Source organism: Amyelois transitella, chromosome 25, assembly GCF_032362555.1.
Source record: "Amyelois transitella isolate CPQ chromosome 25, ilAmyTran1.1, whole genome shotgun sequence".
NCBI lineage: Eukaryota > Metazoa > Arthropoda > Insecta > Lepidoptera > Pyralidae > Amyelois > Amyelois transitella.
Genome location: NC_083528.1, coordinates 911,185 through 964,247, shown reverse-complemented (window position 1 = coordinate 964,247; position 53,063 = coordinate 911,185). Strand labels below are relative to the sequence as shown.

At 36.2% G+C, this 53,063-nt stretch overlaps 7 protein-coding genes across 8 annotated transcripts; 5 read left to right on the top strand and 2 right to left on the bottom strand.

Annotated features, from left to right (window-relative positions):
- The first annotated feature begins 8,902 nt into the window (after positions 1-8,902).
- LOC106141478 (phospholipid scramblase 2-like) lies at positions 8,903-9,638 on the top strand. The gene has a single exon (XM_013343128.2). The coding sequence runs from the start codon at positions 8,922-8,924 to the stop codon at positions 9,546-9,548; it is 627 nt and encodes a 208-aa protein (XP_013198582.2). The 5' UTR covers positions 8,903-8,921; the 3' UTR covers positions 9,549-9,638.
- Positions 9,639-9,815: 177 nt separating this feature from the next.
- LOC106139623 (protein lethal(2)essential for life-like) lies at positions 9,816-10,597 on the bottom strand. The gene has a single exon (XM_013341103.2). The coding sequence runs from the start codon at positions 10,451-10,453 to the stop codon at positions 9,875-9,877; it is 579 nt and encodes a 192-aa protein (XP_013196557.2). The 5' UTR covers positions 10,454-10,597; the 3' UTR covers positions 9,816-9,874.
- A 3,178-nt stretch (positions 10,598-13,775) lies between these two features.
- LOC106139629 (heat shock protein 83) lies at positions 13,776-16,224 on the top strand. Its single transcript, XM_060951496.1, has one exon. It carries the CDS (start codon positions 13,939-13,941, stop codon positions 16,087-16,089), a length of 2,151 nt encoding a protein of 716 aa, XP_060807479.1. The 5' UTR covers positions 13,776-13,938; the 3' UTR covers positions 16,090-16,224.
- A 4,096-nt stretch (positions 16,225-20,320) lies between these two features.
- Positions 20,321-21,226, top strand: LOC132903368 (uncharacterized). Its single transcript, XM_060951443.1, has one exon. The coding sequence runs from the start codon at positions 20,321-20,323 to the stop codon at positions 21,224-21,226; it is 906 nt and encodes a 301-aa protein (XP_060807426.1).
- A 5,482-nt stretch (positions 21,227-26,708) lies between these two features.
- LOC106140998 (heat shock protein 68-like) lies at positions 26,709-28,879 on the top strand. Its single transcript, XM_060951485.1, has one exon. It carries the CDS (start codon positions 26,822-26,824, stop codon positions 28,736-28,738), a length of 1,917 nt encoding a protein of 638 aa, XP_060807468.1. The 5' UTR covers positions 26,709-26,821; the 3' UTR covers positions 28,739-28,879.
- A 5,310-nt stretch (positions 28,880-34,189) lies between these two features.
- Positions 34,190-41,648, top strand: LOC106140997 (facilitated trehalose transporter Tret1-like). Its single transcript, XM_060951553.1, has 3 exons — positions 34,190-34,456; positions 38,981-39,116; positions 40,091-41,648. Exons 1-3 carry the CDS (start codon positions 34,379-34,381, stop codon positions 41,413-41,415), a joined length of 1,539 nt encoding a protein of 512 aa, XP_060807536.1. The 5' UTR covers positions 34,190-34,378; the 3' UTR covers positions 41,416-41,648.
- LOC106140464 (facilitated trehalose transporter Tret1) lies at positions 41,641-51,878 on the bottom strand. Of its 2 annotated transcripts, none has more exons than XM_060951554.1 (5): positions 51,737-51,878; positions 45,986-46,080; positions 45,311-45,446; positions 44,583-44,755; positions 41,641-42,878 (listed from the first exon to the last, which is right to left on the bottom strand). In XM_060951554.1, exons 2-5 carry the CDS (start codon positions 46,028-46,030, stop codon positions 41,754-41,756), a joined length of 1,479 nt encoding a protein of 492 aa, XP_060807537.1. In that variant the 5' UTR covers positions 46,031-46,080; positions 51,737-51,878; the 3' UTR covers positions 41,641-41,753. The 2 variants fall into 2 exon arrangements, with proteins under 2 accessions (XP_060807537.1, XP_060807538.1); XM_060951555.1 differs by lacking the exon at positions 51,737-51,878 and adding an exon at positions 49,419-49,502.
- Between the last annotated feature and the right edge of the window lie 1,185 nt (positions 51,879-53,063).

Sequence of the window (53,063 nt, the reverse complement as noted above, 5' to 3'; positions counted from 1 at the left end):
ACCACGTAACCTTCAGAAACACCCTGTGGAACAGCGCAGAACTAGGAAACGAGGGAGTAAGTACACACGCCACCCCCACCCCGGGGGGGGGGGGGAGTACATGGCAAATACGCGAAAGCAATAGGACTTTTAAAATTCTCCAGAAATATGATTTATGTGTTGACGCTCAGGACGCCTCCTTTCTCCTTCAAGGACGGAAGGCCTGATTCGATTTTTAAAACCGCCCGCGCTTGGCGAAAATACATTTTTCAACATTGTTTTTTTTTTTCTTTAAAAACGACGCTGCGTTTCCATTTTATATTGTTGCCAGCTTACGCTTCGACCTTCGCGCGGTTATGAAAAGAAATTAGATTTTTTTTTTTAATTTTCGAATATTAATCCTGGCTGGTTGGTACAAAGAATTGAATTATTTGTATTTAGTTTAGCTTTTTTTTTCTTATTCGAATAATCAAACCTCATTACTAAGAAGGTACTTACTTATCATTTTAATTTTTTTTCAACCTGTCACTAATTGAATTTCATTTCCATTCATCATAAAGCCACACAGCTGAATGTGGCCTTTCAGTCTGACTATTGATTCTGTCTACCCCGTAATGGATAAAGACGTGATTAAATGTTTGTTATAAATTTTTAATTACTATCTTGTTTAAAAAAAATATTCGTTTTCTAGAACTAAACTCCCGTTATACTCCCTATATCTAATTTCAGAATACCTTGAAAATATATGTACTAAGATGTTTCTCGTTCAATAATATCATCGATACGCTTCAAGGACTATCCAAGGACAAATATGTATAAGAATTAACATTTACTTAGTCTTTTATAAATTCAGAGAAATATTTCATTATCAAGTTAATTTATTACTTTAGTTACTATCAATAATCCCATACATACATATATATATATATATATATATATATTACTTATAATCACGTCTATATCCCCGGCGGGGTAGACAGAGCCAACAGACATCAAAAGACTGAGAAAGAAAGATGATAAAATATTATGAACGGAACAAATCACTCTTAAATTAATTGTGATACGATATTTGTGATATGTACCTACGTGATTTGTGATACGAGATTTGTGATACGAAATCTCAACGATACCATATTTATTTTATTGTAATTTATTGTAAATACCTTTATAAATACTCTAAATACGAGTAACCTTTGAACCTTAGTAAATAAATAACTGACAGACAAAATTTTTCTGATATCCGCTAAAAATCTTTGCTAGAGTTATTCCAGATCTCATGGCCAAACATTATTCCCACTTATTCTTTACATTTTCCAGTTTTTCCGTTATTTAATGTGACTTGTATTCCACAAAACTATTTCAAGATACATACATATGATCACGTCTTTATCCCCTCCGAGGTAGACAGCGCCAACAGTCTCGAAAAGACTGAAATTGCACGTTCTTGTATGGCTTGAATGATACAATTGAGATTCAAATAGTGTTAAATAGGTTGTTTACCCATCGCTTAACAGGAAACTGCCAAATTTATAACCCTATCCCTTAGTCGGCTTTTACGAAATCCGCGGGAAAGAGATGGTAGAGTGGTCCTATTTTGTTTTAAAAGCTTTTATTTAGTTTGACTTGTATGTTAACAAATCTTTCAAGTTTAATTTGACCCACTTCCCGATATCCGATTGAGATGAAATTTTTCGTATTGGCTACCGTGTGGTTCCCGGCACCAATACAAAAAAAAAACTGCCAATTTTCTGCACATAGTGCATGAAAACTTTAAAATAATTTTTTAACACATACATACGTACATACATACGTACATACGTACGCACGTACACAAATATATACATACAAATATACATCACGTTACATACATCGTCATACATTATAGGGTAGACAGAGCCTACAATCTCGAAAAGCCTTAACGCTGCAATCTGTTTCAAAATTACACCAAGTTAATACTCGCCCGGTTTAAAATATATGTACATAATAACGTCAAAATCCCTTGCGGGGTAGACGGAGCCGCAGTCTTGATAAAATTCATAGGCCACGTTCAGCTGTTTGGCTTAATGATAGAATTTAGATTCAAAAAGAGACAGGTTGCTTCGCTTAAAAAAAGAATCGCTAGTTAATAAACCTATCCCTTGGTCGCCGTTTACGACATCCATGGGAACGATATGGAGTGATCCTATTCTTTTTGTTTGTAAATATTTTATTGTACATAACAAATTAAGTAGTACATAAAATAAATACTTTTTTTATTGGTGCCGGGAACCGCACGGCTTAAAACAGCTATATCATTTTTCCTGGCCCTCCGTAGCGTCGCGACGACGCACATCAACCCTTAAAATTCCCACTGCCCTATATTTGAAAGCCCTCTCTAAATATCTTTTATGTTTGAAAGACGAAAATATAGTTTCCGATAACATATTTCTATTCAGTTTTATAAAAAGAAATATGTACATTCACATTGTTTATTACTTACTAGCTGTGCCCGCGGCTTCGATCGCGTGGAATAGTTATTTTGGCCATCATTGAAGCCCTCAAGGATGAATAATTTTCCCCGTTTTTTTTCACATTTTCCATTATTTATATTTGCTCCTAATAGTTGTAGTATTATGTTATATAGCCTAAAGCCTTCCTCGATAAATCGTCTATTCTACACAAAAATAATTTTTCGATTCGAAACAGTAGTTCCTGAGATTGGCGCGTTCAAACAAACAAACAAACTCTTCAGCTTTATAATATTAGTAAAGACGTATTTAATGTATGTTAATTATGTATGTGTCCAACAAATATATTGTGATAGTGAATAATGATTTTATCTATCTTTTCTATCTACTTATTTAGTGCTGGTCCCCGGCACTTAAAAAGCCACTCCATATCTTTCATATGGATGTCGTAAAAGGCGACTAAGGGAAAGGCTTATAAACTTGATATTCTTCTTGTGAGTGATGGGTTAGCAACCTGTCACTATGAATCTCAATTCCATCATTAAGCCTATACAGCTGCACTTGGCCTTTTGACTGTTGGCTCTGTCTACCCCGTAGGAGATAAAGACGTGATTATATGTATGTATGTGTAGATAAACATCCAAAAATAATTAACAGTTAAAAAAATAACCAGACGCGTAGCAGCCGGCGTAGACCCTCTACGCCGTAGAAGTTATTCTAGATTTTTTTTTCTTTTTAGCTTTGTCATGTTCCCTTATATAGTATTGTTTACCTTCTATTAAAAATTCCTGTTAGCGATCTAAGACTACATGCCAAATTTTAATTTAAAAAATCTTGTAATATCGACCTACGTAGTAGATCTCGTAGAACTGCTACGGCGTAGAGCGTATATATTTATTTATTAAAAAATATTAAATTAATCGTGTTAGATTTTTACCATAACAATATTATGAACAAATGATGCGCGTGAAGGCACAGGGTTCAAATCCTACCTCGGCCATACACCATTTATTTATTTTTGTTGACAAATTACACAGATTGAGTTAGTCTCGAAGTAAGTTCGAGACTTGTGTTACGAGATACTAACTCAACGATACTATATTTTCTCTCGGGTTCTGTCTATCCCGCAAGGGATATATACGTGATGATATGTAAGTCGTCTTTATTGACATCTACGGGAAAGAGTGGTCCTATTTTAAAAGACCTTTTTCTGTCACTATCTATGTACGTATCTTATTAAAATATATTATCGATGATATGATGATCGGGCTAGCAACCTGTCACTATTTGGATCTCAATTCCATCATTAAGCCGAGCAGCTGAACGTGGCCATTCAGTCTTTTCGGGACTATTGGCCCTGTCTACCCCGTAAGGGATATAAACGTGACTGTATGTATGTATGTACGTATCGAACTTAACTTTGAGGATAAGTAAATGCGAGTATGTGTAATTTGTCCCGTAAATAAAGGTCACATGACGGCCTCTGTGGCGCAGCGGTAGTACGCTTGTCTGTGACACCGGAGGTCCCCGGTTCGAATCCCGGCCAGGGCATGATGACAAAAGAACTTTCTCTGATTGGCCTGGGTCTTGGATGTTTATCTATACTCGTATAAGTATTTATTATAAAATATATTATCGTTGAGTTAGTATCTCGTAACACAAGTCTCGAACTCAATATGTGTAACTTGTTCTGTATATATTTATTTACTGACCTTGGAATATGGTAGACAGTTAAATTGTCTGAATGTGCAAGTTTCCTCACGACATTTCTCCTGGATAACTGACAAAAGAAATAGAGTAACGAGATCGTAATAATTTCGAACCCGGTTCATCTAGCTGACGAATCCGGCACCATACCCGCTCTCTGTAACCGTAATGTATTTTTTGTGGAAAGTCACGTCTATATCCCTTGCGAGGTAGACAGAGCCAACAGTCTTGAAAAGACTGATAGGCCACGTTCAGCTTTCAGGTCTGATGATAGAATTGAGATTCATGTAGTGACAGTTTGCAAGCCCATCGCCTAAAAGAAGAGTCCTAAATTAATAAACCTATATCTTAGTCGCCTTTTACCACATCCATGGGAAAGAGAAGGAGTGGTCCTATTCTTTTTTTCATTGGTGCCGGGAACCACACGGAAATATTTTTATTATATATTTATATTTATCAAAGGTCTTAAAAAATTTCGTTTATTCCAATTCCCGTGGGAATTTTGGGAAATACTCTCTTAATATTAACCTGGACCACGTAAGAAGCATTCATACCAAATTTCTGTCTTTAGACCCTGTGGTTTGGGCTGTGTGTTGTTTGTGAGTCAGACACTCGGTAACACAAGAATTTTATATTCAAACTTTGGCGCGAGACTATTTTATATCTGTGCCGAATTCATGAAAATCAGTCCAGTAGTTTTTGAAATTACTAGTTACAGACATACGAATAAACAGATCTTTTCTCTTTAATAATTATCTTGATTTAGATAGATAAACACGATGTCTTAAAGATAAAAATGAAACAATATCTCTCCATTCCTTTTAATGGGGAAAATCTTTAATTGACCGCTCCCCTATTGTAGCTCACATAAACAAATGTACACACACACATGTATGTATGTATAGTTGTGATATATAGTAATAAAGTATAAATGATGGAACTAACATATAGGAAAATATAATATATTTGTTCGCATAGCTACGTCTTGCGCTATATATATTACTCAGTGATGGAACAGAGGATGCGTGGAGTAGAATGTTGTGCTTTAATTTTTTTTTTAAATAAATAATTTATTTTATTGAAGCATTAAAAACAAATAAACTTAAAAATGTTAGTCTAACTTGTAATACCAAAAGATTATAGGCTCCTCTATGCAATAATAGGTCATGACGCAGGTTTTCAGTGGAATCTTATTATGATTCTGCCAGATGGCTCTGCGTATAATGAAAAAAATGTTTCACAAAATTCTATCCTTATCATATCCTAACAAATATTTTAAATGCGAAAGTGAGTTTATTTATTTGTTACCCCTTTACGTGTTATCTACTGAATGATGAATTAATCTTCTTGAAATATCATGGATATATAATTAATAATCAGGAGAAGGACATAGCGTACCTTTCATCCCGCCAAAAATATATAAGATCCCGTGGGATTCCTTAAAAAAACTTGTATTCTTCTGTAGCTGGCGCTAAATTCGTTGCTTTCTATAAGTGACGTTTAATTCGTTTCTTTTTTGTTGGCGGTGCTAATTTCGTCGCTTTTTTTAGATGACGTAAAATTTATATTCGTCACTTTATGAAGATGGCGTTATTTTACGCAGGCGACGCTGCGGGCAAAAGGTAGTATAGCAAAAGGCATGGAATAGTCGTAACTAGCGACCTTGGCGCACTATTGCGATGAAAGTTTTTAAATATTCATGACGACGCGTATTATCATAAGACAACGCAAGAGGCCCTTTTTAATTCATTTTTTTAATTTTATTCTCCTTTGCAAAACATTGTAATTAGTGCTTGTGGTAATTTGTATCAATTGAAATTACATACCTACATGATTTGAATTGTCTGTTAATTCTTTATTTTGAATACCTAATTCCAATTCCAACGTTCATCGTCATAAAATCTTACTGATATGAATTCGCAATTACAAATCGTAATATAGCTAACAGCGACTCCATACCCCCTCTGTTCCCTCCACACATACGAAGCGCGGCGCTCCGTCTTAAGGACGACATATGAAGTAATTTTTTTTCGAACCCACCCCCATTCGAGTCATAGCCTTACAACCATCACATTAAAGTCCAAAATCGTTTTACACGCGAAATATTTTTTCCATTTCATATTTACGAATATGCCCCAAATTCCCGAAAAATTAGAACCGTGAAAGCTAGGGGGTGGCTGTGGGTTGTACGAATTTTTCTACGCACACAGACGTGGGGGGGTGTAGGGGGGGGATGAGATAGAAGATAGTTTTAGAAAAGAAGATATGTTGTTCGTTACGGGCACCTCACCCGTCACCGAACGGAATGAGTCTTATTTTGATTAAATTTGATTAGTTCGAAGGGAAACAATCTTTATCCCTGGTCTTGGAGCGTGCTCCCATTATTTTTGGCCAATGGATTCCAAATTAGAGGTACTTAAAGGAAAAAAAGGAAAAATAATGACAAAATTCTAAAGATACTGCCGCTGACAATGAATATTTTATTTGGTCGCTATCTACGACCAAAAAAGGGCAACTATAATTCGCAATAATTTGTTTTACGAAAACAATTGACGGCCTCTGTGACGCAAGGTAGTACGCTTGTCTGTGACACCGGAGGTCCCGGGTTCGAATCCCGGCCAGGGCATGATGAGAAAAGATTTTTTTCTGATTGGCCTGGGTCTTGGATGTTTATCTATATAAATATTTATTATAAAATACAGTATCGTTGAGTTAGTACCTCGTAACACAAGTCTCGAACTTACCACGAGGCTAACTCAATCAGTGTAATTTGTCCCGTATACATATATTTATTTATTTCAATCCCAAGTGCAAGTTTAAATCCCACAGTATGTATGAACTAAAGACTCTTTCCGAGTTAGGTAGGTAAGGAATTACTCAAAGAACAGACGCGTTCTTTATAGGAATGTGAAAAAAAAATCGATTATGGAAAAAATCGATTAAAAATCGATTTTTTTAAAGTAAAAATCGATTTTTTTACGTGATTTTTTTTAAATTAATAATCGATTAAAAATCGATTTTTATAATCATACAATAAATGCACTCCGACATTACGTTTTTGTCTTCTGGCTTGGAGCCCAGAACGCGAACTGCCAAAGAATACTATCATAGCTCCATAATATTACATTAACGCCATCTGTGCATTCTTTCTGTGCTCTTAAAACAGTTTAGATGATTAATTTACCTTATAGACGGCCTCTGTGGCGCAGCGGTAGTACGCTTGTCTGTGACACCTGAGGTCCCGGGTTCGAATCCCGGTCAGGGCATGATGAGAAAAGAACTTTTTCTGATTGGCTTGGGTCTTGGATGTTTATCTATATAAGTATTTATTAAAAAATTATAGTATCGTTGAGTTAGCATCTCGTAACACAAGTCTCGAACTTACTTCGAGGCAAACTCAATCTGTGTAATTTGTCTCGTATACATTTATATTTATTTATTTATTTAATCAAACATTCTCTAGATGGAATTAGTCGATGAACAGTATTTTACCGACATTCGGTTGATATTTTATTCATTATTCGTTGCTGAAACTTCATTTTTCAAACTTGATTGTTAAAAACTTTAATTTGTGTTGATTATATAAGAACTTACTAGATAATAGAAACCTATTGTTTATTTTTAATGAAAAAATCTATAGATATAATTTATATGGCTTTTATTTTGACATAAATTGAAAAATTTGGAAAAATCTATTAATATAATAAAATCGATTATTTTCTTAAGAAAAATCGATTATTTGTTAATCGATTTTTCATACTTAAAAAATAAATCGATTATATAAAAATCGATTTTTTATCAGCAATGTCACATCCCTAGTTCTTTAACCTGTGAGTACAAGCAATTTAAAATCACGTGATTGGCCATGGAAGTTTATACTTATAGGTTAGTATAAGTACTAATACCTAGGTAGTATGCTGAGAAAATAAAATAGCCATTTATTCCTGAAAAGATTAAACACATCAATAGATACTTACATTGAACATTATTAATTTTAATTCAACGAAAGGCAATTTGATTCGCGATTGACGATAAAAGTCCTTTATGAGCTGGCAGATTATAATGAGACCTTTATTCAATAAGTAGCTACCTAATCTGTTTTCAAACTTTGAAGGATGAGAAGCTAAGCACCAACCAGTCATTAATATAATATTACGACGGCTTATAAAATTCGCGATTCCTTTTGACTCAGGCTATCCCGTAAGGAAAAAAGACAAGGATTTGCTTATTTCCATTTCTGAGAAGGAAAATGATTTGTTGACAATAGAAAGTGCATTTTCACAGATATTTGTTCATAAGTCTGTGTTACGCCATCTAGCGATGCATTTTTAAATTACTTACAACAAGAACGTGGATAAGTTAGTTCCAATACTAAGTAGAATCTGCTTTCCTTACAATAAACTTGCTACTTATTTTCAAAATAAATTCTCTTAGGTTTCATAGATGGCGCTGTAATTATTTATAGACCATTTCTATTATTATATTACTATTGTGAATATCATGCGTGCAAAATAAAGATTTTTCTTTTTTAAATAAAGTACTGAATTGAATGCATTTGAGATACATTGAATATTCATATTTTTGGGTGGTCTGAAAATTACGCAGGTTCTTAAAATTCTTGCTCAAAAGCTGTAAAAAAATCAGAATCTGTCACTCAACAAGTGTCGTCTATGAAACAAACTATCAACAACAATGTAAATTAATACTTACATAAAAATTCTTAAAAGTCAGAAAATCTCTCAAATAGAATAATTCAACATGAAGCGCTCACGATAAGATTACACGTAAATGAAAAACATAGTCAGTAACACCAGTAACAAAAGTTGGAATGTAAATAAATTCCAAAAATGGATGCCTTGTCCGAAGGTGCAAACAAGTCATCCTGGCTTAGCATATTTCTACCCTTTAGACGAGCTGATTGTAGCAAGAAAATGGGACGCCTTACACTCCGCGATCGGCAAAAACTACGTTTGTTACACAATCTTTAATAACGTAGGCGAAAAGGTGTTTTTGGCTGTTCAAGATAAAAAGTGTCAGAAGTTTGACGTAAAAATTTTCAACTTTTACGGGAACGAGTTAATACACGTGAAAAAACCTTTCAAATGTTGCGTACATAAGGCTTCTGTGTGGGTACCTCCTGGGAACTATATAGGATCAATCAAGAAAGTTGGTTGTTTATTCTTGGTTCAAAATGCATTGGGGGAACCACTTTTGAAGATAAAAGCACAAGGGCTTTGTCATTACGTGTACGATATTTTGGATGGCGATAAAGTGATTGGCGTTGTGAAGTGGAAAATGGCATTTTTGGATGAGAAGAATTTCGGCCTGGCATTCCCTGTTGATATGGATGTGTCAGATAAAGCAGCTTTGCTGGGGGCTAGCTTCTTGATTGGATACTTGAAATATAATATTTGATCTTTCTGACTTTTCTATTTTTAATAAGTAGGGACATCACCCTTCTGGTGTGTGAAGCTCGTAATCGTGGATTAAATATTGTACAAAGCTAGTTAGGGAAGGTAAACAAGGGTTGACATCCTGTAAAAAAAATTGTTCTATGTGGACGAATAGTTCAGTAGTCCTATCGAGAACTGGTCTCTAGTAGCACTATAGGGATTTTGCCATGGATTATACTATGGAAAAAAAACACATTTTATAAACTAATAAATATTTATTGTACTTCAAATCAGTCTTAAAAATAGGAATGTCCTAAATCTTAACTTAAAAATTCTAAACTTATTTAATCAACGCCTTCTTTTCTTCTGCGGCGACTTCACTTCTTCTTCAGCTTCTCCATTTTCCACCTTCTCTTCCTCATCAGCAGCCTTCCTTCTCACAGGGCCTGTGTGAGTGATGGGAATCGCTCTTTCATTTTTAACACCAGCCGAAGATTTTGGCGCGATCACCGATAGAACGCCATCTGACGACAATTTAGACTCAACTGTCTCGGGGTTACAACCTTCAGGCAGAGCGTAGCGGCGTTTGAACTGCCTTGATACATATCCATGTTCATCCTCCTTCTCTTCGTGTTTTCCTTCAATGACGATGTACCCATCAGCAGTCTTCACCGAAATCTCTTCAGGAGCAAAATGCTGGACGTCCAAATTCACCTGGAATTTATCTTTGTCGGTTTTAATGGTAGAACCCACGTCTCTTGCCACAGCCGCTAAGTTCCTCCAGGGACGAATGTATTTTCTGACCTGAATTGATGGGCGGTCGAAGACGTCAGTCAGGAAGTCGTTTGGAGACAGATCCAGTCCAAAGAGTTGGTTACGGATGCGGCGGGGACGTAACTCGTCGAATAAATATGGTAATAGCGCCATTGTATAATACGGCTCACTGGAGTACTAAATAATGAATCAGGAGTTGAAACGCCGATATTCACAAAAACTCGCAGGAAAATGAGTCGTTTCGCGTGTAATTCGCTTGAACAGTACTCGCGTTCTGTACAAAATACTGCTGAGCAAGCTTGGCGCAGTGCTTTTATGAGAAATCGGGATTGCCTAGAAAGAAGGCGAAAATTCTCGATATAACAACGCCATCTGTTAGCGAGTAGAAGTACTATTTATAACACGACTTAAAATGTTTTCATGGATTATTATCTTGTACAAAAAAGATAAACTTAAAATTCTTTATATTAACTATTAATTAATTATTTCTTTTAAAAAAATGCTTGACTAAAGTCAGGTAAAAAGTAAAAATGTTTGCAATTATAAAGTTCCTTTATTTGTCAATAGATACCATCTAGGTTAATAAAAAATAATGATTCATTTGCGTTGTGATTATGAAAAACAAAGTGATAGATGAATAATTATAATGAAATCAATCTCAATTAATAAAGGAATTCGAAACTAACTATATTTCTTCATAATATAACCTACAATAATAATAATAGCGTGGCGTGGTCGTCGAATCGAACTATCGGGGATGCACGCTTAAGACTGATAAAAAGGAGGGCTCTTTTTTATCCGTCAATAAGGACAGTGTCTTACTTCTTCTTCTTGAGGAATGGTAAATAAACTTGAAGTTTCCTGGGAACCTGTCACTATTTGAACAACAATCCATCACTAAGCCATATAACTGAACGTGGCATTTTCAAGATAGCTCTGTCTACCCCGCTAAGGATTCAGACGTGATTATACGTATGTACCCATGTACGTCTGTAAGGACTGTAGGTACTCTATGCAAACTTTATTAATAGCAGCAGATTTTAATTAATTTTTTCGCCAAATTTTAATTATTATTGCGTCAGAATTGCAATCATCTAAAAATCTAAAATGAAATAAAGAAAAACTTTATAAGATAAAATATTCAATAAATCAGTATCGTCTTGAAAACCAATATACAAAAACAAATGTATTACATTAGAGATATTACAAACAAACAAACATACATTTCTATTGTTCCAACTAAAATTACTGAATTGTTTTACTTTTACAGTTATAAGGTGCCTACCACTTAACCAGAAAACATGCATGAAAGGTAGGACCTAACCTGCCTAGTACTAATGACCTAGGTACCATAATAAAAAGGTTAAAAATTAATACATAATTAAAATTATAGGTTTAATTTAAGAAATGTTGCCAGTTTACTATAAATGTAAAATACACACTTTAACAAAATCGAAATATCGTTTAAGTCAGTTTTTGGTAACATGCACAGCTTCTTGAACAATTGCATAATTTTTATATACATTTGTTTTTCTCCGAGGCTTCGCGACGAACATGTCATTAATTTTAAATAATTGCAATCTACCTTTTTTACGTTTCTAAGATAAAGCTTTTAGTAGGCATCATATTTTATTATGTCAAAGCTAGCACGTAACGTAACTTTTTAGACAAAGAAGATTCTCAAATACAAGGTTGTAAATTCTAAGTTATCTTGTAACTAAAAGATTTGGGTAATGAATGAGTTTTGTTGTTGTTGAATGTGAAAATATGGTGACGTCTATAAAAATATGTTTCTAATGAAACATTTCACATATATCAAATTGTAGCCTGGCTTCCTAACAAAGTCATTCATGCCAGAACTATGATAGGTCCATCAAAATAATAAAGGAAAATGTGCCAATTATCCGTTAAAGGCATTTCACAAGACAGATGATATGCATAGAAAATCCCGAGAGTATTAAACTTAAAATGCACGAAATAACCTAAATACACACTAGATATTGTTTAATACTTTGAGTTAATAATCTTATAATCATTACTGTATATAAAATTAAGTTACACAAAAAGTAAAAAATATTATCAAATATGTAGTTGACTCATAACCTAGCAACATTATTTTCCCCTAGACTTTCATTATGGATTTTAATGCAAACCCGGAAACACCTAGCGCCACTAGCGGGGAATAGCAAAACTATAAACCGGATGTACATAGAATGTTCTAGGTGAATTATGAAAATAATGTTATTTTTAAGTTTTTAGAATAAAACTTTTAAAAATAAAGGCTGGAAAAATAGCAAATATTTCAATTGTTACGTTTTAAATAGAAACTAGCTGCCTTTTCGTTCAATAACATGACGTTGATCCCTTGATCCAGAACATTCTGGAACATTCTAGAATGTTCTACATACATTTCAAGTATCTCGTTATTGTAGGAACTATACTAGCGCCAATGTGTCGAATAGCTGAACTATTCTTGAGTCAGTGGTCACAAACAATTTGACCGGGCAATGAGTTCACATGTCTTCTAGAAATGTCTAACCAAAATTACACTTTTACATGATATTAATTGTAGTAAAATTGCCTTTTTAAAATATTATACCGTTTGACTTGTATAATTTTACACGCAAATCAGATTCACCGAATTAGTTTTGCCTTGAATATGGTTGTTTATTTATTTATATGTTGTGACGACCATCTTCATACGACTCTAATCGCCAAAAATAATATCGAGGTTTCTCGTCACCAGAGGGCTGATCTTAAACCCACTCAAAATCATATAATCACGTCTATATGTATCCCCTGCAGGGTAGACAGACCCACTCAAAATATTAGTGTTAATACGCTACCAGCCATCTGGGTACTTTACCTCAAAACAAATCTTTCGGTATAGGCATAATAAGTTTAAGTTTTTAGTTACGGGTATTTCTAGGTTTATATTATATTTCAAGTTAGTGTTTTAATAATATTTGTTATTTTTTATCATCCTTTCAACAACTGTAACGTCTTCCGCATTTAAATAAAAGTAAAGAACTATTATAAGATTTAAAAAAAACAAAAGAATATGTAAAATAGTACAACATACGAACGGCAGTCAACAAATACAAGACCATTACATAATACAATAATTTAATATAATTTATGGGCAATATAATAATTATAATTAAATAAAATATTTGTTTACATTCCTACTAATATTATGTACAGGTTTATTCTTGCTATTATTGAAAATTTTGACTGGTATTCTTTTGTTCGTACCTTTGATATTTTATTCATTCTCGTAATCTTGATTATAATTCATCTACTATACAAATTAATGAACAAAGACATCATTCTTTGTTTAAAATTATCGATCCAAGCAAACTTTTGTGCCAAAGGTTTGTGACTACTGATTTTGTCGCTTGGCGACGCGCGCAAAGTCCAGAAAATTCTACTCGTTCACAGATGTCGCCCTCCGCCAGAACGTATAAAAGACTTTGACAGCTCAGCCCCGGCATTATTTGAGAAATACAAAGAGAACAAGTTGCTGTGAAAACCTGCGCTACGAAGCGATATTTTAACACGTGCTAAATTAAACCACGCTAGTCATAAACTCTATAAGTAAAATAAATTTGTGTGAAAGTTCAGTGAAAAATAACAAGATGCCTGAAGAAATGCAGACCCAGTCCGGCGAGGTGGAGACCTTCGCCTTCCAAGCGGAGATCGCCCAGCTCATGTCCCTCATTATCAACACATTCTACTCCAACAAAGAGATCTTCCTTCGTGAGCTGATTTCCAACTCTTCAGATGCTTTGGACAAAATCCGGTATGAATCTCTCACTGACCCGTCTAAGTTGGACAGCGGCAAGGAATTGTACATCAAGATCATCCCGAACAAGAGCGAAGGTACCCTGACTATCATTGACACAGGAATTGGTATGACAAAGGCCGATTTAGTGAACAACTTGGGTACGATTGCGAAGTCTGGAACAAAGGCTTTCATGGAGGCGTTGCAAGCCGGCGCTGACATCAGTATGATCGGTCAGTTCGGTGTGGGTTTCTACTCCTGCTACTTGGTTGCCGACCGCGTGACAGTCCACTCGAAACACAATGATGACGACCAGTACATGTGGGAGTCTGCTGCGGGCGGTTCCTTCACCATTCGCCCAGACCCTGGTGAGCCCCTCGGCCGTGGTACAAAGATCGTTCTACACGTGAAGGAAGACTTGTCCGAATTCCTGGAAGAGCATAAAATTAAGGAAATCGTAAAGAAGCACTCGCAGTTCATCGGTTACCCAATCAAACTTGTTGTTGAGAAGGAGCGTGAGAAGGAGTTGTCTGACGATGAAGTTGAGGAAGAAAAGAAAGAGGAGGGAGAAGATGAGAAACCTAAGATTGAGGACGTTGGGGAAGACGAGGAGGAGGACAAGAAAGATAAGAAAAAGAAGAAAACCATCAAAGAAAAATACACTGAAGATGAAGAACTAAACAAGACCAAGCCCATCTGGACCCGTAATGCTGATGACATCACCCAGGAAGAGTATGGTGACTTCTACAAATCTCTAACAAACGACTGGGAAGACCATTTAGCTGTAAAACACTTCTCCGTTGAGGGCCAGCTTGAGTTCAGAGCTCTCTTGTTTGTCCCACGTCGCGCTCCATTCGACCTCTTTGAAAATAAGAAACGCAAGAACAACATTAAACTGTATGTTCGCAGAGTATTTATTATGGACAACTGCGAGGACCTGATCCCAGAGTATCTGAACTTCATCAAGGGTGTGGTTGACAGTGAGGACCTGCCTCTCAACATTTCCCGAGAAATGTTACAGCAAAACAAGATTCTCAAAGTAATTAGGAAGAACTTAGTTAAGAAATGCTTGGAACTGTTCGAAGAGTTGGCGGAAGACAAAGAGAATTACAAGAAGTATTATGAACAGTTCAGCAAGAATTTGAAGCTTGGAATCCATGAGGACTCTCAAAACAGATCCAAACTGGCTGACTTGCTTCGTTACCACACATCCGCCTCCGGTGATGATGTCTGCTCTCTCAAGGAGTATGTTTCTCGCATGAAGGAGAACCAGAAACACATCTACTACATCACTGGTGAAAACCGTGACCAGGTGGCCAACTCTTCATTTGTTGAGCGAGTCAAGAAACGTGGCTATGAAGTAATCTACATGACTGAGCCCATTGATGAATATGTAGTCCAACAAATGAGGGAATATGATGGCAAATCCCTAGTTTCCGTCACCAAGGAAGGTCTGGAGCTGCCTGAGGATGAGGAAGAGAAGAAGAAGCGCGAGGAAGACAAAGTCAAATTTGAAAACCTGTGCAAAGTCATGAAGAACATCCTTGACAACAAAGTTGAAAAGGTTGTTGTGTCAAACCGATTAGTGGAATCTCCCTGCTGCATTGTCACTGCCCAGTATGGTTGGTCAGCTAACATGGAGCGCATCATGAAGGCACAGGCACTCCGTGACACTTCTACCATGGGTTACATGGCCGCCAAGAAGCACCTGGAGATCAACCCTGACCACTCTATCATCGAGACTTTGAGGCAGAAGGCCGAGGCTGACAAGAATGACAAGGCTGTCAAGGATTTGGTCATCCTCTTGTACGAGACTGCCCTGCTGTCTTCTGGCTTCACTTTGGACGAGCCTCAGGTCCATGCTTCCAGGATCTACCGCATGATCAAACTTGGACTTGGCATTGATGAGGATGAACCCATTCAAGTCGAGGAATCGAGCGCTGGTGATGTCCCCCCATTGGAAGGAGATGCTGATGATGCTTCGCGCATGGAGGAGGTCGATTAAGTTAATTCCCGCCTAATTTTCGTAGCCATGTTGTAATGGTGTATCGCAGAATTGTTTTGTGCACTGGTGTACAGCCAAAGACTGATTTAGTTCAAAAAATTCCATTATTGAAATAAATAATGTTAAATTAAATTATTTCTGTTGTTTCAATTCGTAATTAATTATCCCAGTGTTAACGAGCTATACAATGCGCACATACATACATATGAACAAGTCAATCACAAAAAAGAATAAGTTTATCGATAGCGTATTGCAATGTGTAGGGAGAACTGTAATCCCTTTAGAAAATTAGTAACAATATTTACATATCATCTATATTTTTGTAATTTTTTTTCAAACTAAGCATAGATTTGTGTGAGACATTTCTATAGTTAGAATTTCTGATAAAGGTACCTTGTATTTTACATAGATTACAAGTCCATACCAACACGAACCTTAAATCCTACTAATAACTTTAAAAAAAATGTTAGAAAGATGTTTTGACCTTTCACTCAAAAACGAATGAACGGATTTGGCGTTTTCCAGTAATAAGTATACCTAGGTATACCTACTACTTACTTTAGCCATAGATTTTGATCTCAATATAACTGTCAAACTAGTTTGTGTATTAGTGCCATGTTGTTCCCGGCACTAATAGAAAAAGGATAGGACTAATCCATCTCTTTTCCATAGATGTCGTCAAAGGCAGTTCCGTCATCTTGACGTTCATTATAATTTGGGATTATTTTAGGCGATGGGCTAGCACCTGTTTCCATATTTGAATCTCAATTCTATCACTAAGCAAAACACCTGAACATGGTCTCTTTTTTTTTTGGAGACATGCCTTGCCTTTGCTCTGTCTACCCCGCAAGGGATATATGTACTTATGTAGATGTGATACATAAGTAGTCTGTAAAATATCAGCCATGAGGGCTGTTTATTTTATTTGCTTTACTGTTCCTAGTTAACGCGGACGTTCATAGCTGTATGTATGGGGAATTTTATCTATAAATCTAGACTATTCCGGAACATTCTAGACGTCTAGATTTGCGGCGCATCGTATTGATCCAAAGCAGACGATGTAGGTCAGGGCAGAGGGTGGGCGGATGAACTTTCTAGATGGAAAGGTTATGGCAAAAAAAAATATTATAGGTACCTAACTAAGTAACACACATTTAATCACGTCTTCATCCCTCACGGGGTAGACAGAGCCAACAGACGTGATGAAATGAAAGAATATTCGTTGTATGCATGTAGCGCCTGCCTGATTGTAAGTATATAATAAATACCTATTAATTATTACTTATTTATTTATATAACCTAATAATCCATGTGTATATAAAATGTACTATATATTGAATGTCCTTGTTCAGTGTTGACGACAACACAGAACATATAAAAGTATGAACCTAAAAATAAGATGAAATATTTTAATCCTTCTTCTAGATTAAGACTAGACGCGCAAATTCTGTATCAAAACAAAGCCACGTGCATATTTCTGTAATTCGCGCGTCTGGTAGAAAATTCTAGACCGCCTTTTGGTAAATGACGCGCATGATAGCGTTTCACTCAAGTTTGCCTTTTTATTACATACAAAAAGTTTCATATTTTTAAACAGTTTGAATTGAAACCTTAATTAAAATAATCTTTATAGACCTTGATGGGCATCACAATACCCATTTTAATTTAAAATGGAGTGATTATTATTATACGTATGTACCTATCTAGTTACAAATTCTGTCGTTAGTTAGGTCTAATCTGAAGAACTTAATAAAAAATACAAGTTTAAAATTATGAAGGATAAAAAGTGCCAATGCTTTTCTTATTATTAGAAAAAACTGCCCTCGATAATGACCATCCTATCCCATAATGGCGTACATAACATTTAGTTTGGTACCTATTTGATGGTCAAATCATATCCTAAATCATGGCTACTAAGTATAACAGAGGAGAAAAAATAAAGAATTTATTTAAAAAAAAAACAAAATTTATTTTTATTAAAACAGCGCTATTTTATTTATTACGGTGTAGATATGATCTTTATCAAGTCACTCAGTGTCGACATTGAAAGAAATTTCTAGATACGCCTGACAGAAATTTACACTCAAAGACACGCAACTAATTATCTTGTTTCCTTCGGTTTCTCTAGAAATTTTCGATAATATCTCGGATATTTTTACGGTGTACGCAACTGATATTTTGATATAAGGCAATTTAACATTTAAACAGTATTTTCAAGAATCACAAGAATCTATCCTAGAATCTAGAAATTCTCTAGGAAAAAACTTCCTTTTTCTCGCGTTAAAAAACCTTTTTAAATAAGTAAATTCTCCTTCGCGAAATGTTATCATTAGTTTACTTAACTTATCATAAGCTTAGGATAAATCTTTTGTTGTAGTTTTAAATGTAGGCTCTGTTATTGTATATTAAAAAACAAATTCTGGATTATTTCCCCGCCCACTTTCCTTATGTAAATAAGACAATAAATCTCAAAATTAAACTACTAGTTACAATTTGGCAACAACAAAAATAAAAAGATAGGTATTTGAAACTTATGTAGACCCTAAGTCTTGCTGTCCGCATCACACTAACTGCATCTCAATTCCATTAATTTTACACCATCCAACTTAACGTAGCCTTCTGTTTGCACTGCAGTTGACTTAGACGAGATATAGGTACCTACTTATGTACGATTTACAAAAAGTTTTTTTCAACATCTTATACACGTAACTAGAGATCAAATTTCGTATAAGTACATACATCACTTCAATCTATACCTAAAGGAAGAGATAGAAAGAGTCAACAGTTTCGAAAAGACCGTAGTTTAGAAGATTAAAAATAACATCCCTCTTACAAAAAGTTGTAAACAAAATACCGAAATATCTGGTACATTTCTAGAAACGATTATTTATAGACAAGCCAATTACGTCTCAAGCCCTTACGGCGTAGGCGGAGTTTCGAGGTTCAATTGAGCATTTTAGGCATCTAGACTTTTCTTGCCTATGGTTTTCGTCTATTTACTTTTGGTTATTTCCTTCATTCTTTCATTCACATAATCACGTCTACCCCGCAAGGGACATAGACGTGATAAGCGTATGTACCTACTTATTTACACCTACTTATACATTTTCGTATTTATGAATCATACAGTTCAATACACTTATTTGTGTAGGTGTTATAGGTAACTGTTATTAGTGAGTTGTATATGATTCATCTTGCCATGAAAATTGGCCATAAAACAAAAATAAAGACAGTTCCCTCTATAATCTTCTAGAAACTTCTACAAATATGACGTCCTTCCTTAGTCTCCAACAGAAACTCCTTGAAACATTTTGGAAAATAGCCCAGTAGTTTTCGCGCCAAAATTTATAACGGAAGTTATTTGAGATACAGATAAAATAAAATACACAAATCTATAGTTACCGCGATGTAATACATAGTACCTACCTATACAACAAACAACAATAGGAATTTTCTAGTAACGTTTTTGCACAGACAGCAAACAGCTGATGACCCCAATACAAACAAATAAAACAATGAATGAATGTAGTATAGTTAGTACAGTTGCTATCTCGCTCTCCCTCAGGGAAAGGGGTGAATGTTTCTCGAATTTACCCGAAATTTCTCCCCATTTAAAGCGCGCTGTTCACATGACTTTTAATATTAGTTTATTTTACATTGTTGGAATAATCATTTATTTTGTCCTCTTCGCCCGTGAACTTGTTAGTGAGCAGACGCGTCGAAATTATTTTCTGAAAAGTGTAATTACGTGCGAGCGACTAAGAGCGATAAGTCTATTAAGGCAAGTGTCAGTTTCCCATCATCTTGAATATTAGTTAAAATATAAATAGCATTATTACATTGTGTGGACACGAAACATCGTAGCGGTCTTAACCCCGCGCTCACCCGCGCCTCAGACCCGCGAAAACAAACCGCTGCATTTTTCGTCTCTGTCTTATTTATGATCCACAGCTGCGTGTGCGTCATTGCACTGTAAGTACAACTAGCTCCACTTACATTGGACGGAAAGCATAAGCCTATGGGACACATCGATCGACGGCCAGTTAACGAGACCCCTGCTTGATTGTTTGCACGTCGGAGCTCAACGTATGTTGAACGGTAAGGACGAGCTTACGAGAACCACCGATAGACGACCAGTGAACGAGACCCCCGGTCGGAGTACAATACGGATCATTCGGTTGATTAGTAAACAAGGTAATTTATAACAGAATATTATAATAAATAGACAAACATGCAGCGCACTCCACCGGAATCACCAAACGCGATAATAACGAATCTCCTATGTGCAACGCAATTCCAATCGGATCCGAATTTATCAACCGGGGGCGAACACTATGTTTCACTACGTAACAAAAGAAGGAGGCAAGACGAGCCGCAGTCTGACCTAATCGAATTCAAAGAAGAAATGAAGGCCTTCATTACATCACTTATGTCTGCACAACAGAAACAGCTGGAAAAAAACACAGTTACTTTGAAAGAAATTCAACGATCTAGCTGCAACATAGAAACTTCAGTGGCTTTTGTAACTGCCCAAAATGAAGAGTTGAAGAGAACAATAACAAAACTCCAGGAAGAAAGAAAGGAAGACAAAAAACACATAGCTTTACTAGAAGACAAAATAGAAAACATGCAGATGGACGTAAGGAAAACCAATTTGGAAATAAAAAACGTGCCAAAAAAACCCAACGAGTCAAAGGAAGATCTGGTAGACATGGTTCTTAATCTTTCACGTACTATTGGTTCCCAAATTAAAAAGGAAGACATTAAGGATGTCTTCAGAGTACGAGTCAAAAAGGAAGGAGTAAAAAATCCACCCATAATCGTAGAAACCTCGTCCACCATACTAAAAAATGACGTACTCAAGTTATGCAAGAGTTTTAATGTGAGGCAAAAAACAAAATTGTGTGCCAAACATCTTGGCCTGAAGATAAGTGAGGATACTCCTGTATTTGTTGCGGAGCAGCTGACGGCGAAAGCGGCCCGTTTATTTTTCCTGGCACGGGACTTCGCCAAGAGCAACTTCTTTAAATTCTGCTGGACGGCATATGGAAAGGTCTACATTAGGAAAAATGAAAACTCGCCTATTATTCAAATTAAAAGTGAAATAAATATTCAGAATCTAAAGATTAGTGAATGACTATTTTTGCTTGCATTAGTTTCTTTGTTATCTCTCGTTTTTGAATGTAATATTAGTCTCTGCTCCTTTATTTATTTTTGTTATTTTTCTTTTAGTTACAATCGTTATTTCATTTATTCTGTGTCTAACTTTTATATGAAAAAAATAGTAGTACGTAATTACAATTTAAATTGCATATGTTATCCTCTAGAACACAATAATCTAATCACAGATTTAAATCAATTCATAATAAAACCTATATCCTATATAACAAGTCATTTAATCACCTTAAAAAATACCAATTTACCTCACACAACAACTGTGTTTTTACCCTATATCTATACTTATACTTTATGCAATGGATGATATGGTACGAACCCTAGATGACTTAGACAATATAACAGTGGCAAGGAATATAGAGTGTGACTATTGCGATCTAACAAGTAACGTAAGTGTAAACAAAAATGATTTTACATTGATAACCCAGAATATAAGAAGCATATATTGCAATTTCGACGACTTTATAACCAATCTTAGTTTTCTCCCTTTTGACATGGATTTAATTGTTTTAACAGAGTGTCGACTTTCACTAGATAAACCTGTGCCTCAACTTACCAATTATAATTCTTATGTTACCACTTATCAGTTAAACCAAAATGATGGGGTTGTGGTATATGTGAAAGATACAGTCGGAGCTAAAATCAAAGAAATAAGACTCTCTGGTGCATCTTGTCTACAAGTGGAAATCCTAAACAATATTGTTTTATGCATATATCGCTCACCATCAAACAAAAGTACTGAAAATTTTACAAATTCTTTGATCTCGCACCTAGAATCCATAAAGACTCAAAAAAGTATCATTGTTACGGGAGATATAAATATTGATCTAATACCTAAGGATGGAGAAATAAAATACAAATACGATAACAGAATAAAATATCTTAATGCGTTAGCAACGTTGGGTATATTACCAGGACACACGTTACCAACTAGAGATAAAAGTTGTTTGGATCACATTATGTTAAAGTTAAATAAAAAAAGAATCGCGGCAACTCTTGCCATCTTACATAGTACTATCACAGATCATTTGTCAGTATTCTTGACTTTATCCAAACAACATCATAATAATATACCGGTGTCCAAATTTAGTACAAATATTGACTTCGATCAGGCTCTAAAATACTTGCAGGAACAACATTTATCCGATCTTCTTTTCTGTGATAACCCAGATCTAGTGATCCAAGTTTTGATCGAAAAATTAAGCAATTCCATAAAAATCAACACAAACATTAGACATGTTCCTAAAAGTAAACGAATATTAAAGCCATGGATAACCCCTGGTAATATTTTAAGATGTATTAAAAACCGCAATAAGTTACAAAGAGAGCATAAAAATAACCCTAGTAATGAAACAATTAAAATTATTTACTTAAGATATCGAAATCATTGCAATAATCTAATAAAAAAATTAAAAAGGAATTATGAAAGAGAATTAATTGCCAAATCTATCAATAATAATAAATCATTATGGAATAATATAAAAAATATAACGTACACAAATAAAACTAAACGAAAAAATACAGAATTATTAAATATTAAACCTACACCAATAGAAGCGGCCAATGCAATAAATAATTACTTTGTTAACACTGGGAAAGAACTTGCCCAAAAGATTACATTACGCACAAATGATAATATCAAATCTTTTATAAATGAAATACCATCTCAACCCCAATCATTTGTTCTACTGGAAACCGACATAGCAGAAGTAAATAGCATTTTAATTAACCTTAAATCCAATAGTGCACCCGGGTGGGATAATATAACTACTAAATATCTAAAACATGGTCAAAATGAGATTATCCCCACCATCACACATCTAGCTAACTTATGTTTTAATCACGGTACATTCCCTGAGCTACTAAAGCGCTCCTTAATTACACCTGTTTATAAGGGAGGGGAAAGAGGCGACCCATGTAACTATCGTCCAATTTCTGTTTTGACTGCAATTTCGAAAATTATAGAGAAGTTACTAAACAATAGACTGATTAATTATCTGAAAAAGTTCGATATTCTATCACCCTACCAATTTGGATTCAGGCAAGGAAAATCAACTCAAGATGCTGTGACAGCCTTAACTTCTCTAGTAACAAACGAGCTTGATAAAGGAAAGAAATGTCTATGTATCTTCCTAGACCTTAAGAAAGCTTTTGACACGGTTTCCATTCCCATACTTTTAGAAAAGTTAGAAAAAGTAGGAATAAGAGGAGTGGCACTATCATTACTTAGGGATTATCTCTCTGGAAGGAAACAAAAAGTTAAACTGGATGATATCACAAGTGACGACGCAGAGATGACATACGGTGTACCCCAAGGCAGCGTATTAGGCCCTACACTATTTCTCATATATTTAAATGACCTCTGCAACATGAAAATAAAACAAGCAAATATATTCTCATACGCTGATGATACTGCCATCGTTTTTACTGGTAAATCTTGGTTAGATATAAAAAAAAATGGCTGAGCAAGGTATGTCTCGAGTTACTAAATGGCTAGACGCTAATTTACTAACACTAAATACATTGAAAACAAATTATATCTGCTTTACTTTAAATAACCGCACACAACCCAAAGGTGATTTTGAAATAAAAATACATACCTGTGATTCAACAGATGACGACTGCAACTGTACTAAAATAGATAAAGTTTCATCCACTAAATATCTTGGAGTTGTATTAGATCAAAGGTTATCATGGCACGCGCACTTGGAACAATTATCGGATAGAGTGCGAAAATTGATCTGGCTTTTTAAAACACTACGACATGTGATTCCAAATCCTGGGAAGGACAGTAATTTAGAATCAAAAAATCTTCTCTCAATAATATATATAGCTTTAGTACAATCAGTACTAATTTACTGCATCCCCGTTTGGGGAGGTGCGCTTAAAACTAAATTCTTGTCGGTGGAACGCGCACAGCGAGCATTACTAAAAGTAGCCAACTTTAAAAAAAAAAGATATTCTACAGAACAACTTTATAAAACCACGGGTATATTGACGGTTAGAAAATTATATATTCTAGAACTGATACTAAAAAAACATAAATCTATGTCTTACAATACGTCCTTTCAAAATAAGAGACGGAAAGACATAGTGGCAAATGTCCCAATTACTAATACCCAATTTGCCAGCGTACAATTCGAGAAGAGCTCATCTGTCTTGTACAATAAAATAAACAGGCAATTAAATATATACCCTTTGACATATCACCAATGCAAAGATAAGCTATTGGAATGGTTGAAACCACTTAGTTATGAAGAGGTAGAAAGTTTATTGGAAAAGGTGAAATAGAGGATAGCATTGCTTTTATTATACATAATGTTAATTATATTAGGGATAGGCTTACAAACTGGGAATTCTTTTTTGGGCGACAGGCTAGCAGCCTGTCACTGTTTGAATCTCAATTCTATTATTAAGCCAGGTAGCTGAACGTGGCCTTTCAGTCTTCTCAAGACTGTTGGCTCTGTCTACCCCGTAGGGGATATAGACGTGATGATGTGTATGTATGTATGTATGTAAATTGTAAAGTAGAATTTAATGATTAAATATATATATATATATATATATATATTATAGCTATAAGTAGTGTAGTTAATAGAAGAGCGGCGTCTCCTGGCACAGGCGTAAAGCTTAAAAGGAGGCACCAATCTACAACTGTGTTACTTATGTAAAGAGTTTTTGAAAATAAACATTTTATTTTTATTTTTTTTATTTTTTAAACGCAATTTTTTTAACATATGTATTTGAATGCAATAGAAATAGGATGAAAGAATAAAACAAGTTTTTTGTAAATATTTGAAAGGAAATAAAAGGAATAAATTTCATATTCCAAACTCCGACTAGAGAAGCAATTTTACATTCGCTCTTATAAAAAAAAATGTATCTCTTCAAAGAAAAATATGCTTAATGAACCAAATAAAATTTTGCTGTTGCTTGAGATCCTCAATGTGATTGGCATAGAATATTAATCTAACCAATTTGTAACCAGTCTTTGTAGTATTTTGAGCTATCACGTTATACAATAAAAAAAAACATTAAGAACTTTATTGCAATTGTAATTGACGCATTGCTATTTATCATTTATTACCTTGTTAAATTAAGAATTTAACTAGTCTTACAATTTCCAAACCATCAGTCAATGAAGTGGCGTGAATAGACCGCTTTACAATGAAACGCCCCCAGCCGTCATTGACGTAATTAAGATTACCCATCTCTTTCCCACTTACAGTAAATCCCACTACTTCTGTTTCCAGAAATTTCGCGAGTGTTGCCATATGAAATTTTAAACTTTCCTGGTGAAATAGAATATTGTTTAAATAAATTTAAGCTTGTATGTAGGTACAGTATAGTACATGTAACTTATCATTTTGAAAATATGATGACCTGTTATCATAATTTATTTATTTATTTAAACTTCATTGAGCCTCAAAGATACAATAGGCGGACTTAATGCTAATAGCATTGGCTACCAGTCAACCTTTAGAAAATATCAAACAGATAAATAATACGGTTTTAATTATATGATATTATATTGATATGCTTTATTCTATTATGTTTTAATTGCTTTTCCCCCCAAAATATTCTATAATATTTCCAGCTATTGTCTTCAATATAATTACAACTTATACACATCCATGCAAAACTTGTAAAATATTCTTTATTATTGATAAAGTTTTCAGTTTTATAAATATTTTAAAATTATAATGTTCTACGTTATTTGTTTAAATTGAATAACTCTTATTATATAGGCTTTAATATAATAACGCAATTAAATTCAAAGGCGTCGCGTATACAAAATTATATGTGAACAACTTATACTTACATTTATTAGACCGTACGTTTTCCAAAAAAATTAAGATTAATAAGTATAAAAAAAATACTTTAATAAATATTTATTTAAGTATTTATACTATAACACAGTTAAGTAGTTTCTACAATTTATCAAATACCTAACTAACTTTTACCAGGTACTTCGCTCACGTAGACATTTTCGTAAGATCTTACTTAACAAATTCCTAGATCATTATTACTTGCATCAATATCTGAATGTCACTAATTTGAATCAATAAACTGTCTGAATTACTTCACTAGCTAGATAAACATAATTATAACTAATTTTATAAAAAAATAAATCAATTTTTGCAATCATGCTAAAATATAATATTTACTATTTTAAAACGGACACTTATTACATGATATAACTCCCCTTATTGTTGGTAATTTTATAACACTGACAGTCCAAAAGTGTGACGTATCAATGTTATTGTTTCGTTCCCTTTCTAGCAGGGTCGCTTGCTATTGGTTCTCCAGTGAGAAAGTTCGAGAACGTTCTACAGTATCGCGCTCCTCATTGGTCGATACCAGCAAACTGTGGAATTTTCTCGGAGCTGATTCGTTTGGTATATATACGCGGCCCGCTGCGCGGGAAGGGCAGTATTATTTGAAACACGATACAAGATAGTCAAAAAGTGTTTACGAGTTCGGTGCAGACCGAAGTTATTACGCAAGTAATTATTATTGAAAGTATTCATCGTTACAAGAATCAAGAAAATACAAAATGCCAGCTGTAGGAATCGATCTTGGAACCACCTACTCCTGCGTCGGAGTTTGGCAGCACGGAAACGTGGAAATCATCGCCAACGACCAGGGCAACCGTACCACGCCATCATACGTCGCCTTCACAGACACAGAGCGACTCATCGGCGATGCAGCTAAGAACCAGGTCGCCCTGAATCCAAACAACACAGTCTTCGACGCTAAGCGACTCATCGGGAGAAAATTCGACGATCCTAAAATCCAACAAGACATGAAACACTGGCCCTTCAAAGTGATCAACGACTGCAGCAAACCCAAAATTCAGGTCGAGTTCAAGGGTGAAACGAAGCGATTTGCACCTGAAGAAATCAGCAGCATGGTCCTCACAAAAATGAAGGAGACTGCGGAGGCGTATTTAGGAACGACAGTGCGCGACGCGGTGATCACAGTGCCGGCTTATTTCAATGACTCACAGAGGCAGGCGACGAAGGATGCGGGCGCCATAGCCGGCCTGAACGTCCTACGCATCATCAACGAACCAACCGCGGCCGCGCTCGCTTACGGCCTCGACAAGAACTTGAAAGGCGAGAGAAACGTACTCATCTTTGACCTCGGAGGCGGCACTTTCGACGTCTCCGTTCTTACCATCGACGAAGGCTCGCTGTTTGAAGTCAAGTCGACGGCCGGCGACACCCATCTCGGCGGCGAGGACTTCGACAACAGACTGGTCAACCACCTAGCTGAGGAATTCAAACGCAAATACAAGAAGGATTTGAAGACCAATTCCCGCGCGTTGAGGCGTCTTCGTACTGCTGCGGAGCGCGCAAAACGCACTCTATCATCTAGCACTGAAGCCACCATCGAAATCGACGCCTTGTATGAAGGTATCGACTTCTACACCAGGGTATCCCGGGCTCGCTTCGAGGAACTCTGCGCAGACCTGTTCCGCGGCACTTTGGATCCCGTCGAGAAGGCCCTGAAGGACGCCAAGCTAGACAAGAGCCAAATCCACGACGTCGTCCTAGTCGGCGGTTCGACGCGCATCCCCAAGGTGCAAAGTTTACTCCAGAACTTCTTCTGCGGCAAGAAATTGAACCTTTCCATCAATCCGGATGAAGCGGTTGCGTACGGTGCGGCAGTGCAAGCGGCCATCTTGAGCGGCTCCACCGATTCTAAGATCCAAGATGTGCTATTGGTGGACGTGGCTCCGCTGTCTCTCGGCATCGAGACGGCCGGCGGTGTCATGACTAAAATCATCGAACGCAACTCTAAGATCCCTTGCAAGCAATCGCAGACATTCACGACTTATTCGGACAACCAGCCAGCAGTTACAATCCAGGTTTACGAGGGTGAGCGAGCGATGACGAAAGACAACAACTTGCTGGGCACCTTCGACCTGACGGGCATTCCACCGGCCCCGCGCGGCGTCCCACAGATCGAGGTCACCTTCGACATGGACGCTAACGGCATCCTGAACGTTTCTGCGAAGGAGAACAGCACTGGCCGAAGCAAGAACATCGTCATTAAGAATGACAAGGGTCGTCTGTCGCAAGCGGAGATCGAGAGGATGTTGAATGAGGCAGAAAGATACAAGGAGGAAGACGAGCGGCAGAGAGAACGGGTGGCCTCTCGTAACCAACTGGAATCGTATGTGTTCAGCGTGAAGCAGGCGGTTGACGAAGCCGGGGACAAATTGAGTGAGGAGGACAAGCAGACGGCGCGCAGTGCCTGCGAGGATGCTTTGAAATGGCTGGATAATAACACCTTAGCGGAGAAGGACGAGTATGAACATCGCTTGAAGGACGTCCAACGCGTGTGCTCTCCAGTCATGACGAAGATGCACGGCGGCGGCGCTGGAGGCATGCCCGGGGGAATGCCAGGGGGCATGCCGGGTGGCGATTACCAAAGGAGCGGACCCACCGTAGAAGAAGTTGATTAAATATTACCTTAATCCAGTTAGAACCTATTTTTGTTATCCAATCCAGTATGTATAAGTTGAGATTGATTTGTGATATTAATTTTTAAGACTGATAATTTATTCTGCAGCAGATGATCACCTTGTTGGTAAAATAAATATGATTTATTTTTAAAAAGTTCCATCTTTTATTTCCCCCGATCTCTCGGTTTTAAAAATGAGTACCTGGGTGAAAGAAGAAAAAACAAAATCAATTGTTACTCTTTCACGCAAAAACTACTGAACTGATAACGATGAAATTTGGTATGTGGGTCTTCACCCAGAATAACATATAGGCTACTTTTTATCCCGGAGTTCCCGCGAGATTGATTCCACGCGGACGAAGTCGCGGGCGGCCTCTTGTTATTTAGGTATGTATAAATGGTAAAGCGGACTTCTCATTTTTTTATGTCGCCATTTGCGACATCCATGGGAGAGTTGTTGTGGTTCTATTCTTTTTCTTTTATTGGTGCCGAGAACCAAATACGGTTACTGTAGAAGCCAATTTAATCAATGAAGAGATAGTTAAAAATAGGAGTAAGAACCTAAATAAAAGTATTATTTTTAGTCCACCTTGAAATGTTTGTGGCTCTTAACGCCATCTTGTGACCAATATTTGACCTTTTCTATTTAAAGAATGCAGCATTCGCGTAAATATCAGGTACTTACGCTCATTTCTGTTTTTATAATTTTTTACTAATATAACCGCAAGATGTCGTTATAAATAATTAGTATGTCGGTTTGTATTTGCAAGGTGAAAGAAATGAGATGGCTTCGTGTGTCCCTCATTTGCATTTTACGACATCCATGGCAAAGATATGGAGTGGTTCTTTTCTAAAGTGCTGAAAACTACACGGCAAATTCATTAGCCACGTAACAGTTGATGTTTTTTTCTAATCACTCGTTATCTCTTATCAGTTAAAAATGTACTCGCCGTGATTGAGGTGAATAACAATTTAATCTGATGTGATCAATGTCATTCAACTATATTCAATGGCTAGGCGTTAGATTATTAGTTTACGCACACAGCTTCGCCTAAAATTAATATTGATTTTTCTACAAATAGGGAAGCGAAAAAGAAACTGTTTGTAATATCTATGCATGGATATTTACATAGTTTGAAGTCGGGCCAAATTGGACCAGCTGATTTTCTTCCCTCGAAATAAAAAAAAGGTTGGGGTTCAGAATATTTCTTTATTTTTAATGTCATTTTTTGAATAGTGTTTTGTTGGTGTCTCGTTTTGTCAGTGGACAATTAAAGACCGTATTTTTGCAATCACTTTATTTTATTTATTCCTGCCGCTATTTAGGGGCATCTCTGGAACAAGGAGAGCTTCGGGTCTACCGGGCAAAACGAATCCATAACAATGTGTATTTATGTATGTTAGTCCACGTGTCAACGTGTCAGTGGACTTATATAGGTTGTTAAGGTAACCTGTCACCTGTCACTATCTGAATCTCAACTCCATCATTTAGCACTCTAGCTGCATGCAGCTTTCCAGTCTTGTGTCTGATGCGATATCTTTACGTCATACGTGTATTTGTATGTGTATTGAACCACGTCGTCAGTCAAAAATAAATGCCTATATTGATTAAAGGAATAGAGTCCTAATTATGATTGGTTTTGTATTTTTTTTTCTACATACATACATACATACATATGGTCACGTCCATATCCCATGCGGGGTAGACAGAGCCAACAGTCTTGAAGACTAAATGGCCACGTTCAGCTATTTGGCTTAATGATAGAATTGAGATTCAAATAGTGACAGGTTGCTAGCCCATCGCCTAAAAGAAGAATCCCAAATTTATAAGCCTATCCCTTAGTCGCCTTTTACGACATGGGAAAGAGATGGAGTGGTCCTATTCTTTTTTGTATTGGTGCCGGGAACCACACGGCACTTTTTTTTTCTCAAAAGCTAATAAACATATTTATTTAAAAGGGCATTGCGCCAAAGCGCTCAATACTGAATCATGGTTATTCTCGACATGAACAAAGCACAAAGTAACAAAACAGTTGTTGCCCGAAATACGCTCCCGTGGGAATCGTGTTTTGCAAGTTTTAAACCAATATGGGAACAAGTTATACAAAGTAATTTACTATATCTATAATCACGACTTTTACTCTTCCGGGGTAGACAAAGTTGTTGCTCTTGAAAAGACGCCACGTTCCATGGAATTGAAATTCAAATGTCACTATTTATGCCGTGTGGTTCCCGGCACCAACAAAAAAAGAATAGGACCAATCCGTCTCATTCCCATGGATGTCGTAAATGGCGACTAAGGGAAAGGCTTATAAACTTGGGATTCTTCTTTTAGGCGATGTGCTAGCAACAAGTTGCAAAGATTAATTAATTAATTACAAATAAACCTAGGTACTTAAACTTCTTATAACAAAACGGTCCAATTAAAAATCTCTTCCGTTTTGAAGTCGGTTAAATAGAGAGATGTAGGTACCTAATTATTTAGGATGCCACCGAGTATACACATTCCTTTCAACACACCGACTGACAAAACATTTGATATATATCGGTGATTGTTATAAAATACCGTTATTAAATACTAGCTGCGCCCGCTACTTCGTCCGCGTGGAATAGTTATTTTGAGCATCATTCAATCCCTCAAGGATGAATAATTTTCCCCGTTCTTTTTTCACATTTTACATTATTTCTTCGCTCCTTGTAGTCGCAGCGTGACGTTTTATCACGCTGCAACTACAAGGGTTCAACTTTTTGTCTTTTATAACACAAAAATAATTTTTAAATTCGAACCAGTAGTTCCTGATATTAGCGCGTTCAAAAAAACAAACAAACAACTTCAGCTTTATAATATTAGTATAGATATCAATTACCAATCAATAGATATAAAGTGTTCGTCATTGTACTTATTATAAAAAAGGCAATTGACGTAGCTCAATCGTAATGGCTGATAAACTTGTAGCGATAGTTCAGCTCGACCAAAGCTCCACCAAAGGGAAGATCTTCCGCCAGGCTAGGTGTGATGCCTGGGGAACCGCGCGACAGACGATGTTGTGTCGGAGATTGTATTTATGCTCCAATCCATGAAATCTTAGTAATCGCGATTTAGATTCTTCTCTGCTTTGACTCTTGGAATTGAGATTCAAATAGTGACAGGTTGCTAGCTAGCCCATCGTCTACACAAAGAATGCTAACTTTATTTGCTCCTCCCTGAGTCGAATTTTACGACATTCATCGGAAAGAGATGAGTGGTTCTATTCCAAATACACGGCTCGATTTGTGTCCGTGTAAGTTGTCATAGCGTCAGTCATTTGTCAGTGTAGAAGTTTAATAGGACAGGCAAATGTTTATTATGGCTTACACATGTTTTTCTATTACGGTATTTTAATTTCCTGTACAATTTCCGAGAAAAACAGAAAAAAATAACGCAGCGAAATATCCCAAAACCGTCACTTTTAACATCATTAGAAGTCACTTCACTTTTATCATCAACATAACGTGGCCTATAAGTCTTTTCAAGACTGTTGGCTCTGTCTACCACGCAAGGGATAAAGACGTGACTATGTGTATGTATGTAATAAATTAATAAAATACTTCTTTCACATCACTGGTATATATAAACATAAGTGATGAACATCTTCTAAGTTTGCTTTAGAGACAGGAGCCCACATTAGGATTTACAGGGTTTTCACACAGATCGAAACTGCGCCGTCTGAGAGAATGTAAAAGACAATTAAAGGAAAAGCGTATAAACTTGGAATTATTATTGAAATCTCTCACTCTCTTCTAACACTAAGGGTTGGTTTCAGAGTTTTATCATTGGCTCTGTCTTCCCCGTAAGGTATAATGACGTGATAAGTGTGTGCGGATGTCATTGAAATGTCCAAAATAGATTAAATAAAAAGTGACACGTGTAGGACGTCGCTTTCACGTTTACGCCAAATTGTAAAGTCGAATCCACAAACGCAATATTGGTTTCATGAGAAAAACTATACCTATCTATAATACTAGCTGTGCCCGCGACTTCGTCCGCGTGGAATAGTTATTTTAGGCATCATTGAAGCCCTCAAGGATGAATAATTTTCCCCGTTTTTTCACATATTCCATTATTTCTTTGCTCCTTATAGTTGCAGCGTGATGTTATTATAGCCTAAAGCCTTCCTCGATAAGTGGTCTATTCAACGCAAAAAGAATTTTTCAATTCGAACTAGAAGTTCCTGAGATTAGCGCGTTCAAACAAGCAAACAAACTCTTCAGCTTTATAATATTAGTATAGATAAGATACCCGAAATTTATTGTCAATTTTGTTATTTCAATTGAATTATTTTAACAATGTATACTTTTTCTAGTCTAAGTTTCGATTATTGTGAAGTTGACGTTATTTAAGAAAATGCTGCAGTGCAGTTTGTTACCGCTTATTCTGCACTGACGCTTTGGAAGCGGTAGTAAACTTAGATTTAAGTAATTTGTTTGAGGTCAACCAATGTTGTAAAACCAAGAAATTCAAATTCAAATATGTATAACAATTATTAAATGAAATTTGAAATATCCCATAAAAATTAACAAAATTTTTGAAATTGAATTAAATTAAACTTTGAATTAATTTAGGAATCCCCTTTTAAACTTACAAAAGACTAATATTTAATTTATTTTTACGTTTAAATACTTTCGGCTGTCCTACATTATCAGTCTGTCACTCAGTTATCCAACAGCATTATTTAAATTATTTTACTCCATAATTATGTTTAATTTGATAGATATGTTTAGTTTCAATGTATTGTGACTGCATCCGTGATCCTATCTTTATCCAATTCTTACTAAAGTAATGTCAAGCAATTTTTAGAATTTATGGGATTAGAAATAAAAAGGAACGCTGGTCTTCATGTTTATTTTGGAATCTTTTTACATCGGATCGAATTGGAAATGCATAGAGTATACAATTTCCTATCGGTAAATTCATAACAATGCCATCTAGTGCAAATCGGTGAAACTACAACGCAGTCAATACATATCGTTGCGTGTACACTCTGAAATTAATTAGATGGCGCTGTCGATAGACACGTTAATAATATAAATATATGTCATAGCCGTGTGGTTTCCGGCACTTTAGAATAGAAGTAGGCGATGGTGTAGTCAAACTGTCACTATTTGAATTTCAATTCCATCTTATAGCCATACCGCTGAACGTGGCCTTTCAGTCTTTTCAAGACTGCTTTCTTTGCCTACCCCGCAAGGGATATAGACGTACGTATGTATGTATGATATCTGTGGTGATGTAAACGAACCTTTACATGGCTACTCTTTGTTTAAACAACATAAGTTGTTTTGTCCACAAAATCGGCAAAATGCCAGATTGTGAATGAGTTTGTTTTAACGTATGTACGTCCGCAGTCGCGTTGTTATTCAGACTAAGACCGTATCTGTTTGTTAATTAATCTAATCTGTTATTATCTACAGTTGGAAGTCGTTGGAATATGTTTTTTAGTGCGGTCCAGTACATAAGTGACCAGTGTTGTGAACGCAGCTGAAACAAAATGCATTTAATTACAAGTTTTCAGTGATTTTTTTTTGTTTTTATATTTAATGACATGCAAGTTTTGTTGTGATTATTAAATAGGGTTTTGTAATTTTAAATGAGACTTATTTTATGACCTCGAATATGGAAAATAATGTGGAAGGGGTGCAACCGAGGGGTAAAAAGTGGCATTCACCATTTATGAGGCAGGTCAGTGAAAATTATTACTCAATACATACTTTTTTAAATCGCGCGACACGAAAGCCACGTTTTATAAAAAAAATGTCTGTTACTCTTGAAACTACAGCTGTTTCCACTCATTTTCGTTCAACGCGGATGTTCAAATTTCTTCTTCTATGAATGAAACATTCAACCTCTTTGTCTTGTTGCTACTTATGTTTGTTGCTAGCTAAGTGCTGGCCAGTTGTAAACATGATATTTCATTTTTTATTTGATGGAATGTTGATGAAAAAATTTAGAATTTTTTTCTTCACGAGACAGAACAATAAGTGCATATCTTTAAGAATTATTTACTAGCTTAGTTCAATATCTAAATATTGTATAAATCAGTGAATTAATAAAGTTAGTTCTTTTCTTCGTAACAAGTACTAGTTTTCATTTTTTCCCATTAATTTTAAGTTATTCAACAGATGGATGTGGTTTATTTCTTTTATAACTATGTCTTATTGATTTATTTTTATTTTTTATTTAAACTTCATTGCATAAAATAACAAATGTATAGCACAATTGGCGGACTTAATGAGCCTGACAGAGAACTTTATATGTCTATTTCTTGTAACTGTGCAAATTTCTATGCAATAATGCACTAAGAAACAAAAAAAACAAATCCAAAATCAAAATCGCGCTATAGTCAGATCTCAGACAAAGGTAGACAGAGCCAACAGTATCGCAAAGACTGAAAGGCCACGATTAGGCAAGGCAAGAATTATGATGATTTTAATGAAAATCAGAAATATTCTAGATCTAAACAAGGTAAGCAGACGCGCTGTCTTGGGACGCGTGCCAACGGGAACATATTGCCAAGACGTTTTGATGTAATTCCTGCAATGTCAATGTAGTAGCCTGTCTGATTTCCGGGTTGAAATAGTTTTTTTTAAGGCATTCTTACCTAAAAAGTAAAACCCGGGATATTACTGAGGTCGTGATATTCAAATTCAAATTTTTTATTAATTACTATAGGATACTAGGTACATATGGCTTAATAATTGTCAAAACGTATGGTTTAACAACATTGGTTGACGTCAAATAAATTACTTAAAACTAAGTTTACTGCCGCTTCCAAGGCGTCAGTGCAGAAGAAGCGGTTACAAACTGCTGATAAGTAGGAAGCTGAAATTTTCACAGAATATTAACTTGTATATTATCATTAAAAATAAATACATTAAATAACAATAAAGTGATTATTAAATGCCTCCCATACAACAAACGTAATCTTAAAGCATTTTTTTTGGTTAAATTTTAATAAACAGGTAGAAACGTGGCTATTAAAAATAAATATTTTATCAATAAACGTAATCTTGGAATGGGACTCTGATGATGCATTAGGCCGAGTCGCACTTGACCGTTTTTTTTAAATTTTGGCAGCAGTTGGAATATTGAGGGGTAAAGCCATACAGCCGATCGTGGCCATACAGTGTTTTCAAGACTGTTGGCTCTGTTTTACCCGCAAGGCATATAGACGTGATAATATGTATGTGTGTACAAACAATCACATCTATAGCAGGCACTTAGACGTTTAATATCTTGGTTGCATGGTCCGCATACGATATTTTGAAGTAAAGTTTGTTTTCAAAGAACCACATAATTTGTGTATTTGACACTTCCGTTTCCAGAAGCCTCGGCGGAAAATAACAGATTCTCGTTTCATAGCGATTTATAAACAGTAAATTCAAAGTGACTTTTGTTATAGCGTTAGAAATTGAACTGTATTTTTTAAATTATGTTTTTAACTATACTTCAGTAAAAAAAATTTTGACGAAAAAAGTATAGGTTTATATCACGATCAGCTGTTTGGTCTCCGCCATTTTAAGCGTTGTCATTCACAAAGGAATAGGTAAGTTACATTACTTTTTACAAATAGTTTTTAACTACAGAATACTTAATTTAGCAAAAAAATTACACTCTCTAGGGTTTTTCTATGTGTTTTCATTACCCGTTGAGGATTTGAGATTTGATTTCATACATTTATCTTTCTTATTGACTAGAAATCTATTTTAAATTTGTGAATATTGATAGACACGCGTGTATAATATGTCTATTGCCAGGACACTAACCGTGATTTACAGACGTAATCCTTTTGTCCGCTACAACGAAATTCTCAAGAACTGATGAATTAGTTATTTTTTTAATAACATGTGAGTCACATAACACTTGACTTTGCAGTCGGTAAACGAACAAGCCCCGAAGAAAGGTAATAGAGATTTCATAATTAATCCTTGTTTTTATAGCTGTTTATCTGTTAATGACTGGATATCTCCGCACTCAAGGCTCAGATATAGCATATACGTAGTTGATATGATTAATTACTCTAGTATCACACTTGACATACATAATAGTCTTTAGAGAAAATCGATCTATATGGCTGGCGTCTGGTCTATGGGTAAAGTGCCCGGTACGAAAGTTGACCAAAATTCTAGTCTATGGACGCTGCGCAGAAGATTTTTTTGTGAAAAATTCTAATTCTAAGTTGTGCATATTTGATGAAATGACATGAAGTCTTCTCCGTGACACGCAGCCCAGCCCAGCACGCTCAAGCACTGGCTGTAGGATAGTTACAAAGTTAGTTATTCCTACAGAAGATAGAAGGAGAAAAGAGGAGAGAAATAATCAGTTTCAGAAATTATCAATTTAAAATTACTATATTATTACATAACAAAAAGTCACGTCTATATTCCTTACGGGGTAGACAGAACCAATAGTCCCGAAAAGACTGAATGGCCACATTCAGCTGCTCGGCTTAATGATGGAATTGAGATCCAAATAGTGACAGGTTGCTAGCCCATCGCCTAAAAAAAGAATCACAATTATGTAAGCCTATCCCTTAGTCGCCTTTTACGACATCCATGGGAAAGAAATGGAGTGGCCCTATTCTTTTTTGTATTGGGACCGTGAACCTCACGGCACACTATATTATTGAACATAAAATATAATATTTGACAATAAAAATTATATCTCTGACATTTTTTACCTAACAAACAATAGAAACGCTGTCGTATCATCATCATTCGTCATCGTCATTCGGACGTCTTAACCGCTCATACACTGACGCAGTGTTGAAAACGAATGACTTTAATGTGATGATTATTTTACTAAATACCTAATTATTTTATACATACATAAATATAGTCGCGACTATATGCTTTGCGGGGTAGGCAGAACTAACAGTCTCAAAAAGGCTGAAAGGCCACGTTCAGCGGTATTACTTCATAAAATTGAGATTTCAAAAGTAACCAACTTGCCCGTCGCCTACAAGGAAAATTCCCAAGTTTTAAAGATTTTCATATTCTATAGTCGCCTTTTACAAAATCCATGGGAAAGATTAGGAGTGGATATATTCAAATGGCAGAAATCACACGACACTAACATTACTAGCAATTCAAAAATGGTAAAAACTGACAGTTATCAGGGTAACATTAATGTTATGTCCGCTATATAGCAGCCATCATTATAGCTGCTATAAAGAATCTGCTAGCTAATAGCGTGATACAATAAAACTATACCTTCATTGGTGCCGTGTGAAAACCGGACTGACTGACAGCTCAAACGGCTGGTCACGTCTATATCCCTTGTGGGTTAGACAGAGCCAACAGTCTTGAAAAGACTGATAGGCCACGTTCAGCTATTTGGTTAAATGATAGAATCGAGATTCAAATAGTGACAGGTTGCTCGCCCATCGCCTAAAAAAAGAATCCCAAGTTTGTAAGCCTATCCCTTAGTTGCCTTTTACGTTATCCATGGGAAAGAGATGGAGTGGTCCTATTCTTTTTTGTACTGGTGCCGGGAACCACACGGCACACCAACCACGACCACCGACTCTCTATAGAGAAACATTTCCTGCCAATTTTTTGTTGCTAATTACCCGACTGATAATGATATCGGAACGAAGAACTGCATAGCAACAACATATATATCTTAGATTGTATGATTCCAATCAGGCATACCAATTAATTTTGCCTTGACGACGGACATAGTACATATCATTACCGCATATTACATTGTCATACCGCCAATGACGCATATGGAAAGGTATGTCATGAAAATCGGCTAAGCGTGAGTGGACTTCGCACAGCGGATTCTTAATACGTTTTCTCTCTCTATCTCTATATTTTCAATTCATGTTTGTAGACCAGCACTAGTCTTCTTACTAGACCAGCAAGAAAGCTATCACAAAACATAAAATCACCTCTATGTTCCCTGCGAGGTAGACAGAACCAACAGTATTAAAGACTCAGCTATTTGGCTTAATGGTAGAATTGAGATTCAAATAGTGACAGGTTGCTAGCCCATCGCACTAAAAAAGAATCCCAAGTTTGTAAGCCTATCCCTTAGTCGCCTTTTACGACATCCATGGGAAAGAGATGGAGTGGTCCTATTCTTTTTTTTCTATTGGTGCCGAGAACCACACGGCACTTAACAGTTACTTGATATGCGGTTGCCTAAACGTGGTGTAGTTAAAAAAAAATTATTCTTATCTTGTTCTTCATCACATTCCAGTGTTTCATCACCGCGGGGGTGTCTCTCAACATCATCGCGCACGGCTGCGTCATCGGCTTCTCCGCCATCTTGATTCCAAGTTTGCGAAGACCAGAGTCTCACATACACGCGACGCCTGCGCAGGAGTCATGGATAGGTAAGGTTGATTGTGTATTTACTGTTCTTTGGGATTCTGAACTTAAAAATTTAATCGCGGCAGTGTCCCCAAAAGGTAGGCAGAGACTAAACACCTTTTGAAGTCTATTGTATCCTGGCGTTAGACCGGTTGGGTGCTTCCCTGACTGGAGAAGAGCCCGGGGTTCGCATGATCATGGAGTGGGCAATATGTTCTTCCTAGAGGGCGCCCGCGACTTCGTCCGCATGGAAACCCTATCAATCCCGCGGGAACTCCGGGAATAAAAAGTTTTGCGTGAAAGAGTAACAAACATCCAGACTGACATCCTGACATACTAACAAACTTTCGCATTTATAATATTAGTAGGATAATGAAGAACAAGTTATTTAATTGAAACAAATTGACAAAGCCTACCCTGGCTGAGCGTGGTTTTTCAGTCTTTTGATGACTGTTGGCTCTGTCTACCCCGCAAGGGTATATACCCGCATAGACGTGATTATATGTTTGGTTATGTTAACAATCTTTTTAAAAGGTTAATCGTATTTAAATGCTTCTATACGCACTCTCTCTAACGTAACTAAAAAACTATCTTATTAAAGAAACATATATTTATGAAATGACATGTAATGATTATCATGATTTTGATGACTTCCACATCACCTATAAATATATCTAAACTTTAATAATACCCAAAGCAAGTAAATTAAACTAATTAACGAATTGAAAACATTCGAATGATCTTGTCAGCGATTGAAACTTTGATTTGGCACGGAGTTATCCCAAAACTTACAATGTAGTCAAATCTTGGAAGCCACTGCTCATTAATATAAAATCTATATATGAGCCGCGATCGATACCTTATCTTGCAATATAATAAATATCAGCGCAATTAACGTAAGCTTCAGCTAAAAGTAGTTTTTAAAGGCAGAATCGCATTAACTTTATCTGTACCTTACAAACCAACAGTTACTTTATAAACCACTTCTTACTTTCAGCTTCTGTGGTGGGCGTCGCCTTAATCATGGGTAACTTCATCATCACACCTTTGATGGGTACGATCGGCAGAAAGCGGTCTCACCTCGCCACCATCGTGCCCATCATGACCGGATGGATCATGCTTCTTCTAGTCAACAGCGTCGCTGGTCTTATCACGGCAAGAGTCCTCCAAGGCATAGCCATGGGCATGTTGGGCCCTTTAGGATCTATCATCATTGCCGAAATGACCGACCCAAGGAACAGAGGAGCCTTCTTGACCTGTGTCTCCCTATCATTGACCATTGGCGTTCTTTTCAGCCACGCTTTAGGAACTATCTGTTCCTGGCAACAATGCGCTTTGATTTGCTCATTTTTGACATTCACCAGTCTCATTTTGATTATATACTCACCAGAATCCCCGTCGTGGTTAATATCAAAAGGACGTTATCAAGAAGCAAGCGATATATTCTTTTGGCTCCGGGGACAGAACGATGAACAAGTAGACGAGTTGGAAAGCATGGTTAAAGCACAAAAGATGATCAGAAAATCAAGCGTTGCTGGACAAACTTTACCTTTAGGTGCGAGGGTCAAACGTGGCTTCAAATACTTCTTCACGACTTGCAAGAAACCTGGCTTCTACAAACCAATCATTATAATGTTATTCATGTACATCATGTTCCAATTTGCCGGAATCAATGTTATTAGCTCTTACGCCATGGATATTATTAGAAAAGTGGTCGGCCCTGAGGCTAATTCCAAAGTTATAATGGTTGCATTGGATATTGAAAGACTGATTTGTAATATTATGGCTGTGTTCCTTATGAAGAATTTTCCTAGGCGAACTGTGTTGTTTAGTAGTGGAACTGTCTGTATATTAGCTTACATTGGGAAGGGATCTTATGTATACGCGAAGCAATATGACCTCCTGCCTTTCGACAACCAATGGATACCTATATGTTTAATAGGGATATATATGTTCTCCCTCACAATAGGCATTTCGTCGGTACCATTTGCAATATCTGGAGAAATATTCCCGTTGGAATATCGAGGATTGGCCGGAGGACTTGGTATTTTACCGTTATCATTGAATTTCTTTATAGCTGTAAAGTTTTTCCCAGTTCTAACCAATGCTATAGGTTTGCCTTTTACCTACTATCTTTACGCAGGTGTAGTAACTGTTTGTTTAGTGATACTATACTTCATGTTGCCAGAAACAAAAGACAGAACTCTGCAGCAAATCGAAGACTCACTCTGTGGCGTGTCTCGTGAGGACAGGGTCAGCTCGGAACCTTTGAATAAAGAAGGCGGAGAATTGAGAAGGTGTAGTTCTCATATTCTGTATTAAATGGAAAGTCAGTATTATGAAACTAGTAAATCACTTCACTTTTCACGACACAATCAACAAGTGAAGCTTGTACTGGATATTAGTTATGTTATTTTAACCAAGTGATATAGTTATAAATCGTGACTGTTATTTTCTATTTTCAGATAAGTTTATTTATACGGTATATTTGATTTATGTATTATATAATCTGATGATTAAATTAAGGTTAATAATAAAATTGAGAAATCTTGAAATTGTCATTTTATTCTGATAGACACATTTGCTCTACTCAACTCAGGGTCTCCGGCTTGCTAGTAGGAGGACCCGCAGTACGTACCAAGTATTCATTGGGGCTCCTCTCATTCCCCGTCGTCCCTGCCAACTTCTACTTTGACAAGTTCCAACATGTTATCATGTTCAGTTCCATCAGTTTTGATCATTTCACAATCGATTCCTTTGAAATGACATTCGATTTCGTACAAAGTTTTACCCTTTGTCTCGGGTAGGAGGAAATATAAAAATATACCACAAATACTGATGCAAATGGCGTAAACACAAAATGTGCCATTGACACCTATCTCTCTAAAGGATGTAGGTGCAGTTTTGACAACAACGAAGAACATTAAAGACAGGAACATTCCCGAAACCCCACTTCCTAAGCTTCTATATGCTAAAGGGAACACTTCCCCTGCAATAGTCCAAGGTATTGGCAAAATCCCTAATGTTTTCCCAAAGATATAACCTAAAGTGGGTATCACAGGTACCCATTTGTACTGTTCTGGTATATATTCTAAATCGCGTAAGTACAAAAGTAATGCCGCTGAGAGTAATGATACTACACTTATTATTACACCTAAAAATAGCACTGTCCGTCGGTTCAATTTGTTTACTACAAAGCAGGACACCACTGCTGTTGTAAATCTTAGTATATCGACCATTAGCATGCTAGTATAGTCTTCTATAGATCCATCTGTGACCTCCTTCATCATGGGCACAGTGTAGGAAGGTACGACAGTCATTCCAGAGATTTGGAACAGTATAAACATGAACATCATGATCACTGTCGGCTTATAAAACTCTGGCTTCATTATCACGCTTCTATAATGTCTGTATCTGTTCACTTTGACCTCATTCACCTCTTTCTTCTGGCTGTTCAGTAAAATTTCTAGTTCTTTCTCTGAAGCGTGGTCATGACCTCGGAACCAGCGGAAGGCTTTGCGGCATTCGTTGAATTTGCCGATGGAGGCTAAGTAGGGGGGTGTTTCTGGGCTCAAAGTGATGAGGATTAAGGAGACGAGGTAGAAGCTGCCGCAGGCGATGGCCGCTGATCTCCAGAACATGAGGGTGCCCAGGATGTGGGCGACCAGCATGCCGGCGGCGAAGGAGAAGGCTATGGTGGCGAGGAAGGCACCTCGGTGTTTCGGAGCTGAGTATTCCGCTATGGAGACAGGTGCGGCCGCAGCTTGGAGCCCCATCGCGAAGCCCTGAAATGGCATTTTAAATTTAAGTACATTGAAAAGGTATATGATTTGAAATTGGAAAATGTTTATATGTGTTCACACACACTGAGGTAAATATTCGATGATGACTGACTTCCGATGAAATTAATGTAGAAATATTCTAGAATTTTAAGACCAGAGTATGTATAATTGATGAACTGGCTGCTTTTGGAAATCTGTATTATCTGTAAACATTCATACATACATACATATGATCACGTATTTATCCCTTACGGGGTAGACAGAGCCAACAGTTTTGAAAAGACTGATAGGCCACGTTCAGCTGTTTGGCTATATGATAGAATTGAGATTCAAATAGTGAAGGGTTGCTAGCCCATCGCCTAAAAGAAGAATCCCAAGTTTATAAACCTAACCCTTAGTCGCCTTTTACGACGTCCATGGGAACGAGATGGAGTGGTCCTATTCTTTTTTTATTGGTGCCGGGAACCACACGGCATTTTCTGTAAAATGTTTTGAAATTAAACCAAAAGTGCATTGTACGATAGTTTCAGCATAAAAGTAATACACATACATAGATACAATCACATCTTTATCCCTTGCGGGATAGACAGAACCAACAGTCCTGAAAAGACTGATAAGCTGTGTGGTTCCCGGCACCAATAAAAAAAAGGAATAAGACCAATCCTTATCTTTCCCAGGAATGTCGTAAAAGGCGACTAAGGGTAAGGATTCTTCTTTTTCGGCGATGAGCTAGCAACCTGTCAGTATTTTAATCTCAATTCTATCCTCAACAAAAACCAAATAGCTGAACGTGGCCTGTCAGCCTTTCAAGACTGTTGGCTCTGTCTACCCCGCAAGGGATATAGACGTGACTATATGTATGTATGTTTATTTTTTGTTTATATAACGAATGAATTGCAAGAATGAAACAGGGAGAATAATAATGGAATAGTAGGTAAGTACCTAACCTAACCTACTGTGCAAATAAAATAGTGTATACCAGCTGTTAACTAACAGTCAATTGAAAACCAATGATCAATTGACTGGTTCATATCCAGTCACGAGATCATTCGATTGTATTGAATGGGCCTCGTGATGCCTATGTCTTAGGATAGAATAGAATAGATTTATTTACAAAATTGGATACAAATTATCACTTATTGACGTCACATCACTTAAATCTAATTATAACTACTACCGCTTCCAAAGCGCATGTGCAGAAGAAGCGGCGGAACAAACTACACTGCAGCATTTTCATCGGACGTCAATTTACAAATACAGATCTCTTAAACCTTAATCGTGGACGAATGCACATTGTATATATTAAAAAGCATGAATGAATGAATGTAGAACTAGTTATATCAATAAGAATAAGAATATTTCGTCATATAAATATTAATAGTATTATTTTATTAATGCCATGTGGTTCCCGGCACCAGTACAAAAAAGAATAGGACCACTCCATCTCTTTCCCATGAATATCGTCCAAGGCGACTAAGGGGTAGACTTACAAACTTGGGATTCTTTTTTTAGACGATGCGCTAGCAACCTGTCACTATTTAGATCTCAATTCTATTACTAAGCCAAAAAGCTGAACGTGGCCTATCAGTCTTTTCAAGACTGTTGGCTTGCGGGTTACGCAAGGGATATAGACGAGACCATATGTAAGTTGTATGTATGTATGTAGTAGATTAGAAGGCATTTGGGAATATAGAAGTTCAAGGTTACCTGGAGAGTTCTGCTGATGAGCAAAGCGGCCGGCCCCCCTGCAGCCACCATGAGTGCCCAGCCCCCCATTGCTGGCAGCGTGCTGAGCTGGTTGGTGAGCCGTCTGCCAAGCCGCTGGAGGCTGAACGGAGCCGCCAGGATGCCGGAGATCAGGGCCAGGCCGAGAATCGAAGCTGGAATTTGTTTGTTTGTTTGTGATATCTTTATTGAATAGAAATTTACACAGTAACAAGATAATAGTGCATAGTTATAAAAGAAATAAATCATTTGCTATGGCGGACTTATCCCATGAAAGGATCTCTTCCAGTAACAATAAAGGATGATGTTGTTTGTATTGGATGAAGTTTGTTGATGCGGTCTTGTTACTCCTTGCATTTTGTATTACGTCCACTCCATCTCTTTCCCTTGGATGCCGTAAAAGGCGACTAAGGGATTAGCGCACATTCAAATAGTGCAAGCTTCCATGCTTGTCTTTCCATGCAGTTTGTAAAACTCATACATATAGTCACGTCTATATCCCTGGCGGGGTAGACAGAGCCGATGGCGTTGTAAAGACTGAAAGGCCACGTTCATCTGTCCTATAGCTTTATGATGGAATTGAAATTCAAGTTGCTATTCTTTGAAATTTATGGAATATCAGTACTTTCAAAACCGCTGGCTCTGTCTACCCCGCAAGGGATATAGCCCAGATAATATGTATATATGTATGTGCTTCACAGCTTTCTTACCAATCCATGATTCGTGGTCTTCAGTCAGTTTGAGGGTGGACTGAGGGTCCCTCAGCTGTTCCAGCAGGACCCCTGGGTACGCGATGTTGGCACCTGTGCCTATCATGTACAGCACCACTCCACTTACAGCTAGAAGCTGGAAATAACAGAATAGAAGAGAATAGATTTGTTCTCAAAATTGGATACAAGGTATTACTTATTGTCGTCATACATACACATACATATGGTCACGTCTATATCCCTTGCGGGGCAGACAGAGCCAACAGTCTCGAAAAGACTGACCGGCCACGCTCAGCTATTTGGCTTAATGATAGAATTGATATTCAAATAGTGACATTTGTATTACGTCCACCCTATCTCTCCCCCCATGGATGCCGTAAAAAAATTATTTCACTTATTGACGTCACATCACTTAAATCTAATTATGACTACTGCAGGCTACAACAAAAGCTGATCGTGGCCTGTCAGTCTTTCAAGCTGGCTCTGTCTACCCGCAAGGGATACAACGAGATTTTATGTTATGTAAGTTAAAGTTTTTGACTGCCATTTTAACGGATCTACCCGGACCGTTCCACGTTTGATAAGAGATTCAGAAAATTATTATTTTTTTACCAATGATTTATGGTTGATTATGAATCATCTTTGTTAAAACTAAACCAACTTATAAATATGTACCTGTCTCATAAATGGAGGAATTCTCTGCCTCGCGTGTTCAGTCATTTTACCTCCGTGACCTTATTAGTGTAAATATAAAATCTCCATGTCGGAATCTGGAACAAAGTTACGATCAAATTAATAGTATACACAACAAAATTAGTAATCTGCAGTTTAAAATAGGTTCTGATTATATTTATTTATTTTAAATTAGTGACCCTAGTGACTAGACATAAACCTTCCCCAAAAAACTCTTTAACCAACATTTCAAACAGGAACAAAATCCGACCATAACTTTTGAGATTAGCGCACTGCCGTGGTATAACTAAAATGCCGTTATCTGACATCAGGATTTACACCTTTTTTACCAGTAAAATAAGAAAAAAAAATCTCTTTCGATCTGTATATACGACTTTTTGGTACCTTTAAGTCATAAATAGGCGTTCTCATTGATGAATGGCATCAGTTTAAATTTTTACCGCAGTTTTTGACGCTTTACTTAAAACAAGGATTTGGCAGATAACGGCATTTTAGTTATACCAGGGCAGCGCATACGTACAGACAGAGATAAGGGGGGATATACATTTTGTTAACTTTATAATAATTAGTTATGTTTACAAAAGAACAAAAATATACATATTGTCTTCTCTCAAGAAAAAGTTATCCCGGTTTTTTAATCCTGTGACATTTTTTTAAGAGATAAATTTATAAGCCTGTCTTGTTCATGACTGCTCTAAAACTAATTTATAAACGTTACATATTCAAGTAACAACTTTTTCAAAGTATTTCTGAGCTGAGTTTGAAAGTCATTACACATCACAAATTTCTGACTTATACTTTAGAGGTAACTCCATATACATATACAATCACGTCTCTATCCCATAAAGAGGGTAGGCAGAGTCAACAGTCTTGCAAAGACTGAAAGGTCATGTTCAACCTGTCACTATATTATATGTATATTTAGATATTATTATAGCTTATTGCTTAAAAGTAGAAACCAAAGTTTATTCACCGTTCTCTAAGTCGCCTTTTACGACATCCATGGTAAAGTGCCATGTAGATGAGTAGAGGAACCATACGTGTTATTAATACTTTAATATTTTTTTATATTTAAAAAAGAACTAATCTAAGTTTAATTTCAGGAAATGATTGTGATATCTTATAATACAAGTAGTTAATATATGGTTATATTTTGCAATCTTAAAATGAAACGAGCTATTTCAAACGTAATTACCATCCATCAACTAGACAATCAGACATCAGACATGAACATAAAAAGTGGCAAAAAATTGATGACATGAAAAACAAGATAACACCATAGTCTTAAATGGCGGAAGGTAATTGTAAAAATGTCTTCCTAATTAGGTCGAGCCTTCTTTTTCTGTATCTTTAATTCAAAAATATACATACAAACACACAAATAATCAATTTTACATACATACATATGGTCACGTCTATCTCCCTTGCGGGGTAGACAGAGCCAACAGTCTTGAAAAGACTGAATAGCTACGTTCAGCTATTTGGCTTAACGATAGAATTGAGATTCAACTAGAGACAGGTTGCTAGCCCATCGCCTAAAAATTTAAAAATCATTCAATCATTTAATCAATTTTATAAATTGTAAATTATTTAGATCAGATATTTGTTGTTATATGTAGTCTAAAGTAGGTCGCAATTTGATATGTCCAATAAACCTTTCACTGGCACAAATTGTAGATTATTATCTGGAATTGCTATACATAGTCAGTGCCGTGTGGTACCCGGCACCAATAAAAAAAGATTAGGACCACTCCATCTTTTTGTAAAAGGCGATAGGTAAGTAAAGTTGGGATTCTTCTTTTAGGCGCTTGCTGTCACTATTTGAATCTCAATTCTATCATTAAGGCAAACAACTGAACGTGGCCTATCAGTCTTTTCAAGACTGTTGGCTCTGTCTACCCCACAAGGGATATAGACGTGATTATATCTATACTAATATTTTAAAGCTGAAGAGTTTGTTTGTTTGTTTGTTTGAACGCGCTAATCTCAAGAACTACGGGTTCGAATTGAAAAATTCTTCTTGCGTTGAATAAACCATTTATCGATGAAGGCTTTTAGGTTATATAACATCACGCTGCAACTATAAGGAGCAAAGAAATAATGGAATATGTAAAAAAAAAACGGGGAAAATTATGCGACCAAAATAACTTTTCCACACGGGCGAAGTCGGGGCACAGCTAGTGTATGTATATTTCATTGGAAATTAACCCCGGAACCGGTAGTTATGTGACTTATGAGGACTTATCTACCAATGCAAAGGCCGGTAGGAAGTGAATTATTGGTGTCATTACAAAATACCTTTAGTAGGTTTTGTTTCAAGATCAAACTTGGTTCTATTTATTTATGTTGTTCTACCTTAGAACATATATACATTTATTAATAATACAGATATATACATTTTATAAATAATACAGGTATTAAACGAGCCGTGTGGTTCCCGGCACGAATTGAAAAAAGAATAGGACCACTCCATCTCTCTCCCATGGATGTCGTAAAAGGCGACTAAGGGATAGGCTTACAAACTTGGGATTCTTCTTTTAGGCGATGGGCTAGCAACCCGTCACTATTTGAATCTCAATTTTATCTTAAAGCCAAATAGCTAAATGTGTGTGTACGTGTGTTGCCTGCCTCTGCCTACCCCATTGAGAACGAGGCGTATAAAACAATTCTAATGTCCTAATGTTCTGATAACTTGTTTCACAACGTATGTCGTTCACGTGGCCTTTAGTAAATTATGTGTCGTTTATTTCCGTGTAAAATTGCACAGAAAATTAAACTTGGTTTTACTCACGTTTTGTTAAGATACTTAGTTTGACGGCCTCTGTGGCGCAGCGGTAGTGCGCTTGTCTGTGGCACCGGAGGTCCCGAGTTCGAATCCCGACCAGGGCATAATTAGGAACGAACCTACTCTGATTAACCTGGATCTTGGATGTTTATCTATATAAGTATTAATTATCTTATATATAAAATGCTCGTGTCACAATGTTCGTTACCGTACCTACTCCACCGAAACGGCTTGACCGATTCTCATGAAATTTTGTGAGCATATTGAGTAAGTCTGAGAATCGGCGCACATCTATTTTTCATAACCCTTACTGATAAGGGTTGTTAACATTAACATTTTTTTAAACTAGAAATTACTTAAAGATTATTTATATGGCAAAACGTTTGCCGGGACAGCTAGTATAAATATTATATAGTATCGTTGAGAGTGATTTATGAATTACGAAAACCTTACCTAACATACCTGACTAAAACCATTAGCGTCTTCTGAATAAGTAAAACAATGGCCAACTAGTTTGATTTGTATCATATTGCAAACACACTAGAAAACCGTTTAAGGACTTAAAAACAGATGTGACACAATAACATAAAGTTAAAATGAACAAAATTAATAAAAAAAAAACATACTTACCTGACTTAGTATCTAAAAATAACCAGAATCGGTCCCGTGCCGACCTCCCCTTAGGTCGAAATCATCTGATCATCGTTCATTCACTCCACACAACCCTTATTTCAGATTCGTTCCACCCTTTGACTCCTTCAATGACATGTAATTTCGCCACGAACTTTCATTTGTATGAATAGTGTAATTCACATGTAACTTAGAAAAGTTAATTCATACATACATACATATAATCACGTCTATATCCCTTGCGGGGTAGACAGAGGAAACAGTCTGGGATAGACTGATAGGCTCCTTTCAGCTGTTTGGCTTAATGATAGAATTGAGATTCAAATAGTGACGGGTTGCTAGCCCATCGCCTAAAAAAGAATCCCAAGTTGGTAAGCCTATCCCTTAGTCGCCTTTTACGACATCCATGGGAAAGAGATGGAGTGGTCCTATTCTTTTTTGTATTGGTGCCGGGAACCAAACGGCTAGCAACCTGTCACTATTTGAATCTCAATTCCATCATAAAGCCGTACAGCTTAACATAGCCTTTCAGTCTTTTCAAGACTGCTGGCTCTGTTTACCCCGCAAGAGATAGACGTAACTATATATTTGTATGCTATCCCTTACAGGTAAGACAGAGCTAGCAGTCTAGAGAGAACTGAAATTGCCTATTGTCTAAAAGAAAAATCCCAAGTTATTATTATTATTACCCTTTCTAGGTTTCCCTAGGTATTACTCTGTATTTAGTGTACCAACTTACATAATCTATGCTGCAGTGTAGTTTGTTCCGCCGCTTCTTCTACACATACGCTTTGGATGCGGTTTTACTTATAATTAGATTTAAGTGATGTGACGTCAATAAGTGATACCTCGGATCCAATTTTGAAAATAAATCTATTCTATTCTAATATTTTTGTTTATAGACATATAAATAAAGTGCCGTGTGGTTCCCGGCACCAATAGGAAAAAATAGGACCACTCCTTCTCTTCCCCATGGATGTCGTAAAAGGCGACTAAGGGATCGGCTTATACACTTGGTATTCCTCTTTTGAGCGATGGGCTAGCAACCTGTCACTGTTAGACTCTCAATTCTGTCATTGCAGCAGGGCGTCGCCTTTCAGTCTTTTGGTGACTGTTGGCTCTGTCTACCCCGCAAGTTGTACGTTAATAAAAGAGGACACTAACTGACTGACTCTCATATAAACAAAAAACCGAAACCATTAGCTCTAGATATTCAAAATTTGGCATGTACTTTCCTTATGTGGTTAAGTCCGAATAAAGAATTTACCGAAATACCCGATAATAATAAGAACGGACATAAACTAGATTTTTCTTTAAACATACATGATTCGAAGACGAAAATGTCTCATGCCTGTTAAAACAAATAAAGTATCTATGGTTACGTGGCCAGTCAAGAAAAAAAATAAATGAATAATGAATGAACGTATTCATAAAGAGAACAATGTGATTGTTTTTTTTTTATTAAGCAACTTGCAGATTCACAGAGACATTGATTATGCCAGATGTTCTGGATATAATATAGACTGTTTGAAAATGTGTGTGTGTAGTGTATGTAAAAAAAGTTGTATTTGTTCATGGTAACCCGTATGAAGATAAGAAACTCGTTACCAGGGTGTGAGTTATATTGTTCCCCTAAATGACTCTTTCTCATGGACGTAGCAAAAGGCGACTAAGGGAAAGGCTAATAAACTTGGGATTCTACTTTTTTGTTTTAATTGTATAAATCTATTTTAGTGGTAGGTATAAGGAATTTTCTGACGTTAGATCAAGCAAGTGTACCCCAACGACTACCGACGAGCTTGCATGAAGAGAGTTATGAATGTGGATGAAGCAAAAGAAGTATGCAAGGATCGTGGCAAGTGGAAAAATGGTGGGCTCTGCTTCCCCTATGGGAAAGAGGCGTGATTTTATGTATGTATGTATGTCTTATTATTAGTTGATCGATTGAAATACACGAGTGTGAGTGATCTTTTAACATGCTCATATTTGCCAGATAAAAACACACGTTTAGTGTGTTTTTCAAAGACATGACAATAGTTTCCTGTTGGATTGCCTGCCTGATTTGGTATCAGCGTTGGAAAAGTTTGATTCACTATTTGTTTGCACTTTTATGCTGTAGTCGTCTCTTACGACAAGCACATGAAGAAACGAATAATCGATTGAGAATCACAAAGGACACCCTTGTAATTCTCAATCATAAATTAATAACCAAATATCTGTGACATAACACATAACTAACTACATCAAAAACATACATAAATTTCAATAAATTGAATACCTTTTTACATTAAAAAAAAACTATAAAATGAAAATCTTACCAAAAAAATAAAACAGTCACAAATTAACACACAAAAAATTACAAAATCACACACACACACACACTAATTTGTCATTCATTGAAAAACTTCACATGTAAATCATACAATTTTTACGCATAGACATACGTCTTAACAGTTCTAAAGCTGGTTTCGACTGCTTGCAAAAACCTGCCCGTCTGGGTATGAACAAGTGTGATTATTTTAATGAAATGTTATGTTCCGTACAATTGATGGGTCAAAAGTTTAAACATTGCAAAGTTGATTAATTTATGAGTTTTGATTTTAAATATGGGGTATGTTATTGTTTACGTTGTATTTGTTTATTTAAAATGTATTTATTTTTATGAAACCAAAAAAAATGTGTATTTAAAAAATCGTTTATTAGTTAGCTAATGTTTTTTTTTTAAGTCAATATCTTATTGAAGATGTTTTTTTTATGAACTGAACATCATTTAGAAAATAATATGTTCAAAGTATTTTATTTTTTAATATACTATAGGTTTTATTTACAAAATATTATAGAAAATTATATATTTTAATAAAAAGAGAAAAAAAACTAGTTATAATTTATAAATTGTGTAGTCCCTGTACATCGTTTGCCAACGGCCAAGTGCCCAGAAGGCTGGCAAGGCTTAATCTTTGACCTAGGAAGTTTCCAGCCGTCTGGAACGTCTGGTCACGGGATGCTCGTTCAGTCAATTAGAAATAATGAAAATATTAATAAAAAATGTTTTTATTGTTTTATTTATTGTAACAAAGTATCACTCTGCTCACGTTGACAGATTTATTTATAAGAATTTACTATAAATTTTATTTTTAATAATGCTAAGAATTGTATGTGAGAATCCATTATGTATTTGCACACCTGTCTCTGGTAAAATATGTAGAACTCCACATAATTATTTAACACAAAAATCTTTGTCTTAAAGAACTATTTTTTTTAAGAAAGGAAACTATTAATGTTTTCAAATTTTACATATTGATACAAATAAAATATAACAAGTCTTTCTCAGTAAACTAAATGCGAAAGTGACTGTGTTTGTTTGTTACCTCTTAACGGGCTATCTACTAATTTAATCTTCTTGAAATATCACGTATATATGTATAATTAAGAGTCTGGAGAAGAACATAAGGTACCTTTCATCCCGGTAAAAAACTATAGTTTCCATGGGGTTAGCTAAAAACCTGTATCCTTTTGTAGGTAGCGCTAATTTGCCGCGTTTTGTTTTTGTTTAATGGCGCTAAATTAAAGTTCGTCTCTATGTGTAGATAGCGCTATATTCACGCGGACGAAGCTGCGGGTAAAACTAGTATTTAGTCATTATCG

Coding starts and splice junctions, on each gene's coding strand:
- LOC132903368 (XM_060951443.1), top strand. CDS start 20,321: ATGCAGCGCACTCCACCGGAATCACCAAACGCGATAATAACGAATCTC.
- LOC106140997 (XM_060951553.1), top strand. CDS start 34,379: ATGACCTCGAATATGGAAAATAATGTGGAAGGGGTGCAACCGAGGGGT. Junction 34,457..38,980: donor ATTCACCATTTATGAGGCAG/GTCAGTGAAAAT, acceptor ATCACATTCCAG/TGTTTCATCACCGCGGGGGT. Junction 39,117..40,090: donor TGCGCAGGAGTCATGGATAG/GTAAGGTTGATT, acceptor TCTTACTTTCAG/CTTCTGTGGTGGGCGTCGCC.
- LOC106139623 (XM_013341103.2), bottom strand. CDS start 10,453: ATGGCGCTATTACCATATTTATTCGACGAGTTACGTCCCCGCCGCATC.
- LOC106140464 (XM_060951554.1), bottom strand. CDS start 46,030: ATGACTGAACACGCGAGGCAGAGAATTCCTCCATTTATGAGACAG. Junction 44,756..45,310: donor AGACCACGAATCATGGATTG/GTAAGAAAGCTG, acceptor AACAAATTCCAG/CTTCGATTCTCGGCCTGGCC. Junction 42,879..44,582: donor TCATCAGCAGAACTCTCCAG/GTAACCTTGAAC, acceptor ATGCCATTTCAG/GGCTTCGCGATGGGGCTCCA.
- LOC106140998 (XM_060951485.1), top strand. CDS start 26,822: ATGCCAGCTGTAGGAATCGATCTTGGAACCACCTACTCCTGCGTCGGA.
- LOC106139629 (XM_060951496.1), top strand. CDS start 13,939: ATGCCTGAAGAAATGCAGACCCAGTCCGGCGAGGTGGAGACCTTCGCC.
- LOC106141478 (XM_013343128.2), top strand. CDS start 8,922: ATGAAAAACATAGTCAGTAACACCAGTAACAAAAGTTGGAATGTAAAT.